Source organism: Arachis ipaensis, chromosome B3 (genome assembly GCF_059453495.1).
Source record: "Arachis ipaensis isolate K30076 ecotype BB chromosome B3, ASM5945349v1, whole genome shotgun sequence".
NCBI classification, from domain to species: Eukaryota; Viridiplantae; Streptophyta; class Magnoliopsida; order Fabales; family Fabaceae; genus Arachis; species Arachis ipaensis.
In genome coordinates, this window is record NC_142438.1 from 82254428 (window position 1) to 82326516 (window position 72089).

The 72089-nt window shown below is 37.5% G+C and overlaps 1 pseudogene; it reads right to left on the minus strand.

Moving 5' to 3' along the window:
* Positions 1–29441: 29441 nt before the first annotated feature.
* Positions 29442–54965, minus strand: LOC148571342 (uncharacterized; annotated as a pseudogene).
* Positions 54966–72089: the final 17124 nt, after the last annotated feature.

Sequence of the window (72089 nt, forward strand, 5' to 3'; positions counted from 1 at the left end):
TACAGCTCCAAAAAAACTCTTCCTAATGTAGGCAGGTTAGATCCAGACAGCATCTGCAGTGCTTCCTCTGTCTCTGAATTAGACTTCTGCTCCTGCTCCTCAATTTCAGCCAGAAAATACTTGAAATTTCCCAAAAACACAAAAACTCATAGTAGAATCCAAAAATGTGAATTTAATAATAAAACCTATAAAAACTTAATGAAAACTAAAAAAATACTACTAAAAACTATATGAAAATGATGTTAAAAAGCGTATAAAATATCCACTTATCAGTAGGGGGATCCAATTTAGGAGGTTTCCCCTAGTCGGGAGTTTTCCTCCATATTAATGTATTTCTCGGCCCGTTCTTGTACCTCGTTCAAGGACGCAAGGTGTTTCTTGGATATGGATTGGCTAAAGGGCCCTGCTCGCAGGCCGTTGATAAGTCCCATGATAGCCGCTTCTGTGGGGAGATTTTGTATGTCGAGTCATGCTTTGTTAAATCTTTCCATGTAGTTTCGGATGCTCTCCCGATCCCTTTGTTTGATCCCTAGTAGACTTGGAGCGTGTTTGGCTTTGTCTTTTTGTATGGAGAACCTGGCTAGGAACTTTTTGGTGAGATCATCAAAGCAGCTAATCGACCTTGGGGTAGGCTGTCGAACCACTTTATAGTTGTCTTGGTCAGAATAGTCGGGAAGGCCTTGCAGTGAATTGCGTCTAAGGCGTCTGTGAGGTACATCCGACTTCTAAAGTTGATGAGATGATGACTTGGGTCGGATGTACCATCATATGGGGTTATGTCGTGGGCTTTAAAGTCCTATGGGACTTTAGCCTTCATGATTTCTTTCGTGAATGCGTCTTCTACTCTGTGAGGACTAGCTTCACGGTTGGATCAAGTAGTCCTGGTTTTGAGGTCGGCTTCAAGTTTCTGGATTTTTCTTCTAGCTCTCTACGCCGTCTTGTTTCTCTTCGCAGGTCTTGGTTGGCTTCCCGTTGTTGTTCGGCCTCTTGTTCCAGCTGTTTGAGTTAATCTTGTTGCTCACGGATGGCGTCTAGGATTTCGATATTCTGAGTTTGTTTGTCCCCCTTAGAGTAGTTCGCTTATTTTGGTGATGGTGGTGCGACATTGATGGATAATTTTTGTGGAAAAACAAATTTCTCCAAAATACCCAAAACTAACCGGCAAGTGCACCGGGTCGTATCAAGTAATAAAACTCATGGGAGTGAGGTCGATCCCACAGGGATTGATGGATCAAGCAACTTTAGTGGGTGATTAGTTTAGTCAAGCTAACATTTGTGTGATAATTGATGCAGCAGAAAGTAAATGACAAGGAAAATTAAAGTGCAGAAAGTAAATCGGACAGTAACTTAAAGAACAAGAAAGTAAAATAGCTGAAACTTAAATTGCAAGAAATGTAAATTGCATCAAATATAAAGGGGAGTGGGTGCTGGAAATTAAAGAGAACAACAGATCACGCAACTGGAAATTTAAATTGCTGGAAAGTAAACTGAGAGCAATGTAAATAGAGAAGCAAAATTGCAGTGAATCAGAATTTAGAGCAATTACAGAGGAATTTAAAATTTTGCAGGAAATGTAAATGAGATTTGCAGCAAGCTTAATGTAAATTAAATTGAAGAACCAAACAGAAAGTGAAATGCAGCTCAATTGCAATAACTAAAGGAAAGTTGAAGATCTCAGGGGTTGGATGAGACTAGAGACCAAGTCTAGATCTCAATTCCTTCCTTGATCCAACAGTAAACAATTTGCAGAAGAAATAGAGATGAAAGCAGTAAAGAGAGTTTTAATTCAAATTGCAATTCACTGAAAGTTTGCAGAAGAGGAAAACAGAGAGAATTCTCAAGTTGAGATTGAAACAGAATTTCTTCAATTCTCAACCCAAGATTCAAAACAAAGAAAAACTAAAGAGAGAGAGTTCTGTATTCCTAATGCTCCCTAGTGGAGCTCGCCTCCTTAATAAAATGAAACAGATGCCTATTTATAGGCATTTTTACAAAATGAAAATGAAATTCAAAACAAATTACAATTAAAATGAAATTTCTATTCTAACTATCTCTTGTGCCTTTGAGTGGTGTCAATCGGGCCCTTGCTCTTGATGGAATTGGGTTGATAGAGGCCTTGGTTGATTGCTCTTGGAGTTGGAGAGAGAACCAATGTGAACCGGGTTGTGAATCTTAAAAGCTTGAGTAAAAGTTTGAGTAAAAGTTTGAGGCAAACTTTTACTCCAACTTTTCACATCAGCCACCCTCTTTTGCTGATACCAACGTTGGGGCAAAAGTTAGGGGTCAAACTTTTGCTCCAACGTTGGCCTCCCCTTGCACACTCATGGCGCCAACGTTAGCCAAAAAGTTAGAGGCTAACGTTGGCGCAAACTTTTGCTCTCCAGGGTGTGTTGTTCATGCGCCAACGTTAGCCAAAAAGTTTGAGGCTAACGTTGGCGCAAACTTTTGCTCTCCAGGGTGTTGATTTGTGATGCCAAAAGTTTGCCAGAAAGTTTGAGGCAAACTTTTGCTCCAGCTTTTTGCCCAAAAGTTTGCACAAAAGTTTGAGGCAAACTTTTGCTCCAGCTTTTTGCTCCCTGGTTCATTTTCAATTAATCCAAAAGTTTTAGCTAAAGTTTGAGGCAAACTTTTGCTCAAACTTTTTGTCCTCTCTTCCTCCTAGCCATTCCTTCTTGCTTCAACCTTTCTCCAAGCTTTCTTCACCTATCATTAATCAACCAAACACATCAAATCTATGCTCAAAATCTTGAGATATTCATTCTTTCATAATATGTGACAATTATAGCATGAAACCTCATAAAATTGCATTAATTCATACATGGTTGATTAAATCAAAGGAAACATGAAAATCTACCCAATTGGCTTGCTTATGGCTCAAGAAAGTTCATAAAACCTATTGAAAACAAATGAAAAAGCATAGAAAAACATGACATGGTGACATGTCATCACAACACCAAACTTAAACCTTGCTTATCCCCAAGCAAGAAAAGAATCTTGCAATAAAGATTGACAATCCAAGGCAAGAAGAATAGCAACTCAATGTTCATGGTAAGCTAGTTTTCTAAGCATGCTACAATCACAAAAAAAATGTAAATGATTGATGCTTCCATCTAGCTCAATTTATGAAATCTTTTTCTTATATTTCTTCCTTGAAACAAGCTTTTGATTTTCTTATTAGCTTCTCCTTCTGGGTGCTTTGCCCCATGAGTTGATAACAAAGCTACGACTTCTAAATGCTTTGTTTTCAAGTATTACCACTTGATACATAAGCACCACAAGCATTTGATTAGAGGACTTCATTAAGCTCATTTTTCTTTTCTTTTCTTGACTCTCTAATCATTGATGCTCAGAGCCTTGAGCTTTGAGGGAGTGCTTTTGCACTTTGAGCCTAACCTTGACTTCTAAGTGTTTTGTTTTCAAGCATTTGGCTTGATACATAAACACCACAAGTACTTAACAAATGAATTGCCATTGGTACTCAGAGCCTTCAGCTTTCTCATTCTTTCCCTTTTTCTTTTCTTGCTTTATTTTGCATTTGCTTCTTCAAGGTTTTCATGATTTTAAAAGATTTCACAAAATTTTCTAGATGAAAACTTCAATTAAATAAAGTCCAATGCAATTGAGCAACAATTAATCATACTAGCTTTCCAATACTTGTATGCACATGCTAAACTCTTCTTTAGTTCCTTGTTTGTTTATGATCATGATGCTTTACTGCTTTTGAATTCACAAAACTCAAGTTGGTAATCACAATGGCACAGCACCATGTTGCAATTTAGAAATCAAACTATGCCTTTTCATACACACATGCATACAGAGAAGGTAAAGACAATCATGCAGTTTATAGTGCTTGAAACAAATGAGAGGAAAAGGAACTTTACAACCTTGTAGTTCATCTTCTCTATTGTTGTCATTTTCCTCCCATTCTCCTCCTTCCCATACCAAACTCAGAATGCTTGCTCATCCTCAAGCAACTATTAGAACCGTGGCTATGGGGCTAAGATGGATCATGAATGTCTTACACAAGAAATGTTAGTAGTACATGTGTTTCAAGCAAGCAAAATTAAAGATAATAATCAAGGCACAAGAGACAGAGACATTGTGATTGCAAGCTTAAGAAGGTGAGCATAATACTTTGCATAAAGAATAAGTGGCACACCAAACTTAGTGTGACACTTTCACATGGAATCAATGCAAGTATCCAGTAAAGATTTGAAGCAAATTGTGTTGCATAGCAACACCAAACTTAGAATGCAATCCTATGTCCATTTATTAAAACCAAGCAAATGAAACTGTTCTTTATTAAATACAATCACTAAGCCAAGAATCTGTCATTAATAAAGCTCTCTTGGTGATGTATTAATAAACACAGCAAATAAGCAAACTAAAATGAAAGCATTAAAAACAAAGAATTAACTAAAGTAAACAGAATAACAAAATATCAAACCAAAGGAAAATTAACACTGCAAAGACATTATGATTATGCAGACAAGTGGTGTTGCTGAATGATTTGCATAGAAAAATAGGTGGCACACCAAACTTAGACTCTTGGTGTGTCACTTTCATTTTTGATTTGATGCAATCATCCAAAAAGATTGAAAAAAATTTGTTGCAAGGCAACACCAAACTTAGAATGTAACCATATGCCAATTTATTGAAATTTAAACAAAGCAAGGAAAAGAAATGTACCTACTGTCTACCTGTTCTTTACTTTCTTCCTCTTCTTCCAATTTGTTAAGAGAAATGACTTCAAAAGAGGAGAAGATTCAGCTATTGCCCCCTGTCTTGGTTTCCTCTTAGCAAGCTTTCTGTTGTACATGGCTTGATTGAGCTTGCTTGCTATTGGTCCAGGGGTTGGATTGCTTGTGGTTGACCTCCTCTTGAATGTTGTCCTTGGTAGTTTGGTCACAATCCTCTTCTTAGTGCTTTTGTTAATTGCCTTCACTTCTTTGAATCCAAGTCTTGGTGGTTGTGTGATTGTTGGAGTCTTCTTTTCATCAAGAGTCTCTTGTATTGGTGGTTCCATGAACTCCTCCTTTATGTACTTCTCTGCCTCACTTGAGTTTGGAATGACTTCTTCACTTTCTTGCTCCTCCACTTCCTCTTTTACACTCAACATTTGTTTTAATAGCTCTTTTATGGAGGAGGTTTGTTGATCTTCCCAAGCTTTCTTCATCTCCTCTTCATACCTTTCAATCATGGATTCAAGTGTTGAGGCGTTTTGGTCCAGGGAAATTTGTGAGAGTTGTGATTCTTCATGTTCCTTTGTCATCTCAAGTGTAGTTTCATTTTTAACCACCTCATTCTTCATTAAAAATCCACTTGACTCAGTAGCCTCTTCCTCTTATTTTTCCTCCTTCTTTATTGCACTTTCACTTGACATAAGGACCTTTTGTTCTTGTTTTTCCACTTCCTCTCCCACAGATTGATTTTTACTGTTTGATGGTTCTAAGTGTTTCCTTATGTTCTCCAGGTGCTCATTCGTCCTCTGACGGATGATTTCTTCCCTTTTCCAGGCTTTCATTGCCTCCTCCTCATTTTTTTTGAACATGGACTCAAGCTCTGAAAGCCTTGAGTGGTTCATGGAAGTTTGTGTGGGTGGTGAGTTTTGAAAGGGGCTTTCGGTTGAAGTATGGTCAAGTGATGATATCTTTGGATGAATATCATATGGAGCACTAGAATTCCCTTCCCAGCCACCATTAGAATCATGACTTGCATCATTTTGTGGTGGAGGGAAATATCCCATATGATTTTCTTTCTCATCTTGTGGTTCTGAAGCATAGCTCCATGAATTGGAGTGCCCAGAATTTGAAGTTTCTTGGTGATATTCCCAACCACCATTAGAGATTGGTGATGGTGGGTGATATCCCATAAAATTTTGTTTGACCATAAGATGAGTTGAACTCCATTTGTATTTTATAAACATCAATGAAATTTGAAATTCATGTCATAGAGAAAGAATTTCTTAGTGAGGCAATAACTCAAACACCTTGGTTTCAACTTAGAACAGAGAACAAAAATAAAGAAAGTGCTTGATCAAGACTTCTCACCCACTTAATCATTGTTGATCTAAATCAATCCCCGGCAACGGTGCCAAAAACTTGATGAATAATTTTTGTGGAAAAACGAATTTCTCCAAAACACCCAAAACTAACCGGCAAGTGCACCGGGTCGTATCAAGTAATAAAACTCACGAGAGTGAGGTCGATCCCACAGGGATTGATGGATCAAGCAACTTTAGTGGGTGATTAGTTTAGTCAAGCTAACATTTGTGTGATAATTGATGCAGCAGAAAGTAAATGACAAGGAAAATAAAAGTGCAAAAAGTAAATCGGACAGTAACTTAAAGAACAAGAAAGTAAAATAGCTGAAACTTAAATTGCAAGAAATGTAAATTGCATCAAATATAAAGGGGAGTGGGTGCTGGAAATTAAAGAGAACAATAGATCACGCAACTGGAAATTTAAATTGCTGGAAAGTAAACTGAGAGCAATGTAAATAGAGAAGCAAAATTGCAGTGAATCAGAATTTAGAGAAATTGCAGAGGAATTTAAAATTTTGCAGGAAATGTAAATGAGATTTGCAGCAAGCTTAATGTAAATTAAATTGAAGAACCAAACAGAAAGTGAAATGCAGCTCAATTGCAATAACTAAAGGAAAGTTGAAGATCTCAGGGGGTTAGATGAGACTAGAGACCAAGTCTAGATCTCAATTCCTTCCTTGATCCAACAGTAAACAATTTGCAGAAGAAATAGAGATGAAAGCAGTAAAGAGAGTTTTAATTCAAATTGCAATTCACTGAAAGTTTGCAGAAGAGGAAAACAGAGAGAATTCTCAAGTTGAGATTGAAATAGAATTTCTTCAATTCTCAACCCAAGATTCAAAACAAAGAAAAACTAAAGAGAGAGAGTTCTGTATTCCTAATGCTCCCTAGTGGAGCTCGCCTCCTTAATAAAATGAAACAGATGCCTATTTATAGGCATTTTTACAAAATGAAAATGAAATTCAAAACAAATTACAATTAAAATGAAATTTCTATTCTATCTATCTCTTGTGCCTTTGAGTGGTGTCAATTGGGCCCTTGCTCTTGATGGAATTGGGTTGATAGAGGCCTTGGTTGATTGCTCTTGGAGTTGGAGAGAGAACTAATGTGAACCGGGTTGTGAATCTTAAAAGCTTGAGTAAAAGTTTGAGTAAAAGTTTGAGGCAAATTTTTACTCCAACTTTTCACATCAGCCACCCTCTTTTGCTGATACCAACGTTGGGGCAAAAGTTAGGGGTCAAAATTTTTCTCCAACGTTGGCCTCCCCTTGCACACTCATGGTGCCAACATTAGCCAAAACGTTAGAGGCTAACGTTGGCGCAAACTTTTGCTCTCCAGGGTGTGTTGCTCATGCGCCAACGTTAGCCAAAAAGTTTGAGGCTAACGTTGGCGCAAACTTTTGCTCTCCAGGGTGTTGATTTGTGATGCCAAAAGTTTGCCAAAAAGTTTAAGTCAAACTTTTGCTCCAGCTTTTTGCCCAAAAGTTTGCACAAAAGTTTGAGGCAAACTTTTGCTCCAGCTTTTTGCTCCCTGGTTCATTTTCAATTAATCCAAAAGTTTGAGCTAAAGTTTGAGGCAAACTTTTGCTCAAACTTTTTGTCCTCTCTTCCTCCTAGCCATTCCTTCTTGCTTCAACCTTTCTCCAAGCTTTCTTCACCTATCATTAATCAACCAAACACATCAAAGCTATGCTCAAAATCATGAGATATTCATTCTTTCATAATATGTGACAATTATAGCATAAACATTCATGAAATTGCATTAATTCATACATGGTTGATTAAATCAAAGGAAACATGAAAATCTACCCAATTGGCTTGCTTATGGCTCAAGAAAGTGCATAAAACCTATTGAAAACAAATGAAAAAGCATAGAAAAACATGACATGGTGACATGTCATCAGACATCCGCATTTTTCATTGGTGTACCGTCTTCCAATCCGGAGGCATCGTCGTTGTTAGGAAGGTTGTTCACCATGATGGTGGGATGACTTCCAGGTCCCCAGTAGTGGCGCCAATATTCCAAGGGTTACCTGAAACGTTGAGGTCGATCTCGGACGAGATCCTCCGGCTTGGTGGAGTCTGCCGCATCCGACTTGTTGGAGTTGAGGTGCCGTCGGTCCTTGGCCACATGGGAGTTGGGGTACCTGCAAGAGACTCCGATGCTTAAGTCAGTTTGGGCTTTAGGCAGGTTTTTTATAGAATTGGAGTATGAGTTATACCTGGGTGCTCCAGTGTATTTATAGTGGTGTTTGATGATCTCCCTTGAGATAAGTTCGTTATCTTATCTTATCTTTTGTGGAGGATATCATATCTTTTGCCAACCACTTCCTAATAGGCCGTGGCTCTTCGTTTTGGGCCTCTTTGGGCTTTAGTGGAGATCTTCCGAGCTCTTTGTAAAGATGTAGGTAGTGGGCCAACCTTTCATGAGGTCGGTCCCTTTTGTCTTCGGCCATCCCAACCCTTATAGCTCAGATCAGTGTATGAACAGAAAGGAATAATGAAATTATTAGACTATATGGGAGTGTGCGAGCCTATATCTCCAGTGTGGCAGATTTTTCTGCTGCAAGAGTGTGCCCAACACTATATCTTTGGAATGATTTATGATGAGACAGTTGTTGTTGCTTCCTTCTCTGTTGCATGAGTGTGCAGAGCCTATATCCCTGGCGTAGCAGACTCCCTACTGCATGAGTGTGCGAAGCCTATATCTCTGGCATGGTAGATTTCTCTACTGCATGAGTGTGCAGAGCCTATATCTCTGGGCATGGCAGGAAGGCTACATTCGGAAGGATGCATTGGGTTGGGATTTATGGACCGACAAGTGATATCACGAGCCAATAGGACAGGCATTCATTATGTGCATCTTCTACTTGTTTGTTTGCTTTGCTTAATTTCTGTTATGCCTAAATGAAATACATGTTTACTTGCTAATTGTTCTAATTGCTGTATATGTACTTTAGTTGTGCTTTACTTGTCTGCACTACTTGTGTTTCCTTCTGGGTTTGAGGAGGATCGATAGGCGGTAGCGATGGGATCGCATGGAGGTTAGCTTGGTGAAGGCCGTGGGATACAGCGGTGTGATTAGTACTAGTTAGAAATCTGCTAAGTTTGGATAATCCTGTTTACTTGCTTAAGGTTTAAGTTATTTATTTTGCTAAGCATGGATAACTGTTTGGTATGAAGCTCTAGGATTGCCTCTGGCGTCCCGGAGTCTTACATCTTACATTACTGGGCACTGTTACCATACTGAGAATCTTTAGTTCTCATTCCATACTTTGTTGTTATTTTTCACATGCAGGATGTAACCCACCTCGGTGAGTTTCTTGATGGTGACAGCGCGAAGGACCTTTATCATGTTTTGGAGTCTTTTGGTTGTTTTGAATTAGTTCTCTCACTTTTGTACTTATATTTGCCTTAGAGGCTTACTTTGGGAAAGATATGGTATAAGCTATTTTACTTTCAAAAATTCTGTATGTCAGTATTTTACTAGTCGGCTTAAACTCCGCAGGCTTAGGCTAGTATCTTATGATTATTCTACTCTTATATATCTACACATATCTTGTTATGTTGTATCTGTATCTTGTCTTTTACGCTTATAGCTATCGTGTGAACGTTTTGCGCTTTCGTATCTTGGTTCTTGAACTTACTTCTTCATCGGGCTTCTAGAATTACTAATTCTTTCTATATATAATATTGTATAAGCCTTAGAATTATCGTAACCTCTGATTAACGTTTGCTTTACGGCATGAGTTAAGGCTCAAGGTAATTAGGGTGTTACATCCTCTAAAGCTTTTAAGAGTTCTTCTATTTGCTCTTCTCTAACTTAATTGTTCTTAATAAAATGATGACAATAATGTAAATAAGACAATTTAAATAATAAATAAATAATATATATCTTTTCTTAAAACTTAGTTTATAAAACCTTATTTTTAAACTTATATTAATTACTTCCTACATCACGAACTTTTTTAATATTCTATTTTTAGTCTTAATATTTTATAAAATTATATTTGAACCCTCGCTTATTTTCATATTTATAAAAATAATCCTAAACTTTTATAAAATACTCATTTTACCCCTAAACTTTACTTATTACCAAAAATACCCAAAAACTTATATAATTACAAATTGTACCTCGATTTTTATATATAAATACATGTTACCTTTCAAAAATAAAGTTTAAATACTAATCGTTCTCTTATACTAAAACCGAAACCATGAGCTCTTTTCTTTAAAAATATTTCTTGTATTTTAATCCATTTTCGAGTTTTTCAGTTACTGATTCTTTGTAACTTTTAATCTTTTCTCATGGCCATCAAACCTCACCAAATTTATCTCAAACTACGACACCAAAACAGCCCTAAATTCACCAAAATACCCCAGCTGACTGTTCGTACATAGCCGACCCAAAATCTCAAGCAAACAATAGTAATTCAACATAAATTCAACATAGACTTAACAAACTCAAACAGTAATCAATCAAACTAAAATTCATTCATTCAATTCACTTTTAATTATTTTAAAATTACCAAACCCTACCTCGGGGCTGCTGAAGAAGAAAACGTCAGAAATCGTCTGTGCCTTCTAGAACTCCAATTGGCCGAACTCAAGGGGAAAGGGAGCTACGTCACCGTCGACTTCTACCGAACAAAAGTGACACTAACACATAGAGGAAAAAGATACGAACACTTTTATCGGATTATATTTTTTATCGGAGTTATGGATCTTGAGAAATCAAAGCCAGAAGCTTTGGTGAGGGTTACGGTTCCATGAAAGTATCCATGGTTTCACGTTCTTCCTTTCTCTTGGTTCTTGGCTTTGGTGGTTTTAAGTGATCATGAAGAAAGCTTTAATGCTTATCCAAGTTAATGATGATGATAATAATGTGTCATTGAATATATATATATATACATACCATCCACATTTCAATTTTCTCTCTTCATTCTCTTAAAGGCTTCGGCCACTTCCTTCTGTCTTTTTTTTTCTTTTAAACTTTAATAATAATAATAATAATAATAATAATAATAATAATAATAATAATAATAATAATAATAGTGTTACGATAAATTAATAATAATAATACAATAATAATAATAATTATAATTATAAAAAATAAATTTAAATTTTTGCCTATCAAAATAGTTTTTATTAAATACTTTAAACTAATAGAATAAGTCATGATTAAATTAAACTTCAATAATCATAAAATTTTATTTAATTATTTTTGGTAAAATAATTTTCTTAAAAACAAAATCTTAACAAATATAATGACTCATAAATAACTAATTATTTAATTTTCAAAAATCCAGGGTCTTACATCGTACTCCATTTATAAAAATTTTCGTCCTCGAAAATTGATATAAGATGGAAGAAATTTAAACTGACGTTACTTCTAAACACATTAGAGAAAAAGGTAAAGGTTTTTGCATATATATAGTTTTCAAATACCAAGAACTCATATGATTTGAATATAAGTGAAAAGTGTGATATGAACAATGAAGTAGAAACTGCAAGATGATTTGAGGGTCGTTTTATTCTGCTAGAATAAATTCAAGGTCATATCAAAGAGTAAAAGATTCTTGAAAAAAGTTATAAACAATAACAAAGAAAGATAGTCCAGGAGATTCAAGCAGACATTTACAAACAGGATCAAAAAATGATATATTCAAATAAAGAAATAGGATTGGAAAGATTAAGCAAATCATTCTCCATGAAAGAAATCTGAATAAAGGACTTCAAGGCAATTATAAAAGAACGAACAGTGTACTAAGTCACAGGATTCATACAGGAATTGCGATCCAAGACCAAGTTAATCGTGAAAATAACCTCTAACATTCCCAAAACCCACGATTTGCGTTAGCTATTACTTCTATTTTGTCCATGACAACTCATTAGTGTTCCCGTATACATAAGTCATTAGTATTAGTCAAACTCTTGTCATTAAGACAAGTCCTATCGCATGACAGACACTCAGAGTACGCAGTAAAGCATAATCAGTCCATTCCCAAGGCTCTAACAGGAACAAACTGCTCTGATACCATAATATAACACCCTAACTTTTAGCACCTCATGATCGTACTAAAAGCCCGGGCATCACTTACCTCTAAACGTTTTTATTTTATACTATCTTTATTTAATATTAAGCCTTCGCGAATACGAACCGAAGTTTTAACCAGGAAAAATAGAGAGTTTGTACTTTAAACCATTTAATCACAAATATATATATATATATATATATATATATATATATATATATATATATATATATATCCACGTAGCATTATATACATAGACTTATTCAAAGAACCGCAATTACAAGTCCTACACCTCTAAAAACCAAAAGATTAAACAACGAGGGAAAAATAAATTATAATAACTCAACTTGTAAACATAATCTTCTATGCTCCTATAGCTCCGCACTAAACCTTCACACCTATAGCTGAAATGGGTGGAAATAGGGGGTAAGAACTGTGGAGTTCTTAGTAGGGTCGGGGTTAGAAGTTAAGTTTATTTCATTATGTTCTCAGTCAATAACAACAGTCAATAAAGTATAATCCAACTCAGCCATTACAAAACGTAGAATCCAATCACAAGCATACACAAACATAGGAAACACAATCACAAACAATTATGTGCAAATAGGTATGATGCATGTCTAGTCATATACAGGCCATGAGCTCATGTGTCAGTTTGTTGCCCGATTCCCGACACTGGTCCTGAGACAAGCATTTCGTACCGCCGTCCTTATCTCAGCCAACGTCCCGTCCATGAGCGTTACGCATTGCCGTCCTCACTGAGCCGTCCTTATAGTATCATGTGAGCATTACGCATCACCGTCTCTACTAGACACTTGGCACTAAGGCCCAAATAGCACTCAATTTCTTTTCAATCTTTGCTCTCCACTCAACAGCGGCAGAGATCCCTTTAATTAATACATTTTTTCTATCTGCTCTACTGTGGCAGACATTTATGAAATTCTTTTAATCTTTGTTCTCTACTCTCCTATGGCAGAGATTCTTTTAATTAATACTTTCTTTTCTATCTGCTCTACTGTGGTAGACGTTCATTAAAAATCTTTTCAGTTACTGCTCTCTGCTCATCCATTGCTTGCATCTTAGGCCGTTTAATTAAGGAACTCATGCTTACGTTTTGATTGTGTGGATGCCGTTTTAACAGGCCGTTGTGTGTATTCTAATCACGCATAATTGGAATATGCACCCGGCTCATGTTTATCATGCCACACCACTATGCAAACTTTCTCAATTAAATGCTTGTTTGTTTTCCATTGGCTCTAAGTATACATTATATTTGCCTCCTTCTTTGCTTTTTTGTGCCACTTGCCTCTGATTTTTAATTATACTCTATTCATTATTTTTTAGGATGAGCCGTAATGGCAAGGAGCCGGTAGAGGAGGAAGATGCCAAGGATGGAGATGCCAAGAATGCATTGGACTTGGTGATTTTTCAGCAGCTCGAGCCCTCGCATCCACCAGCTGAAGGTGGAGTGCTTTAAAGCCATTCCCCCCAGATTGTGTTCATGCACGGAGGACTGTGCAACACTTAAGTGTGGGGAAGGATTCACGATTTTTGGGGTGTAAATTTTCTTTTTCAAACACTTTGCACTTCATTTTTGTTTTCTTTTATTAGGTTTCTTGTAGATATTTGGAGTGTTTTTTATTGTTGCATTGCATTTTCTTCTGGTACATACATTTTTGCTTTTGCATGGTATATAGTTTATAGATTGAAGTTATGATTGGATGTTGTGAATAGTATAGCACCTAGTTCAATTTTGTCCTATTTATTTATATTGGTTTTTGGATATTGGAAATTAGGAAAAGAACTAGGAAATTTTTGGATTTACATCCATCACAACATACATACATATATAGGAAATAATTTTGGTGAAAACAACAAAAATTTTTAAAAAATTTCTTTTAAGGCGTTCCATTAATTTGATTCGAAAAATTGTTTTTAAACTTACTTGAACTATTATCTGAGTTTTTTAGCCTAATTGTATGGTTACATCATTTGACCATAATTTTGATTCTTGTGTGTTGTTTTCTTCTCTAAGATTGCAATCTTTGGTTTGTTTAATTCTATATGTCCATTGTTTGATGTATATATGCATTTGTATGATTGAGGCCTTCATTTCAATTAGCTCACTTACCCTACATAGCCTATTATTTCATCTACCTTTGCTAGCCCACTTTGAGCCTTTTTAATCCCCTTTTGTTCTTTATATTAAAACATCACTAACCTTAAGTGAAAAATAATTAATCTTCCTATTTGAATCTTTAATTAGCTTAGGATAGTGAGTGAGTGTGTGTGTGTGTTATTTAAGAGTGAGGGAATTTCGGGAAGCTTTGGTAGAGAAAATTTTTATTTTGGATATTCAGTCAAAATTTTAAAAAATGGGTGCACATTCATGTATCAATTTGCTTTAACCATATGAATTTGTCATAAAGAAAAAAAATAAATAGAAAAAAAAGGATGAAATAAAAAAAATAATATATAATAAAAAGGGGATAAAATGTTCCAAAGAAGAGTAATAATAATAATGCATATGTGTTGTGATTGAAAAGAATGCACGAGTATGTGAAAAGTGAGATTATGGGTAGCTAGGTATTGTGTTGGAATTACATAGGTTGTTATATGATTAGGTGAGAGCTTAAGTTGATTAAAGATTCAAATTCTAGCTCACTTAGCCATACTTACCTTAACCCTCGCCCCATTACAGCCTTATGAAAAGTCCTCATGATAAGTGTATTTATGCATTGAAAATTTGTTGATTGGTTAGATGAGGAAAAAAGTTTAGAAAGCATAATTAGAGGAGAATTGAGTGAATTGACCCTAAACACTGAGCGATTAGAGTGTTTACACATCTAGTGAGGGTTTAATTACTCAATTCTATGTCTGCACCTCTTTTATTATGTATTCTTGCAAGTTGCTTCATTTTGATGAATTGAATCAATTCTTTGGATTGAGATTACATTGGATTACTTCATTATTTAGCCTTTTATGTCCATATGTGATTGGAAATTTGATTCTTTATTTTCACCAATTCAATAGGAAACTATAGTATAACTAGATATACATAGTATTTAGTATACTTGCATGCATATCGATAGTTGTATTTAATAAGTTGTTTACCCTTTGATCATTCTCCTTGTTTGTGTTTAGCGTGAAGACATGCTATTGTTTAAGTGTGGGGGAATTGATGAGTCCATATTTGACAATAATTTTTGGCTTGAATTGGACGGATTTCATCAAATAAACTCACACTTAATCACCAAAATAGCATACTTTTGTGTTTTATCCCTAAATTGAACCTAAATGTGAAAACATGCATTTTTGTGCTTAAATTGAGCAATCTAATCCCACTTTTATTTCATTTGATGCCGTGATATATTTTGTGAGTGATTTCAGGTCCAATGGGTAAGAATGGCTAGGCAAAAGTGGAAGGAAGCATGTAAGAAGGGAGAACACATGAAGAAAACAAAGGAGAAGCACACAGCCTGATGGGTGGAAATTAGAATTCCACACAAACTCACTGGCAAGTGTATCGGGTCGCATCAAGTAGTAATAACTCACAAGAGTGAGGTCGATCTCACAGGGATTGATGGATTGAGCAATTTTAGCTACGTGACGAATTTAGTTAAGCAAACAGTTGATGAATTGAGTGATTTTGGTTGACAGAAGCTAAATTGCAAGTAAATAAAGGTGCAGGAAGTAAATTGAGCAAAAGAATAAAGTGCAGAAGAGTTAAATTGCAAGTAACTTAAAGAACAAGAAAGTAAAAGAGCTGTAACTTAAATTGCAAGAAAAGTAAATTGCAGAAACTTAAAGTGCAAGAAAGGTAAATTGCTGAATCTAAATTGCTGAGAAAAATAAATTGCTTGAAGAGTAAAAAGGATTTGGGTGCTGGAATTCAAAATTCAATAAGAAAATGTAAATTGAAGCAAATCAGGAAGCTATTAGATGAAGGGATTCAATTCAGTAGCAAAACAGAAACGAAAATTTCTTGAAGAAACAAACAGCAAGAAAACTTGATTTAATTATGAAATTCTTAAAGAGAAATTGAAGATTGAACGAGAGTAATGAAATCAGAAAGCAGATCTAGCTCTCAATTACTCCCTTGATCAAGCAGAAAGAAATTGCAGAAAAAAATGAAATTGAAAATAGAAAAATAAACTTAGATCCAATTCTCCAATTCCCAAAACTATATGAAAGAAAAACAAAGATGATTCTCGGATCCAGATTCAATAGAATTCTTCAATTTCAATTCAAAAACCCAAAAGTAAAAGTTGTAGAAGAAAGAAAATGAAAACAGAAAACTAAACTGAGATCCAATTCTTAGAACAATTGAGAAGAAAAGTGAAAGATGATTCTCAGATTTAGAATCAATGGAGCTCTTTAATCTCAATTCAAATTCCAAGAACAGAAAATAGAAGTTGCAGAAGAAAAGAAAAATCAAAAAGAAAAACTCAGATCCAAATTCCCAAATCCCAAATTCAAAATAATTGAAAATTAAAAGTGAAAACTACAAAATGAGCTAAAGGTTTTCTACAAATCAAACTTAATTCTATTTATACACTTTCTATTTTGGTCTTCAAATCTTGGAGTGGGCCTTTTGGTTTTTGGATTTGAAGAAAGATGGGTGCGGTTGGCTTTGGTTCAAGTTGGTTCAAGGTGTGTGTGAACCTTCCAGGGGAGCGCTCCGTTCGGTATAACGAGCGTTACGTTCACTCTTGGTTGGTGAACCTTGGTTGCAATTGGTCCTTGCCCATAGCGTTCACTAAGTGAGTGTTCTGCTCACTCTTTGAGCGCTACATTCTTTGCTTCCCTGGGTGAGCTTTGCTTTCCTTGGCTTGCTCTTCATGAGAGGCACGAAAAAGTGAAAGAAAGGGAGCGCTACGCTTGAATTTTTGAGCGCTCCTTCCTTGGCCTTTGCTTGGTGCGTCTTGGTGTGCATGCTTGGCATTCCTTAGTTCCAAAAGAGCACGAAAAAGTGAGCAATGGGGAGCGCTAAGCTCGAATTTTTTAGCGCTACTCCCTGTAAGACCCGGTTAATTAACGGCTAATTAACCCATAAATGAGAATTTATTCTAGAAAAACCAAAAATGTTATTTTTATGGCTTAATATGATAGAGGAGATTGGGACGAGAATTTCGGTACCAATTTTATAGAAAACGGACCAAGATTGAACCGAACGGGCCAAACCGGTCCAACTGGACCCAAAGTGGGCCCTTGGCCCAACTAAACTAAACCAAAACCCTAGTTTTCAGCACTCTCTCTCCTCACAACACTCTCATTCACGCTGAAATGGTGGAGAGGAAGGGAAGAACACTCTCTCAAGTTCTATCTCTCACTTGATCTTCAAACCACCATAACTTTTGATCTAGAGCTCCGATTGCCGCACCGTTTGCGGCCATGCGTTCACCGCGAAGAGCTCTACAAAACCCATACAATCAATCTTGAGGTAACTCACGTTTTGCTCCTCGAAATTCCAGCTCTTGTTTTCGAATTTCATGGGTGAAATGTTGAGATTTTGGGTTCTTTGATGTTATAGGACCCAAATCTCTTGAAGGAGAAGGTTAATCTTGTCTCCTTGGACCTTGGGTGTGGTAAGATTCTCAACCCTAGTGTAATTTGTTGTTCTATGATGTTTGGGTATTGAGATGTTGTGTATGGATATGATGATTGTGGCTTAGGTTGTGTATATGTGAATATTGGAGCTTGATTGGTGATTTTGGAAAGCTTGGGAGAGGGTTTTGTGTGATAAAATCTGTTCTTGGAGGTGTTGAGACCTTGAGAGCTTGTGGACAAGTGGTTTGGAAGTGCTCTGGTTGAGCTTGGGAAATCGGCTAAGGTATGATTTTGGTTTCCCGTATCTAATATGTAATGTGGTAGGAAATACTTAGGCTAGAGGCCCTAAGATAGGCATTGAATTGTTGATGTTGTTGAATGGTTGAGATATATGATGTGATCATATATGTGATTATGAATATTGATGCCTTGATTGTGTGATATATGAGAAATGCATGTTGTGATATATGCTTGATGGATGATTGAGGTTGAATTGATGGGTGATACCATGTTGATGGTGAGTATGATGTTGATTATGTATAATGATGGTTGATTGGAAATGGTATTATTGGAAATTGGGGTGAGGGAGGATGTATGACATGATATTGTGTTTGTCCTTTAGCCATTTGATTGAGAAGTGTTAAAAGGGTTGGATGGTGATTTTGGAAAATTTCGTAAAATGTCAATGTGTGAGTTGAGGATGGCTTGATGTTGATTTTGGTACATTTTGATTGATTTCAAAGAAAAGGGATGAAATTGGCATGTTTTGATTGATTTTGAAAAGAGTTGAAAGTGGCTTGTTTTGAAAATGGCACTTTATGGTTTTGTATGAAAACACGGCTTTTGGGCATACTTTGACGGGACATAACATGGACTACGGATCTCTGATTTGTACCAAATCTGTTTAGAAATGAAATTAGATCCGGGATATCCATGCCGTTCGAAGAACGGTGAAAAACGATTTAAAATGAGAAAGTTATGTCCGTCGGAAGATTAGAGGTTGAATCCGCGCGTAGGCGCACTTGGCGCGTACGTGCCGTTCTTCGAGAAAGCACCATCCATGCGTGCGCGTGGTGTGCGCGAGCGCGTCGGTGCACTGCACCAAATGCCCAGCCATTTTCCCGAGAGTTGTGCCAGAGTTGTGCTAGTTTTGTGCCTGGCGCGCAAGAGCACCCACGCGTACGCGTGGCTGACGCTTGCGCGTCGTTTGGCTAATTTTCAATCCGCGCATTCGCACGTATGATGCTTGCGCATCGATGAGTTTTAAGGCCATCCACGCGTGCGCGTAGAGTGCGCGTACGCGTGGCCCTGTTTTCATCCCAAAGTTGATTTTTGAGTTTTAAAAGCCAAATTTCATACTTCTAAGCCTCCGATCTCACCACCTATGTCTTGAATCATTATGAGATGCCTAGCATGAGAAAAAGAGCTAGTGAATATGGTAATTTGTGAGTGAAGCAAGGGAAAAAAATAAATGATAATTGAGGATCAAAGATGATTATGTGAGATGCGGAGGATGGCGGTGGAAGTGCTTGTTGTGCCATGGACCGAAGGGCCGTAATTGTTAATGAAATGGCTAGTTATGGATTTAACCGTGAGCCGGATGGCTAGATTATTGCCGTGTTACGGCGGAACCATGATTATGGCTAAGTATAAATGCATATATGCTGTTGAATGAATTGTGAATATTTGCACTTCCACCATCGGAGATGAGGGTTTCCCTGGGAGGAAGCAGTGGCTAGCCACCATGTGCTCCAGGTTGAGACTCAAAGCTCTTTTGACCCTATGTCGTAAGTGTGGCCGGGCACTGTGAAAGGCCCGGATGAGCTCGCCCCCGTAAATATTCACCAGTGAGGGTGATGGATATGGATCATGATTATGATCAAGTTTATGATGAGTGTAACTCAAGTTGGGGATGCGCAACAGAGGGACAGTCCAATGGTTAGCTACCAGGACTTGTCGGGTTGGCTCTATAACCGACAGATGATATCATCAGCCACTAGGGACAGGCATGCATCATAAGCATACTACATGAATTATTTGAGATTGCCTATTTGACTGCATATTACTTGCTAATTGTCTAAATGCCTTATCTGTTCCTATTTGTAAATCTCTTGTCTGATATAACTGTGTTTGCTATATTATACTCCTGCTGGTGGTTGGGAGGTCTAAAGGAATTGGAAAGGCAAGTATTAGTTAGACTGAAGGATCTTTAGTCAGTTGCCATTTACGGTTTAGTTTGTTTATAAGCTTTGATATTATCTGGAGAAAGTTCTAGGATTGCCTTCAGCTTTCCTCTATTATTATGTATTATATATGTGGAAGCTGTTACCGTGCTGGGGACCTCTGGTTCTCACCCATGGGGATTTTGTGGTTTTCAGATGCAGGACGCGAGGCTTCTCGTTAAGGCATGCTAGAGATTTTGGTTTATATATCTTGTTTAGATACTTTTATCTCCATTAAATAATACAAACTGTGATGACTCCTTCTAGAGGGGAGTTTGGAGAATAGATTTCTGTATTTGTGTCCCTTTGGGTTTCCTTTGGGGTTTTCCTTATTTTATTATATGTATATATTGCTATGCTTGGACCGGTTATCTTCGCAGCCGGATTTTGAGTCTTGATATTCCTGTTTTTGACACTCCTTTGTATATATATGATCTCGCGTTAGCTTATCCCTGTTCGTTACGTTATCGATCGGAGTGTTGCGCGTTCGAGTTACGGTTTTTATTTACCCCTTTTTTACAAAGGCTCCTAGTTATAATCAATTATTCATACTACTATACATACTAAATTTTTGTTTTAGAGGTCGTAATACCTTTCCATCTCTGAATTATGACTTAAGCATAAGACTCTATATGGTAGGGTGTTACATTATGGTATCAGGGCAGTTCGTTCCTGTAGAGCCTGAGGGACGGACTGACTATGCTTCTGTGCATTCTCTGTATGTGTGTTATGTGCTGTTAGTATATCTACTTGATATAATTGGCATAAACGTTCATGAGAATACATTTGGGACTTTGAAGCACTAGACTTTCGATATTGAGACTGATCAACTTAATATCGATTATTTGGTGTGTATAGGAACCAGATGGCGCCTCGTGGACGCGGTAGAGGTCGTGGGAGGAGTTGTAATAATGCTCGTGCGCCGGAGAATAACCCTAATGACCCGGTGAACTTTATGACTGCATTGGAGAACATGGCTGCTGCTATGCAAGCCACTGCTGAGGCTCTTGGTCAACAGATGAATAACCATGGTAATGACGGAGGTGGAGTTCAGGGCCCCATGACACTAGCAAACTTTTTGAAGGTTAATCCCCCGAAGTTTAAGGGAACTACTAGCCCGACTGAAGCCGATACATGGTTTCAGGCTATGGAACGAGCACTACAAGCGCAGGTGGTACCTGAAGGGCAGCGTGTGGAGTTCGCTACCTATTTGCTCACTGGTGAAGCGTCGCATTGGTGGCAGGGTATCGGATGCCTCCTGCAGCAGGGTGATGATTATATCACCTGGGATGTCTTCCAAGAGGAGTTCTATAAGAAGTACTTTCCGACTTCTGCTAGGACGGCCAAAGAGCTTGAATTGTTGCAGCTGAAGTAAGGTACTATGTCCGTATCTGAGTATACTGACAAGTTTGAGGAGCTGTTCAGATTCTCTCGTATGTGTCAAGGGACTCCGGTGGAATATAAGGAATGGAAGTGTGTTAAGTACGAAGGAGGACTCCGGAGCGATATTTTGGGTTCGGTGGGGCCAATGAAGATTAGGACTTTCTCCGAGTTGGTGAACAAGTGTAGGGTTGCTGAAGAGTGTGTGAAGAGGGCAGCCACTGAGAAAGGAATTTACAAAGGATCATTTCCACAGAACCGAAGGAAGAGTTTTGCACCTAGAGGTCTGCCTTTCAAGAAGGGAGGTTCCTTTAGGAGGCCCAACAACAACTACTTTCAAGGGAAAAGGTTTGGGAAGCAGCCTCAGAATGATCAAGCTTGTACTAGGTGTGGAAGTCACCATCCGGGAGTACCATGCAAGGCCGGATGGGGTTTGTGCTACAATTGTGGAAAGGCGGGGCATAAAGCCGCAAGTTATCTGGAGCGGCAGAAGCAAGGTGCTGGGAAAGCACAACAAACTGGTCAGGTGTTCACCACCTCAGCTGTGGGTGCAGAGGGATCCGAGACACTCATTCGAGGTAACTGTGAAATGACTGGTCAAACTTTAAATGCTTTATTTGATTCGGGAGCATCACATTCATTCATTGCATTTGAGAAAGCCCATGAGTTAGGATTGAAGATCGTAACCTTAGGTTTTGACCTAAAAGTGTATAATGCTACCCATGAGGCCATGGTAACTAGGCTAGGATGCCCGAAAGTTTCGTTTAGGTTCAAGCAGCGTGATTTTGTCCATAGTTTAATCTGCTTCCCGATGATCGGTCTTCATCTTATCTTGGGATTGGACTGGTTATCTGAGAACCATGTCCTGCTTGATTGTTCTACAAAGTCGGTGTACTTTATGCCGGAGGATACGGAAGGGCCGATCGTGGTGAATAATTATTACTTGAATTCGATGATGGTGAACTGTTCCGGAATCGAATGTCAGGGTATCCTGTTGTTAACCGCGGGTGTTTCGGGTGATGACCAAAGGTTGGATCAGATTTTGGTAGTGTGTGAGTTTTCGTAAGTGTTTCCTGATGATATTAAGGAATTTCCACCTAACCGAGAGGTCGAGTTTGCTATTGAATTGGTGCCTGGGACGGGACCAATCTCAAGTGCTCCTTATAGAATGTCACCATTAGAAATGGCCGAGCTAAAGTCTCAGTTAGAGGAATTATTGGGTAAGAACTTTATCCGACCAAGTGTTTCCCCATGGGGTGCTCCAGTGTTACTGGTAAAGAAGAAAGATGGAAGTATGCGGCTCTGTGTGGATTACAGGCAGCTGAACAAGGTCACCATAAAGAATAAGTACCCATTGCCGAGAATTGATGACCTCATGGATCAGTTACAAGGAGCTGGGGTTTTCTCCAAGATCGATTTGCGATCCGGTTATCACCAGATAAGGGTGAGGGGTGAGGATATCCCTAAGACCGCTTTCAGGACTCATTATGGTCATTACGAGTATACTTTAATGTCTTTTGGGTTGACGAACGCTCCTGCAGTGTTTATGGATTACATGAATAGAGTGTTCCGTTCGTTTCTGGATAAATTCGTTGTTGTCTTCATTGACGATATACTAATTTACTCCAAGACTGAAGAGGAGCATGCGGAACACTTGCGGACCGTGTTGCAGATTTTGAAGGAGAAGAAACTCTATGCGAAACTGTCTAAGTGTGAGTTCTGGAAGAGTGAGGTAAAGTTTTTGGGTCACGTGGTGAGTAAGAAGGGAATATCCGTAGATCCAACTAAGGTGGAGGCTGTGATGGATTGGAAGCAACCAACCACAGTAACTGAGATAAGGAGTTTTCTGGGTTTAGCTGGCTGTTACCGAAGGTTCATCAAAGGCTTTTCGCAATTAGCCTTGCCGTTGACAAAGTTAACCCGCAAAGATTTGTTTGGACTCTTGAGTGCGAGGAGAGCTTTCAGACATTGAAGAAAAAGTTGACCACTGCACCTGTGTTAGTGTTACCTGAGCCGAACGAGCCTTTTGAGGTGTACTGTGATGCCTCACTAAAGGGTCTAGGGTGCGTACTGATGCAGCATCATAATGTGGTGGCTTATGCCTCACGATAGTTGAGACCTCACGAAGTTAGTTACCCTACGCACGATTTGGAACTTGCTGCGGTTGTGTTTGCCTTGAAGGTGTGGAGGCATTATCTCTATGGGGTTAAGTTCCAAGTCTTCTCTGACCACAAGAGCTTGAAATATCTCTTTGACTAGAAAGAGCTTAATATGAGGCAAAGGAGGTGGATGGAATTATTGAAGGACTACGACTTTGAGTTGAATTACCATCTGGGAAAAGCGAATGTAGTTGCAGATACGTTAAGTCGGAAGTCGTTATATGCGGCTTGGATGATGCTTCAAGAGGAGAAGTTGCTCAAGGGATTCGAGAGTCTGAAAATTGGTGTTCGAGAAGTATCTGGAACCTTGTGTTTGAGCCGATTAGAAATCTCGAGTGACTTTAAGTCCGAGCTCCTAAAGGCTCATGAAAACGATGAAGCGTTATGGAAGGTGTTACCGGCTATCGAACAAGGAAAACAGTGGAGAGTGTCGGAAGAAAAAGATGGGTTATGGAGATTCAAGGGTAGGATCATTGTGCCGGATGTTGGTACCTTGAGGCAAGATATCTTAAAGGAGGCACACAAAAGCGGATTTTCCATTCACCCTGGAAGCACTAAGATGTACCATGATTTAAAGGCGATGTTTTGGTGGCCGGGTATGAAGAATGATGTGGCGGAATATGTTTCAAAGTGCTTAACTTGCCAAAAGGTAAAGATTGAACATCAAAGACCTTCTGGGATGTTGCAACCTTTAGAGGTTCCGCAATGGAAGTGGGAAAGTATTGCAATGGACTTTGTGTCGGGATTGCCAAGGACCAGGTGATGACAAGTCATCTTAGCCTAGTTTCACTAGCCTTTTTCTTTTGTTTTCAATTGAATTATGCACTTTCTTGAGCCAAAAGCAAGCCAATTGGGTAGATTTTCATGTTTCCTCTGATTGAATCAACCATGTATGAATTCATGATATTTCATGAGGTTTTAGGCTATAATTGTCACATATTATGATAAAATGAATATCTCATGATTTTAAGCATAGCTTTGATGTGTTTGGTTGATTAATGATAGGTGAAGAAAGCTTGGAGAAAGGTTGAAGCAAGAAGGAATGGCTAAGAGTAAAGAGAGGACAATGGAATAAGTGAAAATGAACCAGGAAGCAAAAAGCTGGACCAAAAGTTAGCCTCAAACTTTTGCACAAACTTTTGGGTGAAAAGTTAGCCCCAACGTTATCCCCTAACTTTTGGGCTAACGTTGGCACATGAAAGTTACTCCCTGGGCACCAAAAGTTTGCGCCAACGTTAGCCCCTAACTTTGTGGCTAATGTTGGCATGAGAAAAACACTCCCTGGGCACCAAAATTTTGCGCCAACGTTAGCCTCTAACTTTTGGGCTAACGTTGGCACATGAAAAACACAAAGGGGGAGCAAAAGTTTGCGCCAACGTTAGCCTCTAACTTTTGGGCTAACGTTGGCGCCATAAGTGCACTAAGGAAGGCCAACGTTAGAGCAAAAGTTAGACCCCTAACTTTTGCACCAACGTGGGTATCATCAAAACATGGGGGCTGATATGAAAAGTTGGACCAAAAGTTTGCCTCAAACTTTTGGTCAAACTTTTACTCAAACTTTTGCAAAACTCCAACCCGGTTCACTTGGTTCACTTTGGTTCCTCTCCAAACTCCAAGAGCAATCAACCAAGGCCTCTCTCAACCCAATTCCACCAAGAGCAAAGGCCCAACTCAAGGCTTGAAGATCATTTGAAGAAAGTGTATAAATAGGATAGAATTCAAGTTCTTAAGAGAGCTTTCTTTTTGAGTTTTCAAAATAGTTTTCGGAGAGCTTTGGATATTGAGTGATCTTTAATTTCTTAGTTTCGGGGAAGGAGAATTCCATTCTCTTCCTCTGAGTTTTATTGCTTTCAATTTCAATTACAACTGTCTTGGATCTTGGGTTGAAGAATTGAAGAAATTCTGTTTCAATCTCATCCTTGGATCTCTATGTTTATTTACTGCTTAATTGAATTTCAGTTTCGGTTAATTGTTCTTCATCTACTTTCTTTGCAATTTACATTTCCCTTGCAATTGTTGTTGTTGGATCAAGGAAGGTAGTGAGATCTAGACCTGGTTTTCTAGTCTCTGGACCCCTGATATCTGAAATTCCAATTTACATTCTGTTTTTGCTTTTCATGTTCATTTACTTGTTTTGCTTCAGATCCGATTCAACCTAAACACTCTTTTACTCTTCTGTTTGATGCAATTTACTTTTCCTTGTTTATGTTCTGCAAATCCAATCCCCAATTCCCTTTACAATTCCAGCCGTTTACATTTCTTGCACTTTAAGATTCTGCAATTTACATTTCTTGCATTCTAAGTTTCTGCCATTTAATTTCTTGTTCATTAAGATTCAGCACTTTAATTTCTTGCTCTCTTTAATTTCATGCAATTTACCCATTCCCTTTACTTTCCATGCAATTTAATTTCTGCAAATCACAAATCACTCAACCAAATCTTGATTCGCTTGACTAAATCAACCACTAAACTAAAAATTGCTCAATCCTTCAATCCCTGTGGGATCGACCTCACTCCCGTGAGTTATTATTACTTGATGCGACCTGGTGCACTTGCCGGTTAGATTTGGATGTTTTGGAAGAATTCGTTTCTTCGCGAAAATATCCCATCACCAGGACCAGTTTTGATGCTATCTGGGTGATTGTGGACCGACTAACGAAGTCAGCTCACTTTTTGCCCATTCGGATGACTTACACCCTTGAGGATCTAGCACGGTTATACATAAAGGAAATTGTGAGACTTCATGGTGTACCTGCTACTATAATCTCTGATAGAGATCCTCGTTTCACTTCGAGGTTCTGGGGTGCATTTCAGAAAGCTTTTGGAACCCGATTAAGCTTGAGTACAGCGTACCATCCTCAAACAGATGGTCAATCCGAGAGTACGATCCAAACACTAGAGGATATGTTGAGAGCTTGTGTTTTGGACCAACCGGCGAGTTGGGATCGGTATATGCCGTTAGTAGAGTTTGCATACAATAATTGTTACCATGCGAGCATCGGAATGGCTCCGTATGAGGCATTGTATGGGAGGAAATGTCAATCTCCGCTATGTTGGTATGAAGCTGGAGAGAAAGGCTTGTTGGGGCCGGAAATGATAGCTGAGACCACTGAACAAGTTAAGAAAATCCGAGATAGGATGCTTACGGCGTAGAGTCGCCAGAAGAGTTACGCCGATCAGAGGCGGAAGCCCTTGGAATTTGAGGAAGGAGATCATGTTTTCCTTAAGGTTACTCTGACCACAGGAGTAGGTAGAGCGATTAAAGCAAAGAACTTGAATCCTCGATACATTGGTCCATTTCAGATCGTGGAGAGGATTGGGCCGGTGGCGTATCGGGTGGCTCTACCACCTCATCTTTCGAACCTGCATGATGTGTTTCACGTGTCGCAGCTTCGGAAGTACACTCCTGATGCTAGCCATGTGTTAGAACCTGAATCGGTTCAGTTAAGGGAAGATTTGACGCTTCCAGTGGCTCCAGTTAAAATTGACGATACTAGTATCAAACGGTTGCGTGGAAAAGAGGTTTCTTTAGTCAAAGTGGCTTGGAGTCGAGGCGGTGTTGAGGAACACACTTGGGAACTTGAGTCAGAGATGCGAACGGATTATCCACACTTATTATCAGGTAATTGAATTTGAATTTTGTGGGCAAAATTCCCAATTAGGTGGGTAGAATGTAAGACCCGGTTAATTAATGGCTAATTAACTCATAAATGAGAATTTATTCTAGAAAAGACAAAAATGTTATTTTTATGGCTTAATATGATAGAGGAGATTGGGACGAGAATTTTGGTACCAATTTTATAGAAAACGGACCAAGATTGGACCGAACGGGCGAAACTGGTCCAACCGGACCCAAAGTGGGCCCTTGGCCCAACTAAACTAAACCAAAACCCTAGTTTTCAGCACTCTCTCTCCTCACAACACTCTCATTCACGCTGAAATGGTGGAGAGGAAGGGAAGAACACTCTCTCAAGTTCTATCTCTCACTTGATCTTCAAACCACCATAACTTTTGATCTAGAGCTCCGATTGCCGCACCGTTTATGGCCACGTGTTCACCGTGGAAAGCTCTACAAAACCCATACAATCAATCTTGAGGTAAGCCACGTTTTGCTCTTCGAAATTCTAGCCCTTGTTTTCGAGTTTCATGGGTGAAATGTTGAGATTTTGGGTTCTTTGATGTTATAGGACCCAACTCTCTTGAAGGAGAAGGTTAATCTTGTCTCCTTGGACCTTGGGTGTGGTAAGATTCTCAACCCTAGTGTAATTTGTTGTTCTATGATGTTTGGGTATTGAGATGTTGTGTATGGATATGATGATTGTGGCTTAGGTTGTGTATATGTGAATATTGGAGCTTGATTGGTGATTTTGGAAAGCTTGGGAGAGGTTTTTGTGTGATAAAATCTGTTCTTGGAGGTGTTGAGACCTTGAGAGCTTGTGGACAAGTGGTTTGGAAGTGCTCTGGTTGAGCTTGGGAAATCGGCTAAGGTATGGTTTCGGTTTCCCGTATCTAATATGTAATGTGGTAGGAAATACTTAGGCTAGAGGCCCTAAGATAGTCATTGAATTGTTGATGTTGTTGAATGGTTGAATTATATGATGTGATCATATATGTGATTATGAATATTGATGCCTTGATTGTGTGATATATGAGAAATGCATGTTGTGATATATGCTTGATGGATGATTGAGGTTGAATTGATGGGTGATACCATGTTGATGGTGAGTATGATGTTGATTATGTATAATGATGGTTGATTGGAAATGGTATTATTGGAAATTGGGGTGAGGGAGGATGTATGACATGATATTGTGTTTGTCCTTTAGCCATTTGATTGAGAAGTGTTAAAAGGGTTGGATGGTGATTTTGGAAAATTTGGTAAAATGTCAATGTGTGAGTTGAGGATGGCTTGATATTGATTTTGGTACATTTTGATTGATTTCAAAGAAAAGGGATGAAATTGGCATGTTTTGATTGATTTTTAAAATTGTTGAAAGTGGCTTGTTTTGAAAATCGCACTTTATGGTTTTGTATGAAAACACGGCTTTTGGGCATATTTTGACAGGACATAACTTGGACTACGGATCTCTGATTTGTACCAAATCTGTTTAGAAATGAAATTGGATCCGGGATGTTCATGCCGTTCGAAGAACGGGTGAAAAACGATTTAAAATGAGAAAGTTATGTCCGTCGGAAGTTTTGCGTGCCAAGGCTTGTGTGCATCAGGGTAGCGCTCTGCTGGGGAGCAGAGCATTGCCTTGTCTTGGAATGTCTTGTGCGCACCACTTCTTCCTGTCCGTGTCAAGTTGTGCGTGCATGCATCAAGGAGTGTGGGAAAGTAGCGCTCTGCTCTCCCCAAGAGCGTAGTATCCTTGCTTCCTTGGTGAGGTATCCGTGTTCAAGCCTTGGGGATAGCATTTGGGGAGCAATTTTCCTTGAATTTTCATAAAGAGAGCACGACAATGCTCTCTCCAAGAGTGTTCACTCGTGCCACAATTTCATGCCAAATATGGATTGCCATATATCGTTGGAAAGCTCTGAATGTCAGCTTTCCAATGCAACTGGAAGCACATCAATCGGACATCTGTAGCTCAAGTTATAGCCCTTGGAAGGAGGCATGGTCATGCTATGAGCGCCCATATTTTAACTTAGCGAAAATTTTGCTTCCGAGCTCATTTTTGCACTCTTATAGCGCTCTGCTCTTGGCAAGAGCGGAGCTTTGTGTGCTGATTGCCAATCTCCTTTAATTTGGTCATGGGCCACGCTTTTAAAAGCGTGGCCTAAGCCTCCAAAGTGTGCTCCAACTTCAAAATGTGCCCCAAAGCTCTTTTTTTCTCCTTTTTAGCTTATTTTGTGCTTTTTGCTTCTTTTTCTTCTTATTTCCTACAAAATTTATAAAATCAAAAGATCAAGGAAATATACCATTTAAGTACAAAAGCATTCATTATTCAAGCATAAATCATTAATTTCCTGTATGAAAAAGCATAGAAAAACATGACATGGTGACATGTCATCAATTACCTGCATAAAAGAATTTTCATTGAAATCTTGAGTCATAGATAAACCTGTTCAAACAAACTTTCACAAAACTTGTCTTATAAAAGATAATTCAGCCAACATTTTATTTTGATTTTCTTTCATCAACTTCATTCCTTCTTCATGTTTCTCCTTTAGCACCTTTATTTCTTGTTCATCCATCAATGTTGCAATGCTTTTGGATCCTCCCGTGTGAGGCATTTTTTGCTTTGCCCTATTAATCCTATTTGCTTGGATACGTTTCTATCATAACACGTTATGGATTCGTAAAATACACTACTACACACACATGCCATTATTTCTCTATTTTCCTATTTTCTATAACTATACAGTTTTAGTAAAATAGTAAGTTCTATACAGTTTCAGTAAAATCTACTTTGGCCTAAGTAATTTGCTGCAGTTATGGCAGAATTAGAATTAAAAAAATAAGAAAATGCTAATAAAACAAATGAAGACAACCCTTATCAGATTCATTAATAATATTGGTCTTATATTTACTTGTTAGTTATGGTGTTCAAAGTACCTTTGCTTTATCAGAGAACCAATATGAGACAAGACTAATCCATTGATCTCTTGGGATTCATTCCCGTATATTCTTCAATAAAACATCTTTGGTTTTGTATTGTCCCAAATACATACCCTTTAAGTCACATTTATAATCTTTCTATTTCTTCCCAATTGATCTTTTTACATATTCCTCACCACGTATTGGGATAGAAAACTTCTTCTACAAAACTTTCAATCAATTTCTTAATGAATCAAATAAAATTAAATTAGAATCCATTAAGAAAAATAAATTCTTAACCTCACAATTTTCAGCAACTTATTTTTCTCCTCTTTATCATAACATCTCCAATCATCTATGTTTAAAGGCATTATTGAAGGAGTTCTAGCTAGAATATTGGTGTGTAGAATTACACTTCGCACAACTGAACCAGCAAGTGCACTAGGTTATCCAAGTAATACCTGAGTGAGTCAGGGTCGATCCCATGAGGATTGTTGGCTTGAATCAAGCTGTGGTTTTCTTGTAGATCTTAGTCAGGCGGATAGAAAGGTTGATTGTTTGTTTAAAGCACATAAAAGTAAAATAAAAATAACATTACTCAATTGAAGGTGAATGCAATGATAAGAAGATGGTTAAGGCTTCAGAGATGCTTTGTTCTTCTGGATTAATTCGGTCTCACTGTCTATACCAACTATGAATAATTTCTTCTATGGCAGGCTGTATGTGATCAACGCCTTTCTTGAGAGGTCGCCGATCTTCCTCCAGGCTGAACACTAGGGTTAGTGCACATCTAGTCTGATTGAGGGTGAAGCTCCTGCAGTCCATTCCCCTTGATGATCCTACTCAAAACGCCAAAGACAAGGTTAAATCCTCCAGATCAGAGAATTCTGCGCCTTTGGTTCTAGCCTTTACCACAAAGACCGTAATCTCCCCATACCTCGGCTGAACTGGTGTCTCAAGAAGCCCCCAACAAAGTCGTAAATTAACCATCTAAGGGATGTATAATCAAGCTAGTGGTTCATTGATATCCGATGAAAGACACTCGTTGAACCCATGTAGAATAGAGATAACCTTGTGCCGGTTCAACTCATTCATAAGGTTGAAGAATGAAGATACATCTTAGAATAGAGAATCAAACATGAATTGAGATAGAACAGTAACACTTTTATTAATTCATAAAACTCAGCAGAGCTCCTCCCCTTAACCTAGGAGGTTTAGAGGCTCATAATGATAGAAAATACAATGAAAGGTTCGAAAATTCCAGGAGAGATCCTAAACAAGGGTGATATTTGATGCAAAGATTTATTGTTGGTCTAGAAATTTCTCTTAATAGAAAAGGAATTTCTTCGTTGTAAGCAAAGTTCCAAACCAACAAACAATTCTCACATCAAATTTAAATAGTTTGGTTGTCACAAGTACAAATCCCAATGAAAATTAACCGAAGTATTTAAACACCGGGTCGTCTCACAAGGAATTGCAATGAAGTGGTCAATTATTGGCTATGAAGATGCAAGGGGGATTTGATTTGATGAAAGGAGCAAGAAAATAAATGACATGAAAAGTAAAGAAAATAATTAAAGAAAGTAATTAATAAAAGAGAGACATTCATAGTAAGGATTGAGAATATAGGCTTTCTATCCTAGTCACTAATAACAATAATTAACAAGAATTTATCCTATTTCGTCATCTCCAACATGGAAGAAGGTGCAAAGTTATCTTCCATGAGAGAAAGTCAAATAAGACTAGTTAATCTCAATCCAAAAATCCTAATCAACTCACTAATTGAATTAGCAAGAGATTAGAGTCAACGGAAATAATATTAACTAACAACTCTATATCACCAACATAGGTTGAATATGATGACTCAAGATTACCTAATTCCTCTTTCCAAGCCAAGAATACTCAAAAATCTACTCTAACATCCTTCCAAGCATTTTGTCAAACACTTGGAAGGAATAAAAGGAAAAAAAAGATAAAATGACAACAAGAATGGTAAATTGACAATAAGAATATTAAATCTACAACTACCCAATACAAGAAATTAACAACAACTACTCAAATCAACAACAAAGGAACAAGAAACATAAATTGCATTAAAGGAAAATAAAGATCCAACAATATTGCACCAACATAAAAGAGGCATACAAAGGGAAATTAACAAGAGAAAGGAGAAGAATTAAGACAATACAACAAGGAATTGTAAGGAAGACAAGATGAAAATAGGAAATTAAACCTAGATCTAAGAGAATTTGACCTAATCCTAAGCTAATTCTAGAGAGAAGAGGGAGCTTCTCTCTCTAGAAACTAACCTACATGGTCCTAAGATACAACTAATTGCTCCCCCTTTTGCCCAAGAATGAATTCTGCATGAAATAGCCTTAGGAATGAGTTGGATTTGGGCCTGGGCAGCTCAGAAATTGCCCCCCAGCATTTTCACTTTTATGAGGTCACGTGCGAGCTGTGACGCGTACGCATGGGTCACGCGTACACGTCGCTTGGCATTTTCCTTCCCACGCGTACACGTCATGTCACGCGTACGCGTTGCCATACGACCTCATCTTCACGCGTGCGTGTCGATGTATGCACTCCAAATCCTTATTTTTCCATGAATTCTCCACTTTGCATGCTTTTCTCTTCACTCCTTTGATCCGTTCCTAGCCTTTTCAACATGAATTCACTAACAAACACATCAAGGCATCTAGTGGAATCAAAGGTGAATTAAAACAAGGAAATTAAAGGCCTAAAAAGCATGTTTTTACACTTAAGCACAAATTAAGGGAGAATTACAAAACCATGCTATTTCATTGAATAAATGTGAGAAAAGGTGATAAAATTCCCTAAATTAAGCACAAGATAAACCACAAAATTGGGGTTTATCAATCTTCTCCTTTAATACTAAACTAATGACTATGGATTACATAAAAAGGGTAAAACAGTCTTTTAGTGCAAAAATCCGCTTATGGGGCCAACTTGGTGAGTATTTGGGCTGAGCTTTAGTGTCTCCTATGTGCTAAGACTCCCTAGGGGCATTGAATACTGGCTAGGAGCCCCCTTGTAGGTGCTGGACGCTAGAATAAGGTAGATGGCTGGCATTGAACGCCAGTTTTGGGCCTTTATTTCTGAAGAAAAGTATGAACTATTATACATTGCTGGAAAGCATTGGATGTTTGCTTTCTGTAGCCATTGAGAACGCTCCATTTGGACTTTTGTAGCTCCAGAAATGATCTTTCGAGTGCAAGGAGGTCAGATCCTAATAGCATCTGCAGTGCTTTCTCTGCCTCTGAATCAAACTTTTTGCTCCAGCTCCTCATTTTCAGCCAGAAAATACTTGAAATTGCATAAAAACATACAAAATTATAGTAGAATCCAAAAATGTGAATTTTGCACTATAACCTATGAAAATATAATAAAACTCAAATAAAACATGCTAAAAACTATATGAAAATGATGCCAAAAAGCGTATAAAATATCCGCTCATCACAATACCAAACTTAAACTGTTGCTTATCCCCAAGCAACTAAAAACAATGTAGGATAAAAATAAGAGTAAGATATAATAAATCTCAGAGTTTTTCAATGAAGCTCAGTTTCAATTAGATGAGTGGGACTTAGTAGCTTTTTGCTTCTGAATAGTTTTTGCATGTCACTATCCATTGAAACTCAGAAGTGTTGGTCACTTTAGGAATATAGAATCTAGATGATATTATTGAATCTCCTAGTTTAGTTCTTTTTTATTATTGAACACAGCTTTTTAGAGTCTTGGCCGTGGCCCTAAGCAATTTGTTTTCGAGTATTACCACCAGATACATAAATCCCACAGACATTTAACTGGGTGAACTCTTTCGGATTGTGATTCAACTTTGCTAGAATCCCCAGAATGAGGTGTCCAGAGTTCTTAAGCACACTCTTTTTGCTTTGGATCACGACTTTAACTGCTCAGTCTCAAGCTTTTTACTTGACACCTTCACACCACAAGCATATAGTTAGGGACACTTTACATTTGAAGTGCTTAGGCCAAGATTTTGTTTCCTTTAGGCCCTCCTAACCATTGATGCTCAAAGCCTTGGATCCTTTTACCCTTGCCTTTTGGTTTAAAAGGTTATTGGCTTTTTGCTCTTGCCTTTTAGTTTAAAGAGCTATTGGCTTTTTCTGCTTTTTTTTTCTTCTCTCTTTTTTTTTTGCATGCAATTGTTTTTCGTTTTATTGCATCTTGCCTTTTTTTTGCTGATTTTTCTTTCTTCAAGAATTAATTTTTGAATTTTGTAGATTATCAATAATATTTCACTTTTATCATCACTCTTTCAAGAGCCAACATTCTTAAATCAAATTTCAAATATGCACTATTCATTCATACATTCAGACAACAAAAGCAATGCCACCACATCAAAATGATTGATTATTCTTATTATGAAACTCAAAAATTTATGCATCTCTAATTCTTCTAAAAAAATTCACTATTTTATTAATGTTTAATGATGATAAGAGGAGTATTTTATACCTAATTGGAAAATAAAACTTAATTATTATTAATGCATATGCAATTCTTAAATTAAAAGACAGAAAAATAAAAACTTAAATACTACTAGTGATCTTATAAACTTAAATATGGAAAACAGGAATTAGGATAGTCACAAAGGTGGAACTCAACCACCTTAAGCATGGGAGGTGCTGCGCTTGATAAACCCCATTTGTAGGGTTTATCTTGTGCCTAATTTAGGAGATTTTATGACCTTTTACCCACATTTATTCAATGAAATAGCATGGTTTCATGGTTGTCTCCTTATTTGTGCTTAGATGTGAAAACATGCTTTATAGGTCCTTAATTAGCTAAATTCAATTCACCTTTGATTCCACTAGATGCCTTGATTTGTTTGTTAAGTGATTTCAGGTTGAAAAGGCTAGGAATGGATCAAAGGAGTGAAGAGAAAAGCATGCAAAATGAAGAACACATGGAAAAAGCCAAAGATTTGAGAAACATCATCCACGCGCACGCGCACGGTACGCGCACACGTGGATTGCAAAATCTTCAAGGACGCGCATGCGCGCTGTGCGCGTATGCGTTGATGGCCGCACATGATTTTTAATAGAAAACATGATCAGCGATTTCTGAGAGCTGTGGGGCCCAATTCACAACTAATTTTGGCGCTAAGATGCATCTAAAGGACCACGGATTGAAGGGAATCAACACCTAGCATCATTTACACTCATTAGGATTAGTTTAGAGTTAGTTTTAGAGAGAGAAGCTCTCACTTCTCTCTAGGATTAGAATTAGGATTAGGTTTAGTTCTTAGATCTAGGTTTCAATTCATGCCTTCTTCTACTTTTGATTCTCAATTCTTGTTGTTACATTCATCTTCCTCTATTCTTTTGTTGTAATCTCTTCTATTTTGTTTCCATGCTTTGTTGTAGATCTATTTTTGTTCCTTCTATTCTCTTTCAATTCAATTAGAGGTAATTCATAATAATTGTGCTTCTTTTGATTACTTTTGTTAATTCTTTTCAATAATTGTTGTTAGATTTCATTGTTGTTGCCAATGTACTTTACTTTGCTTTTGTGCCTTCCAAGTGTTTGATAAAATGCTTGGTTAGATTTTATTATAGATTTTATTCCTCTTGGCCTAGGTGGAGTAATTAGTGATGCTTGAGTTATCTAATTCCTTTGTTGACTGACAATTAGAAGTTGCTAATTGATTTGGATACAACTAAAGCTAGTCTTTCCCTTGTGAGTTGGCTAGGACTTGTGGAATCAAGTTGATTCATCCACTTGACTTTCCTCCATGGTTAGAGGTTAACTAAGTTGTAGCAATGGACAATTTGTGGTCACAATTGAGGAGGATAACTAGGATAGGACTTCTAGTTCTCATATCTAGCCAAGAGCTTTGTTAGTTGTTAGTTTATTTTCATTGCCATTTAAATTTTATGCCTATTATCTCAAAAACCCCAAAACATAACTCATAACCAATAACAAGGACACTTTATTGCAATTCCTAGGAAGAACGACCCGAGGTTCAATACTTCGGTTTATAATTTTAGGGGTTTGTACTTGTGACAAACAAAATTTTTGTATTAAAGGATTAGTGTTGGTTTAGAAACAATATTGCAACGAGCTTTCATTTGTAAAATTCTAAACCATCAAAAGTTCGATCATCAAAATGGCACCGTTGCCGGGGAATTGCAATAGTGTTGTGTTATTGGTTATTGTATATATGTGAATATTGTAAATAGCTTGATTTTTGGATTTCTTGTTAGCTTTTTCTAGTTTTAGGATTTTGTTTCATTATTTCTTATTAGCTTTTGTTCTTAATTTCTCTTTTCATTATGAATTCTCACTTTGGCTATGAGTTTGGTTCTAACTATGTTGTAGGCAATGAGAGCTTCAATGAGGATGTGTATCAAGGATGGGATAATCAAAGGTGGGATGAGCCATATGCATATGATCAATCTTCATCGCAACAACCTCCACCAATGCACTATGAACAAGAGCCATTCTATGATGCATACCAATCCAATGGCTATGGTGAACCTCCTTGTGACTTTCAAGAACCACCACCATATGCCTATGAGCCATATCCTCAACATAGCCGTCAACCATACTCACAAGCCTCTTTTCACCAACCACCTTCATATGACCCTACTCCTTACACGCCATACCAACTACCTTTTGAGCCATATGAGCCAAATATTGAACCACCACCCTTCCAACATCAACACTTTCAAGAACCACCCCATCCATGTTATTACCAAGATGAACCACCTCCAATGTATGACAATTTTCAACCACAAGATGAACTCTACTTTCCACCATAACCTCCCATGGAAGAATACTTATGTCCATCGATCCAAGAGCTGTATGATCCTACTCATGATATCCAAGAGGAACAAGACTCAAGGGATCGTCTCAATGAAACATTGGATCAATTTCAAGCAACCATGGAGCGTGTTTTGCAACAAGTGGAAAGAGTGGAAATTATTGAACCACCACAACTCTACCAAGAGGAACCACCTTCTTACTATGAATCCTTCCCTCAAGATCATGAACCCTTCCATCCACCCCAACCTCCAATGGATGACATCCTTGATGTTCTTGTTCAAGAACAAGAGGAGATGAAAAGGGATGTGCAATAATTTACGGCTGCCTTGGACGAGGTGGAAAACCGGTTAGCATCCCAATGCTTGAACACTCAAGGAACTCCCATGGCTACATGTGGAGAAACAAATGAAGAGCATAACATGAAGGAGAGATTGATGGAAAATGAGGGAGGTTGCTTTATATTGGAACAATTGGAGGAAGCTACAATTGTTGAAGAAGAGGAAGAGGTGGTTGAAGACTTAGGAGATGCGGAACTACCTTGGGAACATAGAGTTGAAGAAACCCCCTCCAAGAAGAATGAATTTGATGCTAAGGAGAAATGTGCACATCCTCTAAAGCATATTCCATATGAAGAATTGGATGGGATAGAGCAAGAATTGAGTTCCCTTGGTGATGAAGACCAAGCATTAAAGCTTAGTGGTGAAGAATCCTTTGAGCATGAAGAACCTTCTCCCGTTGGATTTGAAAGCATTGTGGAGGTAAGATTCTCTCACCCTCCCATTTATGATTTGAGTAAGGGAAAAGGCTTAGATAAAATTGTTGAACAAAGGATTGAAATAAAGAGATCTTGTGAAGAGGTGGAAGTCCTTAGAAAAAGGAGGATGGGAATTGGTTACGCTTTATCTAGACCCCTGGAATTTCCTTTGCCTAGGTTGCCATCTACTCCTTCATTTGAGTGGGTGAAATTCATTTCTATTAACTTTATTATCCCACTTGAATATGGTTTGCTTGAAACGGATGGTCAACTTAGGATACTTTGTGGGATGAAGCGTAAAAGAAAGATATTTCGTGGGTGGCGTTGCAAATCAAGGCTCATTATGGTTGATACTTCAAGAGTTGGATACAAAGGTTGGAATAGTGCTCAATTAGATGGGTCTAGAAGGATTGTTGGGCACTTCATAGAGAATTCACCTTACTCACCACCCGGATGGGCTAATAATAATGATCAACTTCAAGACGGGTGTGAAAATAAGGTGTAGGATCCCGGATCACAAGACAAGGATTAACTTTGGGAGCCCCAAGCTTGTGAAGAACTCCATCAATACTTGGTGCAACAAATAAGAAATCTTGGGGTACAATGGAGAACCAAGCATTGGTGGGAGTTCCAAGATGAATTCAAGCACAAGCCACCTTGAGAGGAGCTCCCCATAAGTCCAACTTAAGGACAATAAACAAAAGTGCTAGGTGGGAGACACCCCACCATGGTAACTTCTTTTCATTTCCTTTTTTTGTACATATTGGTAATTAGTTTAAATTCATGTTTTTGGTTGATTTGTTGAGTATAATTGGTAGTTTAGTATGTCAAATAAGGTTTTATGGTGTTTTGGTAGCTGTTTAGAGGTTTGGAATGCTTAGATTGGTGCAAAAACATAGAAAAATTTTTGAAAAAACAAAAACAGAGCACCATCCACGCGCGTATGCGTGCATCAAGCATTTTTTCCTACCCGCGCGCACGTGCCATGCACGCGTACACGTGGATTGAGAAATTCTACCCCCCAAGCCAAAAACCCGAGAGTTTTGCCTACGCTGCGCTAGCACTATGCCTGAGGCACAAAACAACTCGCGCGTATGCGTACACGACACGTATGTGCCACTCTCAAAATAAGCCATCGACGCGGACGCGCCATGTGCGCGTACGCGTCGCGTCCATTGCACCACCATCTGCGCGCACGCGCTATGCGCGCGTAAGCGCGGATGTCCTTCATTCAACACATCTCTTTTTCTTCTCCTTTTTCCATTTCTTTCCTTCTCCTTTCTTCGTCCCTCCTTCTACCCCTCATCCAACACTTCCAAACACCATTGATAACCATTTATTTTAGTTAGTTAATTAGTTGGTTGGTTTGTTAATTATTTAATTTTAGTTTAGTTTTCATTTCATTTTCTCTCTTTCCATTATAAGTGTTGGATTATGGATTTTGTTTACCATATATTGCTGCTTATTACTGATTGAATGCTATCTTAGCATAATTGTTTTTGAATATTCATTGTTGAATTCTATTGTTGAGGTTATATTTTGCTACTTAGTTTTAAGTTCTTCATGCTTACCTTTTAAGAATACCAAGTTATGAGAATTACCTTCGAGCTTGTAACTCTTCTTGAATTGCATAATTTGGCCAACATGTAATTTCAATCCTTTTCCTCGATTAGGAAATCTCTTGATGGATGTTGTGCATTTACTTAGCTTTAACGCATTGTATTCCATGATCATATGCATCCATATGCTTTTAGCTTGAATGCTCTCATGCTTCTTTAATGCTTGTTTTACCTTACAAGTTTACTTAAAGCATCTCAAGCACATTAGGATAAGTGAAGTGTATGCTTCTTTTGTGACATCGCTTTTTATGCTAATGTGTGTTCTAAACTGCGCAATTTAGAATTTATACCTCTTTTTGTCATAAATGTCACACTAATTCACTCACTCAATTCTAGTGATTAGTACCTCACTCCAACAATGTATGCTTCCTTGCTTTTGTTTTCTCATCTTATGGTGTTATATTTTTGATTTTCATGAATGATGCACCACAAGCAAAAATGGAAGTAGAAGAAAGAACACGCAGCAACCGGTTGACCTACCAGCTGAATGTGGCAATCTGGAGAGTCGCCGTACCCCCTTGCTCATCTTTGAGTGCACCGAGGACGGTGCAAACTTTTAAGTGTGGGGAGGTCGTCCGACCAATCGGCGATTTTGGGTGACAAATTTCTAATTCCAACACTTTTGCATTTCATTTTAGGTTTTTAGGATTTTTGTTGCATTTTCTTATTTTTGTATATGTATACATAATAAGCTTAGTCAAAATAATGAATTTTTTCAAGATTTCTATCTATAGGGCATCTCAATTGATTTGAGTGAAAACTTTTCATTGAACTTGCTTGAATTATATATATATATATTGTGGAACATGATTTTTGAGCTAAGAACACAAGCAAGTGAGATTTGTGCCTAATTGCGTGGTTACATCTTATAACCACTTATTTTCCTTCTTGTGTTCATTATTCTCTTTCTATGATTGTAATCTTTGATTTGTTTGATTCTCTATGTCCATTATTTTGTGTATTCATGCATTTATATGATTGAGGCCATCATTTCATTTAGCACATTTACCCAAATTGCCTTACCTCTTATCATCCATTTTTAGCCAATTTGAGCCTACGTTTAACCCACTTATTCTCTAATTTTAGCACATTACAAGCCTTAAAGCGGAAAATAATAAAAGTCTTTATTTGGATCTTTGATTGGCTTAGGCTAGTGAGTGTATATCATTCAAGTGTGGGAAAACTTGGGATATTGGGTGAATAAAAGGGTAGCTTTGTATTTTTATTGAAATTATTGGAAATTAGGTACATGCTCATGTATTGATAAAATGTATAGACCTTATACATTGATGTTCTTGTATATAGTTTGAAAAAAAACAAGAAAAAAAAAGATGAGGAAAAAACAAGAAAAAAAAAGATGAGGAAAAAAAAAGAAAAAAAATATATGTAAATATCAAAAGAAAATGAAAAAAAATAAATAGAAAAAGAAAAAAAACAAATAAAAAGAAAGAAATAAAAAGGGGACAAAATGCCCCAAAGCAAAGCTCAATAAGGGTCAATGCATAAGTGTTATGAAATGAAAAGAAAATGCTTGAGTATGTTAAAAAGTGAAGACTGGGTAGTTAGGCTAGTTTTGAATTGTATAGGTTGTCATAGGTTAGGCGGGAAGTCTAAGCTTATCAAAGATTCAAATTTCAAGCCCACTTGACCAAATATGCATCCTACCTTAACCCTAGCCCCATTACAACCTAAGAAAAGACCTCATGATACTTGTATGCATGCATGAAATACATGTTGGTTGTTAGATGAAAAACAAATCTTAGAAAGCATGATTAGGGGAGAATTAAGTGAATCAACCCTAAATACTTGAGCGAATAGAGTGCAAACACATCCGTTGAGGGTTTGATGCTCAATTACATGTTTTCACCTATGATCATCTCCTTTCATGCAAGTTTGTAAAAATATTTAATAGCTCAATTCAATTGTGGATTAGACTTGCTAGTCCTTTAGCCCTTGTGCATATATGTCTCTTGGGAATTGATTTATTTTTTACCAAGCAATTGCATTCATGTAGATAGTTGCATATAGGTAGATTGCACTTAGTTAGATTTCATTGAATAAATGTCATATCCCTTACTTCATTCTTGGTTTAAGCATGAGGACATGCTTAGTTTAAGTGTGGGGAGGTTGATAAACCCCATTTGTAGGGTTTATCTTGTGCCTAATTTAGGAGATTTTATGACCTTTAACCCACATTTATTCAATGAAATAGCATGGTTTCATGGTTGTCTCCTTATTTGTGCTTAGATGTGAAAACATGCTTTCTAGGACGTTAATTAGCTAAATTCAATTCACATATGATTCCACTAGATGCTTTGATTTGTTTGTTAAGTGATTTCAGGTTGAAAAGGCTAGGAATGAATCAAAGGAGTGAAGAGAATAGCATGCAAAATGAAGAACACATGGAAAAAGCCAAAGATTTGAGAAACATCATCCACGCACATGCGCACGCGTGGATTGCGAAATCTTCAGGGACGCGCACGCACGCTGTGCGCGTACGCGCCGATGACCGCACATGATTTTTTAATTGAAAACGTGATCAGCGATTTCTGTGAGCTATGGGGCCCAGTTCACAACCAATTTTGGTGCCAAGATGCATTTAAAGGACCAAGGATTGAAGGGAATCAACACTTAGCATTATTTACACTCATTAGGATTAGTTTAGAGTTAGTTTTAGAGAGAGAATCTCTCACTTCTCTCTAGGATTAGAATTAGGATTAGGTTTAGTTCTTAGATCTAGGTTTCAATTCATGCCTTCTTCTACTTTTGTTTCTCAATTCTTGTTGTTACATTCATCTTCCTCTATTCTTTTGTTGTAATCTCTTCTATTTTTTTTCCATGCTTTGTTGTAGATCTACTTTTGTTCCTTCTCTTTTCTTTCAATTCAATTAGAGGTAATTCATAATAATTGTGCTTCTTTTGATTGCTTTTATTAATTCCTTGCAATAATTGTTGTTAGATTTCATTGTTGTTGCCAATTTACTTTACTTTCTTTTTGTGCCTTCCAAGTGTTTGATAAAATGCTTGGTTGGATTTTAGTAATTAGTGACGCTTGAGTTATTTTATTCCTCTTTGCCTAGGTGGAGTAATTAGTGACGCTTGAGTTATCTAATTCCTTTGTTGACTGACAATTAGAAGTTGCTAATTGACTTGGATACCACTAAAGCTAGTCTTTCCCTTGGGATTTGGCTAGGACTTGTGGAATCAAGTTGATTCATCCACTTGACATTCCTCCATGGTTAGAGGTTAAGTAAGTGGTAGCAATGGACAATTTATGGTCACAATTGAGGAGGATAACTAGGATAGGACTTCTAGTTCTCATATCTAGCCAAGAGCTTTGTTAGTTGTTAGTTTATTTTTATTGCCATTTAAATTTCATGCCTATTATCTCAAAAACCCCAAAACATAACTCATAACCAATAACAAGGACACTTTATTGCAATTCCTAGGGAGAACAACCCAAGGTTCAATACTTCGGTTTATAATTTTAGGGGTTCGTACTTGTGACAAACAAAATTTTTGTATGAAAGGATTAGTGTTGGTTTAGAAACTATATTGCAACGAGCTTTTATTTGTGAAATTCTAAACCGTCAAAAGTCTGATCATCAGGGCTCTTCAGGGGAGAGCTTCTGGCGCTTCAACTCTTCTATCTCACGCCCTTTCTTCTCTTGTTCCTTGACTAATTTGCAGATCATACTAGTCTGATCTTTCTACTCGTCTCTTAGTTAATCCAAGGTGGTTTGTATTTGCAACACATATGCTTTCAACTGATTCCAATATTCAATTGGAGGGATCTCTTAGGAAGGCTCAGGTGCCTTCCTTTTGGGATGATCTTCTGGTATCTTGGAGCTCTCCATCATCTACTTGGTGATTGGACTTTCCACTGGAATAAATGTGTCTACATGAATCATGACTTTAGCCCCTTGGCACAGGCAAAAGATAAGATTTGGATAGGCCAGCCTGGCTTGAGTAGACATCCTGTTTGCAAAGTTGTACATCTCACAAGGGATTATTTGGTGAACTTCTACTTCATTCCTCATCATGATGCAGTGAATCATCACAGATTATGAATCTCTCACCCTAATCAAGATGAAAATAGAAGATCTTTCCCCTGACCATGGTGCAAAAAGCATGGAATGCTTGTCCATCTTTCTTTTGCTTATTTGTCATCCATAGATTTGCATAAAATTCATGGATCATGTTTGTTCCAACATTGATCTCAGGGTTGGCTATAATCTCCCATCCTCTTTTTTGAATTTGCTCTTGGATCTTCGAGTATTCATCTTCTCCAAATTTGAATCTTGCCTCAAGGATTACTGGCCTCTTACTCATTATTTCGTGATAATGTTCTTCATGTTGCTTGGTGTAGAATCTGACAAGTTCGAAAACAACTGTTGGGTCATCTTCTTTCTTATTTCTTGGAGTGGTTTTGCCACTTCTTGGAGCCATGGGGTTCGAATCTCAAGGAGAGAACAAGGCTCCTTCCACACCAAACATAAAAGGTTTGCTCGTCCTTAAGCAAGAGGAAGAAAGAAAGATGAAGAAAGTGAAGGAGAGAGGAGAATAGGAGAAAAATATTCGAATAGAGAGGAGGTGAATGAGAGAGAGGGGATAAACCCTAAAAACACTTAACACACATATCAAGGCATCAAATGGTAATAAGAGAGGATTAAACATAGCAAAATTAAGGCCAAAGAGGCATGTTTTCAATCATAGCACAAAATCAGGAAGGAAAATGTAAAACATGCGATTTCTATGGATAAGTGTGAGAATAGTAGACAAAATATACTCAATGAGGTACAAAATGTACCATGAAATAGTGGTGCATCAGGGGAACATGGGTATATATAGGGATGGGAGGGAGGGATTTTCGAATTTTAATTAAATAAAAGATAAGGAAGATATGATTCATATTTTAATAAAAGATAGAAAAATATAGGTTTTAAAATCAACAAGATATGAAAAAGATAAAAAGATAGACCAGATGAAAAAGATTTTAAAGATTTGAAAAAGAAGTTGTAAAGAATATGAAATTTGAAAAAGATTTGAGAGACTATTTTAAAATTTGAAAAGATATGTAAATAGATTGAATTTGAAAGATGATGATTTGAAAAAGATTTGAATTGAAAGTCATGGAATTTCAAAATTAAAATTTAAAAAGTTAGGTTTAATGAAAAAAGAAGATAAGATGAAGAAAAGATAAGTTTTTTGAAAAGTTACCTTCCTTGCCTTCTCTCTGGCGTTAAACGCCCAGAATGGCTTGATTCTGGCGTTTAACACTGGCTGTTCCTCCTTGTTGGGCGTTGAACGCCCAGAATGGCATCCATTCTAGTGTTTAATGCCAGGCTGCCTTCCATCTTGGGCGTTGAACGCCTAGCCAGTGCCCCCTGGCCGGCGTTCAACGCTGGTCCTGCCTCCTCTCTTGGGCGTTGAACGCCCAGCCAGTGCTCCCTGGCTGGCGTTCAACGCCAGATGTGCTTTCCTTTAAGGGCGTTAAATGCCCATTCTCTAGCCTTTTTCTGGTGTTCAACGCCAGAGAGGTGCTTCCTCCAAGGTGTTCTGTTTTCTGTTTCGCATCATTTTGTGTCTATTTAAACACTGTTTATGATCACTAACATAAAAAAAAATTAATAAAAAATAATTATGAAGAAAATTAATTCGAACAAGAATAATTAAATAAATAGAAAATAATATGCCCTTTGATCATTAGGTTGCCTCCCAATAAGCGCTTCTTTAATGTCTTTAGCTGGACTTCACTGTACTTAACTTAGTAGCAGTGTAGAGCCTTCTGGCTCAATATCTCCTTCAAGGTAATGCTTGATTCTCTGTCCATTGATAATGAACCTATTGTCTGGATCTTTACCTTGAAGTTCTATGTGCCCATAAGGTGATACCCTAGTAATCACATATGGTCCCTTCCAACAGGATTTTAGTTTCCCAGGAAATAATTTGAGTCTTGAGTTGAAGAGCAAAACCTTTTGGCCTGGTTCAAAGACTCTGGAAGCTATCTTCCTGTCATGCCACCTTTTTGCTTTTTCTTTATAGATCTTTGCATTTTCAAATGCAATTAAGCGGAACTCGTCCAACTCATTCAGTTGGAGTAGCCATTTTTCTCCAGCTGCTTTAGCATCAAGGTTAAAGAATCTGGTTGCCCAATAGGCCTTTTGTTCCAATTCCACTGGCAGATGACAGGATCTTCCATAGACTAATCGATATGGCAAAGTTCCGATAGGGGTTTTGAAAGTTATTTTGTATGCCCATAGAGCATTATTAAGCTTTCTAGCCCAGTCGTTTCTAGAGGTACTTACTGTCTTCTCTAGGATTTGCTTTAGTTCTCTATTTGAGACTTCAGCTTGTCCATTTGGTTGAGGATGATATGGTGTTGCCACTTTATGGCGAACTCCGTAACGGCTCAGAACAAAGTCAAGATGTCTATTGCAGAAATGAGTACCTCCATCACTAATCAATGTCAGAGGAACACTAAATCTGCCGAAGATGTTCTACTGGAGGAACTTCACTACTACTTTAGTGTCATTAGTGAGTGATGCTATTGCTTCAACCCATTTAGACACATAATCTACGGCTACCAGGATGTAGGTGTTTGAGTTTGAAGGTGGGAAAGGTCCCATGAAATTTATACCCCATATGTCAAACAACTCAATCTCTAGGATTCCTTGCTGAGGCATGTTGTGACCATGAGGGAGATTGCCAGCCCTTTAGCAACTGTCACAGTTACGGACAAACTCTCTAGAGTCTTTAAATAGTGTGGGCCAGTAGAAGCCACTTTGGAGAACCTTTGTGGTTGTTCACTCACCTCCAAAGTATCCTCCATAGTCTGAGCCATGGCAGTGCCATAAGATTTTCTGTGCTTCTTCTTCAGACACACAGCGTTAGATGATCCCATCCGAGCATCTCTTAAAGAGATATGGTTCATCCCACAAGTAGTACTTTGCATTATGCATGAGTTTCCGATCTTGCTGCCTATTGTACTCTTTAGGAATGAATCTTATAGCCTTGTAATTTGCAATGTCTGCAAACCAAGGTGCCATCCAAATGGCAAAGAGTTGCTCATCTAGAAAAGGTTTTGGATATGTTAGTGGAGGGAGGAGAAGTCCCAGCTACTGGTTCTATCCAAGACAAGTGGTCAGCCACTTAATTTTCTGTCCCTTTTCTGTCTCTAATCTCTATATCAAACTCTTGCAGGAGTAACACCCATCTTATAAGTCTGGGCTTAGAGTTCTGCTTAGTGAGGAGATATTTTAGAGTAGCATGGTCAGTATATATAATTACTTTAGATCCTACTAAAGAGGATCTAAACTTCTCAATGGCATAAACCACTGCAAGTAATTCCTTTTATGTGGTGGTATAGTTCTTTTATGCATCATTCAGAATACGACTGGCATAATAAATGACATGCAGAAGCTTGTTATGCCTCTGCCCCAAAACTGCGCCAATGGCATGGTTACTGGCGTCACACATCAGTTTGAATGGTAAATCCCAATTGGGCACAGATATGACAGGTGCAGTAACAAGCTTGGCTTTCAGGGTCTCAAAGGCATGCAGACATTCTTGGTCAAAGACAAATGGAACATCAGTGGCCAAGAGATTACATAGGGGTTTTGCAATTTTCAAAAAATCCTTATAAACCGCCTGTAAAATCCTGCATGTCCTAAGAAACTTCTGATTGCCTTATCATTGGTAGGTTGTGGAAATCGTTCAATCACCTCCACCTTAGCTTGATCCACTTCTATCCCTTTGTTTGAAATCTGGTGACCAAGGACAATTCCTTCAGTCACCATGAAGTGACATTTTTTCCAGTTTAAAACTAGGTTTTTCTCTTGGCATCGTTTAAAAACTAGGGCCAGATGGTCAAGGCAGGATTCAAATGAATCTCCAAAGACAGAGAAGTCATCCATGAATACTTCAAGGAACTTCTCTACCATATCAGAGAAGATAGAGAGCATACATCTCTGAAAGGTGGTAGGTGCATTGTGTAGGCCAAATGGCATCCGACTATAAGCAAACACGCCATATGGGCATGTAAATGCTGTCTTTTCTTGATCCTATTGTGGATCTACTGCGATTTGATTGTATCTAGAATAGCCATCCAGGAAACAATAAAAGGCATGTCCTGCTAGTCTCTCTAGCATTTGATCAATGAATGGTAATGGAAAATGATCCTTTCTGGTGGCGTCATTGAGCCTTCTATAGTCAATGCATATGCGCCACCCTATAACTGTCCTTGTAGAAATCAGCTCATTCTTTTCAGTATGAACCATTGTCATGCCTCCCTTTTTTGGGAACAACTTGAACAGGACTCACCCAAGGGCTGTCAGAGATGGGATAAATAATCCCAGCCTCCCATAATTTAGTGACTTCCTTCAGCACGACTTCCTTTATAGCTGAATTTAGTCGCCTTTGTGGTTGTACCACTAGTTTGGCATCATCCTCCAGCAGCATTTTGTGCATGCATCGGGTCGGGCTAATGCCCTTAAGGTCACTTGTAGTCCACCCATGGCAGGGCAGTAGTCTTGTGTGTCTTGAGCACTTGAATTAGTGCTTCTTCTTCCTATGGCTCTAAGGCAGAGCTTATGATCATAGGATAAGTGTCTCTATCTCCCAGAAATGCATATTTCAGGGTGGATGGTAATGGCTTGAGCTCGAGCTTTGGAGGCTTATCATCATCTTTAGGAGCACTTAAAGTCTCCTGTATTTCATCTGCCACCTACAACTCAAGCTGAGCATCATAGAAGATGTCCTCCAGCACTTCCTCGAGTCCTGTAACATGTTCATTTCTTCCACCAGGGAGTCAATGATATCAATGCTCATGCACTCCTCTGGGGTGTGTAGATGCTGCATGGCTTTGACGGCATTTAGCACATATACATCCTCATTGACTCTCAGGGTTACTTCCCCTCTTTGGACATCAATGAGGGTTCTACCTGTAGCTAGGAAGGGTCTTCCTAGGATTAGGGATGCACTCTTGTGCCCATCCATATCTAATACAACAAATTCAGGGGGAAAAAGCAAAGGATCCAACCCTGACAATCATATCCTCAACTACGCCTGATGGGAACTTAACAGAACCATCAGCAAGTTGAAGTCATAGGCGAGTTGGTTTGACTTCATGAGTCAAGCAGAGCTTCTTTATTAATGAAGCAGGTATTAGGTTGATGCTTGCTCCAAGATCATATAAGGTTGTCCTTGTGCAAGAATTCCCTAGAGTGCATGGTGTCATAAAGCTCCCAGGATCCTTAAGTTTCTCTGGTAAGCTATTTTGAATGACTGCACTGCATTCTTCAGTAAGGAGGACTATTTCTGCCTCTCTCCAATCCTTCTTATGACTTAAGATGTCCTTCATGAACTTAGCATAAGAAGGTATCTGTTCAAGAGCCTCTGCAAAAGGAATCTTGATCTCTAGTGTTCTGAGATAATCCACAATGCGTGCAAACTGTTTATCTTTTTCCACTTGACGGAGTTTCTAGGGGAATGGCATCTTGGCCTTATACTCATCAATCTTGGTTAATATAGGCTGAGTGCCTGATGTATTGGAAGGGGGGTTGCTAGCCTGCTTATGAGGGGTGTTATCAATAGGTGACTGACCACCCTTGTTTGGGCGTTCAACACCCTTGTTGCTGCCCCCTTCCTAGCGTTCAATGCTAGGGACACTACCCCCTTTTGGGCGTTCAACGCCAGATGCAGGTATCTCCTCTTGGCATTGAATGCCAAGGTTGTTGCCCCCATTTGGGCGTTTGATGCCGGGGGTGGATACCCCTTCCAAGCGTTGAACGCTAATGACATTCCTCCTTGGGCGTTCAGCACCCTCAGAGATGTTTTGGACAGCAGTATGGTATCCCTCTGTTAACGATTTTCTGTTCTACTAAGGTTGGGTGTTTAATGATTTTCCACTCCTCAATTGAATAGCTTGGCATTCTTCTGTTATCTGCTTACATAATTACTGCCTTGTGATGCCAGGGCATCTTGGCTAGTTTTACAAGCCATTTAAGTATGTTTTAGGTTAGTTTCATGCATTTTCTTACGCAAGAAGCAAGTATTTGGTGGAATATGCATTCATACTTGGATTTAATCAGACATTATGAATTCTAAATATTTTCATGAAAATAGTGCAAGGATTGAATGATAGAATGAATGATGCATCATCTCATGATTAGAGCAGGACTTTGATGCAATTTGTTTGATTGATTTTAGGAAAGAAGAAGCAGAGAAGACCCACGTTAGTGGCCACATTAGTACTACTAACGTGGGCACTAATGTGGAAGAAGGGGTTAGCTTAGGAAGTTAATGGTGAAGTTAACACCATTAACATGAGCGAAGGAAAGGAAGAGCCACGTTAATGCCACTAACGTGGGCATTAACGTGGAAGAAAGAGGCATAATGGAAAGTTAGTGGTGAAGTTAACACCACTAACTTGATCGAAGCAAAGGAAGAGCCACGTCAATGCCACTAACGTGGGAATTAACGTGGAAGAGGGAGGCATAATGGGAAGTTAGTGGTGAAGTTAACACCACTAACTTGATCGAAGCAAAAGAAGAGCCACATTAATTCCACTAACGTGGGCATTAACGTGGAGGAAGGAGCAGCATGGGAAGTTAGTGGTGAAGTTAACACCACTAACTTGATCAAAGACCAAGGAAACCCACGTTAGTGGCCACGTTAATACCACTAACGTGAGCCACTAATGTGAGCCACTAATTTGGAGGAAGGAGCAGTATGGGAAGTTAGTGGTGAAGTTAACACCACTAACTTGATCAAAGGCCAAGGAAGCCCACGTTAGTGCCACTAATGGCCCGACTAACGTGAATGTTAGCAACTTAAACTCCTCTAGCAAGCTGAGTAAAGCCCACTAAGTTTGCTAACTACTTCAGCTAAGGCCAAGGGCCCACATCCAGAGACTTGCAAACTCAACTGAGGATCAAAGAATTAGTATATATAGAAGTAGTTTTGAACTAGAAAGGGACTTTTTGGGAGAGATTGGGCCCTGGGGGATCCAGGATTATAAACACCCATATTTGCTTTTCTCTGTATTCAGTTTTACTTTCAATACAACTTACATTTCCATTTTCCATTCCCAGAGCCATGATCAACTAAACCCCAAATCATTGGGGGAGGGAGCTCTGTTGTAATTCAATGGATCAATCATAGTTCTTATTCTTATTCTTCTTTTCATTCTCATTGATTTGCTTGAAAGCTTTCGATCTTCATCCAATTGAGTAATTGTCTCAGAAGAGAAATTGTTCATACTTGAATTTCCAATGAGCTTTTGAAGAGGAATGAGGAAATCATGCTAGAAACGCTTTCTCATGTTGAACTAGATTGGGGGTTGGATGGATATAGTGACATATAATCCTCTCGATACTTTGATCTAGAAAAACATAAGGTATAATCAGTGATCGTAATTCATCTCTTCCCATGAGGAATTAGATCAAGGAATTGGACAATTGTTCAATCTTAGAGAGATTGAATTACCAAGGAATTGGGATTCAATCACCTAAGATTGCCAAGAGATCAATGAGTTGCATGGATTGAGGAAGAGATGAGAATGAACTTGATTCGGAGAATATAACATCTTCTGAACCCAATGAACTTCTCTACTCTTATCTCCCCATTCTCTATATTCTACTGTTTATAATTATGTTCACCATCCCCATTCCCATTTACTTTTTTGTAATTTACTTTCTGTGATTTACTTTCTGCCATTTACATTCTGCCATTTACTTTTTTGTCATTTACACTCCTTGCTATCTACATCTTCCGCCATTTAAATTCTGCAATTCTTTGTCAAACTCTGTTTACTTTAACTAGAACATTCCTCTGATTAAACTATGTGGGATTTGACCTCACTTTACTGTGAGTTTTTACTTGACAACAATTCGGTATACTTGCCGAAGGAAATTTGTAGCGATACAGATTTCACGTATCACCTTGTTTGACTCAGTTGGTCTTCTATGTTCCAGTTGCAAGCCTGAGTTTCTCGCAGGGCTTCTTGCAATTCCAGCAGTTGCTGGGCAAGGGCATGTAGTTGCTGAGTCAATGGGCCATTATATTTTGGAGGGTTAGCTTCAGTAGATATTGCTTTAACCTCTCCTTTCAAAGAAGTTTCAACAGCTGAGTACAGATGCTGGTTAGTAGCAACTGTCTCAATAAGCTCGTGAGCCTCTTCAATGGTCTTTCTCATATATATGGAACCACTAGCAAAGTGGTCCATAAACATTTTAGCCATGTCTGAAAGGCCATAATAGAAGATGTCTAATTGCACCCATTTTGAAAACATTTCAGGGGGCATTTCTGGACCATTCTCCTGTACCTCCCCTAAGCATCATGAAGAGATTCACTGTCCTCTTGCTTGAAGCCTTGAATATCCAGTCTTAACTGGGTTAACTTCCTTGGAGGGAAGTATTGAGTTAGAAACTTCTCCACTAGCTGTTTCCATATTTTCAAGCTAGATTTGGGCTGGTTGTCCAACCACCTCTTTGTTTGGTCCTTTAAAGAAAAAGGAAAGACCAATAGTCTGTAGACATCTTGGTCTACCCCCTCACTGTGCACTGTGTCAGTAATCTGTAAGAAGTCTGCCAGAAACTCAGTAGGTTCTTCCTGTAGAAGTCCAGAATACTGTTAGTTTTGCTGCACCAGAGTAATGAGTTGAGGGTTTAGCTCAAAGTTACTTGCTCTGATGGGGGGGTATGCTAATATTTCTTCCATAGAAGTCAGTAGTGGGGTATGCTAATACTTCTTCTGAACTCTTCATTCCCAATTGGGTTCATGATAAAGAAAGGTAGGAGAAGTAGAAGAATTAGGGATACAGATGTAAATTATAATTAAAATATTTTTGTTTTTATTTTATTTATTAATTTAATTCGAAATTGAAGGCTAATTAACTAAAAAGAATTGAAAATTAATTGACGATTTTTTAAAAAGTAGAGAGAGAAATAAGGAAGATATTTTCGAAAATTAGAAGAGAGAAGAATTAGTTAGAAAGATTTGAAAGCAAGATAAGATAGAAGATTAGAAAAGATTTGAATTTAAAATTTGAAATCAGAAAAGATAAGATAAGAATTTGAAAAGATTTAAAAAAGATTTGAAAAAGATAAGATTTGAAATTTGATTTTTGAAAAAGATTTGATTTTGAAATTTGAATTTTGAAATTTTAAATTTTAAATTTTGAATTTGAAATAAGATAAGATAAGATTTTTGAATTTTATAGATAAGATAGTAATTTGAAAAAAAATTTTGATTTTTGAAAATATTTGAATTTGAAACTTAAAACTAAGATAAGATAAGATAATCATTTTGAAATTAAAATTTGAAATCTTTTTTGATATTTTCGAAAATTAAGATAAAAAAGATAGAAAAGATTTTTTTTTTTTTTTGAATTAATGAAGAGAGTAAAAAAACAACCAAAAGACACCGAATTTAAAATTTTTATATCCAAAACACTAAGTTTCCGAATATTATAAAGAAAAACACCTAAAAGCACCAAACTTAAAATTTTAAAGATCAAAACAAGAAGAAGAAGAACAACAATTTGAAGATCAATAAGAAAACCAAGAACAAAACTCAAAGAATTCCAAGAAAACAAAGAACATGCAAAAGACACCAAACTTAAAAATTTAGGAAAAAAAAGACACCAATTTCGAAAATTTTAAAGAAACAGACTCAAAGACACCAAATTTAAGAATTGACACAAGACTCAAACAAAAGACACTATTTTTGAATTTTTTTGGAAAAAAAGACTCAAGGAATTCGAACTCTAACAAGAACAAGAACAAAAAGACTCAAACAAAAGATAAAGATTAATAAAGAAAAGAAAAGATTTTTGAAAAAGGTTTGAGATTTTCGAAAAAAAGAAATTAAAAGATTCAAAAAAGATTAAAGACAATACCTAATCTAAGCAACAAAATAATTTGTTAGTTTGTTCAAACTTGAACAATCCCCGACAACGGCGCCAAAAGCTTGGTGCGCGGAATTACACTTCGCACAACTGAACCAGCAAGTGCACTGGGTCGATCCCACGAGGATTGTTGGCTTGAATCAAGCTATGGTTATCTTGTAGATCTTAGTCAGGCAGATAGAAAAGTTGTTTATTTGTTTAAAGCGCATAAAAGTAAAATAAAAATAACGTTACTTCAGAGATGCTTTGTTCTTCTGGATTAATTCGGTCTCATTGTCTATGCCAACTATGAATGATTTCTTTTATGGCAGGCTGTATGTGATCAATGCCTTTCTTGAGAGGTCGCCGATCTTCCTCCAGGCTGAACACCAGGGTTAGTGCGCATCTACTCTGATTGAGGGTGAAGCTCCTACAGTCTATTTTCCTTGATGATCCTACTCAAAACGCCACAGACAAGGTCGAATCTTCCGGATCAGAGAATGTTGCACCTTTGGTTCTAGCCTTTACAACAAAGGCCCTAATCTTCCCATACCTCGGCTGGACTGGTATCTCAAGAAGTCCCCAACGAAGTCATGGATTAGTCATCTAAGAGATGTATAATCAAACTAGGGATTCATTGATATCCAATGAAAGATGATCGCTGAACCCATGTAGAATAGAGATAACCTTGTGCCGGTTCAACTCATTCATAAGGTTGAAGAATGAAGATACATCTTAGAATAGAGAATCAACCACGAATTGAGATAGAACAGTAATACTTTGATTAATTCATAAAACTCACCAGAGCTCCTCCCCTTAACCTAGGAGGTCTAGAGACTCATACTAATACAAATTACAATGAATGGTTCAAAAATTCCAGGAGAGTTCATAAACAAGGGTGACTTCTCCTTTTAATACTAAACTAATGACTAAGGATTACATAAAACGGGTAAAATAGTCTTTTAGTACGAAAATCCACTTCTGGGCCCCACTTGGTGAGTGTTTGGGCTGAGCTTTAGTGTCTCCCATGTGCTAAGACTCCCTAGGAGCGTTGATCGCTGGCTAAGAGCCCCCTTGTGGGAGCTGGATGCCAAAATAGGGTAGATGGCTGGCATTGAACGCCATTTTTGGGCCTTTAATTTTGAAGCAAAGTATGAATGATTATACATTGCTGGAAGCCCGGGATGTTAGTTTTTATAGCCGTTGAGAACACTCCATTTGGAATTCTGTAGCTCCATAAAAGCTCTTTCGAGTGCAAGGAGGTTAGATCCTGACAGCATCTGCAGTGCTTTCTCTGCCTCTAAATCAGACTTTTTCTCCAGCTCCTCAATTTCAGCCAGAAAGTACCTGAAATTGCATAAAAATACATAAACTCATAGTAGAATCCAAAAATGTGAATTCTACACTAAAATCTATGAAAATATAATAAAACTCAAATAAAATATGCTAAAAACTATATGAAAATGATGCCAAAAAGAGTATAAAATATCTGCTCATCAAATACCAAGAAAACTAGCAAGTTTTCTGCTTTCTTTTCTTATAGCTTGGTTGCGGTTATTAAATTGCACATCAATTGTCTTTCCATGAGGCATGTTCTAAATTTTTTTTCAACAATGTAGGTATTCTAACCCTCTTTGCCTCTGGATGACCTAACAAAAAAATGCAATTATTCAGTGAAAAGAAATATGAAAAATATAATAGTATCATATTTAAAGCAATAATAATATCACATAATTCTTCATCTTGCTTAGAATTTATACTATTAGAAATACTAGGAGTTTGAGATAAATCCTCATCATTTAGTAGTTTCTCCATAAAAAGCAGCACTTCATCGGCATAATTTTCCTCTTCAACAAATCTGACATGACTCTTTTTAGGCACTCTTAAATCTGTACTTGAGACAGCACTCTCAAGATCATTATCCTCAATAGGTTTGTGTCTTTTTCTTGCCATTGAAGCACTCATTTCTTGCAATCTCTTTCTCTTCTTTTTTCTACTGGTGAAGCCCTCTTCTTCCCAATTCCTTGTAGCTTCCCATCAATTTCATGCCTTCTCTTTCTCTTCTTATGTTTCTCCTTTTTATTTGACTCTAAATTATTTCCCAAACTGTTTCCTTCAATATTTGACTTTTATAGTTCTTCTTTGATGCATCCATATCCTACAAAGTCAATAGAATTTAAAGTATAAAACTTTACATTTAACAAAACAAAATAGAAACATATTATGGAAAAGGGAAAAATTATCAAAAAACAGAATCCAAGGATTCTAACCTGAGTTTCCAAAGCTTCCATGTAATAACAGGACAAGGGTAAAGTGAATCAAGTTATATTATACCAGCTTTATCAGAGAAATCAGATTCTTACTAACATGAATGTCATTTCACAATGGAGAAAAGAAAAAGGTAAAATAACATATAAACTCCCTAAGTCAACATTAATGAACAGAGTAAGTAACCAATCTTAAGATATAAAAGATCCTTCAAACTCAAAGGTCAAAATTCAAAACATCAAAGTAAGAGCTATATATCAAAGTAAGGGTTGCATCTGCTTCTCCATGTGTATACCAACACCTCTACAAACGAGCATGTGCAGAAAAATGCAAGTTACTTTGTACACCTCTCTAAATAAAAAATATAAAATTAATAAATAAAAATAAGAAAAATACAAAAAATGAGAATGCAAAATGTAAGAGTTCTCAAAATATTACCTAACTTACTCAGAATTGTCATCAGTTTGATTTGGTGAATGTCCATGATCAATTACTATACCATTAACCCAACTTCTAACCCAATCATTATTCCCATCCTCAATGTGAAGAATTTCCTCTAACAAAGTTAAGTCACCATTATCATTTTGCATTAATTGCTCAAACTGCATCATTTTCTTTTCTCCCATATTATATATGTCTCGAGGACTAATTAGCCTAGGGATAAACTATTCATGATCATGAGGATCTTTCACAAATATCACTTGTTGAGCTTGGTTTGTAAATACAAAAGGTTCATCACTCTCTTGATCACCGGTATGTATTAAGTGTGAAAAGTTCACTAGTGTGAAACCCAAGTCATCTTTTTTAACTCCTCTACCTTTGGTTATGTCAACCCAGTCACATTTAAACAAGACAACCTTAAATTCTTCAAAGTAATATAAGTTTTAACTCTATAATATCAATCAATCTTCCAGAATATTGATATTTCCCGACTTGGGAGCATTGTCACTTGCATTTGCATAGCTAATCACCTTTGAGACAACAATGACACCAGAATTTTGTGTTGCCTTGGACTCTTCATGCTTTTTTGTTCGAAATCGATACCCATTGTTCAAATCAAAACCTTTGAATCGTCTTGCAATGTAACTTGGACCTCGTGAAAGGGTTCTTATATCACTTTGGGTACCAAATGTGATATCCAACTTGGAGAAAGGTGACGCTTGTGATGTGTTCTCTTGATCTCACTAATATGTTCACTGTACATGTGACCCATATATATGTCACTAATAATGTTATATATGGTAAACAATAAGGAGAGCTGGATGATCACTCACTTTCTATAATCTTCAACCACTTTAGAAGCACAATTGAAGGGCACATATCGAAGGGTTTGCAACCATGTTTTATCATCCATTAGAATTGCTTCTTCTTTGCCAAATGGTTTCCCAATAGAAGGAAAAAGGCATCCTTCTTGATCAGACTCATGCTCAATCTCCATTTTATTTTTTGTTGGCCAATAAAATCTTGAATCCCCACCTTCCATATATAGTGAGGAAAATGCGAAACACTCATTTGAAATATATCCCTCTGCTATAGAACCTTCTGGACATGCTTGATTTCGAACATATGATTTTAAAGTGAATAAATACCTATAACATAAGTTAATATTATTCTACTATATATGAAAATAGACTGAACATGCAATTTAAATCTAATATATATAATTATCTGCACCTTTCTATTAGATACTGATAAACCACTATTTTATGGTTTATCTTGTGCTAATTTGAGTGGTTTTTATCAGCTTTTCAACCACTTATTCATATGATTTGCATGGGATTACAATTCCTTCCTGGATTTATTCTATGACTGAAAATGTTCTTCCTAAAGCTTTAGATTGTGTATTTTAATTTCTCCTTTATACCATTCGATGTCGTGATCTGTGCGTTAAGTGTTTCAGGCTTTATAAGGCAGGAATGGTTTAGAGAATGGAGATGAAGCTTGCAAAAATGGAAGGAGCACAAGAAATAAAGGAGACAACCAGCGAGAAGTGACGCGCACGCATGGCTCACACGTGCGCGTAAAACGGAGAAAATCACAGCGACACGTACGCGTGCTTGACGCGTACGCGCGGAAGCAGATCAGCACAACTACGCGAGCGCGCACCTGACGCACACGCGTGGAAAGGGAATTCGGCCAGTGATGCGTACGTGTGACCGACGCGTATGCGTGACATGCGCGATCTGCAGAAAATTCAAAAAATGCTGGGGGTGATTTCGGGCCACGTTTTGACCCAGTTTTCGGCCCAAAAACACAGATTAAAGTCGGAGAACATGCAGAGACTCAAGACATTTTTGATATTTCATAATTTTAGGTATTTAGATATAGTTTTTAGAGAGAGAGGTTCTCTCCTCTCTCTTAGGATTAGGATTTAGGATTTCTATTATGTTTAGGCTACTTCCTTTCAAATCACATGTTCAATGCTCCTTTAAATTATTTTCTACTTTTATTTATTTTATTACTTTAATTGTTATTTACATCTCAATTGGCTTATGAACCATTCTTGTTAGGATTTTCTTAATTAATATAATTTGAGGTATTTTAGATTTAAGATTGTTTTATTTTATTTATGTTATGGATGCTTTCGATTTATCCAAACTACTTTCATTCATTTACATTTTCCTTCCTTTTGGCATTGGTTAAGTAATTGGTAATACTTAAGTTATCAAACTCAACATTTGATTGAAATTTGGGAATTGCTGGTTGATTTGGATCGCTCTAAAGCTAGTCTTTCCACAGGAGTTGAGTAGGACTTGAGGATCAAATTAATTAGTCCACTTGACTTTCCTTTATTTAATAAGGGTTAACTAAGTGGGAGCAACCACAATTCTCATCACACCTGATAAGGATAACTAGGATAGGATTTCCAGTTCTTATACCTTGCCAAGAGATTTTATAATTATTAATTTATTTTTCTTGTTATTTAAATTGCTTGTTCCTCGTTTCAAAAACCCAAAAATTCTACCTTTTCCATAGCCAATAATAAGTCATACTTCCCTGCAATTCCTTGAGAGATGACCCGAGGCTTGAATACTTCGAGTATTTATTTTTATTGGGTTTGCTTAAGTAACAAACAAAACTTTTGTACGAAAGGATTCTTTGTTGGTTTAGACACTATACTTACAACGCAATTACTTTTATAAAATTTCTTTACCAAAAGGAATCTGATCGTCTCAAAAAATGGCGTCGTTGCCGGGGAATTGCAAATGTGTGCCTTATTATTGGTTATTGTAAATATTTTATTTTTTCTTGTTTATTTGCATTTATTTTTGTTTTTAATTTTTATTTGTTACAATGAGTTCTCACCCCCGTCACTTTGAGTTTGGTTCTAATATTTTTTAAAGGAATGGAAGCTATAACAGGAACATGCATCTCAATCAAGGTCAAAACAATCAAAGATGGAAGGAGCCAGGAGGATCTGATCAACGCTTTACGCAACAACCCCCTCCAAGATACTATGGACCACGACCATTCAACAATGCATGTCAAGACAATAGTTATGGTGGACCCTTCCGTAACAACCAACACCCACCAAATTACTATGGTCAAGAGCCATTCCGAGGTTTATACCAAGATGATAGATATGGTGGACCCCATCGTATGCCTATGAACCACCTCCTCAACACAGGTTTGAACCACCACACTCACAAGCCCCCTACCACCATTCACCTTTGTACGACCCTAACCCATATCCACACAATTTCCAATCCAATCACTCCCGAAAACCACCACTTCCTTCTGCACCATGTCCATATCCATCACCCCAAGAATCAAGGGAGCAACTCAAGAAAACATTAGAAAAATTTCATGCCACACTTCACCAATTGAATCAAGTGATAAATCGACTACCTTCCCGATGTTTGGACACTCAAGGAACCCCCATGGCTTCATGTGGGCAATCTAATGAAGAACGCAGCATGAAGGAGATACTAGAAACCCCACTGGACAGTAAGGAGCATGGCTTTGTATTGGAACAAGTGGAGGAAGCCATAATAGTTACAGAGGAAGAAGTGGTTGAAGATTTAGGAGATGCTGAACCTCTATGGGAATCTAGAATTGTAGAGTATCCCTCCAATAGGATTGAAATTGATGTCAAGAAGGCCAGTGCATAACCTCCATGGCATATTCCTTATGAAGACTTGGATGGGATAGATCAAGAAGTAAGTTCCTTTGGTGATGAGAATCATGCATCAAGTCCTGCTAGTGATAAATCAAATCTACATCTGCAAATGAACTCCTTGAATATGAAGACTCTTATCTGATTGAGTCTGAGAATAATGTGGAAGCAAAAATACTTAGAAAAGGGCGGACGGGAGTTGAGTATGCTTTGTCAAGAACATTGGAGACTTCTTCACCTAGGTTGTCGTCTACTCCTTCACTTGAGTGGGTAAAACTTATCTCTGTTCGTCTTCCTATCCCACTTGAGTATGGTATTCTCGAAACAGACGGCCAACTCAGGAAGCTTTGTGGAATAAAGCGTAAAAGGAGACTATTTAGTGGTTGGAGTTGCAAATCAAGGCTCATCAAAGTTGATATTTCAAGGGCCCGATGTAAGGGCTCAACTGGTGATAATTTGGTTAGCTCTAAAAGAAGAGTTTGGTACTCTGTAGAGAATTCAGATTGCTTAACACCCGGATGGAATCATCACGTTCCACTTGAAGACGGGTGTGGATACAAGATTTGGGATCCAAGCATACATGAGGATCCACTTTGGGAGCTCAAGGCTTGTGAAGAACTCCCTCAAAGCTTGGCAAATTCACTTGAGAATAACGAAGATTATTAGAAGTCCAAGCATTGGCGGCAGTTTCAGGATGAGTTCAAGCACAAGCCACCATAACAAAGGACTCCCCAAATGTCCAACTTAAGGACTTTAACTAAAAGTGATAGGTGGGAGACAACCCACCATGGTAAATTCTTTCCGTTTTATTCTTAATTTTATTTTATTTTATTTTTCCTTAGTGTTCATTCATAATTTCTGCATATTCACCTGCATTCTGCATTTGCATCTTCATATTGCATATAAAAAAGATGCACGCAACGCGCGAGCGTCGCTGACGCGTCCGCGTCATAGGTACTTTCGGAACAAGAAGAAAAGAAGCAGAGAGTCACGCGAAAGCATGGCGGGAGGCGTGCCCTAGGCACAAGCATGCCCATGCGACCGCCTCAATGACGCGTCCGCGTCATTCTGAAAAATAGCCTCCCGCACGTCCGCGTCACCCACGCGAATGCGTGCCCTGCAAAATCGACGTAAAAAGGTGTTTGGCAGTAAGTTTTGATGGAGTGGGGCTGGAATCGTGCTAGAAGCACAAGCACTATCACGCGAACGCGTGCCCCACGCATCCGCGTCGTTTTTAAAACTATGGCCACTCATGCGATCGCGTCAACCACGCGAACGCATCACCCAGATTTTTGGCAAAATGCATTTAAAACAGAGAGTTGCGCGAACGCAAGCCTCCACTCGCGCTAACAGCACAAATCAGACCACGCGAGCGCGTGACCCCCGCGTCCGCATCACCTGAAAAATATCACACACCACGCAACCGCGTCACTCACGCGTCCGCATCACATGCGACGAACAACTTATCCATATCAGTGCCAACTATCTTATCTTTTTTTCCCCAAATCCAAATCTTTTCTTTCCCTTCTTATTTCTTTCTTCTTCCTTTCTTATTTTCTTTGACTTCTCATCTTCTTCACTTCCATTCTATTTTACTTAATTTATTTGCATACATTCATTCATTGCATTTTAATTTTGTGCATGTTTTTTTTTCCAGTGGTGTTAAATTTTCTTATTCAACTGTTAAATCTTTTCTTGAATTATTCTGGTGCTTAGGGACTTGTTTTACACTGTGGGATGATATTAATTATCTGCCAATGCCAATCTTTTATGATACTTACACTCCATTTGCATTGACATGAACTTATATTGATACTTTCATTACCTACACTCCTCCCCTTTGTTACAAATTTTGCACCACTGGTATGCCATGTGCTTCTACTGTTTTCTCACTTGCATGTTGTAGCTACCATGTAATTGAGACCCCCATTATTTGGCATTAACCCACCCATACTTTATTTATTTTCTTCTCTTTATTCCTGGGTTACTTTTCTTCTTTTTCCTCTTCTTTCAAGATGCCCACCGAGGAAGGAAAACGGAAAACCTTACATGGGGAGACAAACAAGTCCATCTGCACAATCTTTGGAGAAAAGCATCAGTTGTAGCAGCCCGTCCACTTGCACATCTTAGCATGCACCGAGGACGGTGCAATCTTTAAGTGTGGGGAGGTCGATACCGATCTCCATGGGTTAGTTATTTTTCTTCTCAACACCAATATTTTACTTTATTTGTTAGTTCATTGTTGCATTTGCATGTTTAATTGCATGTTTGTTTGATTTTATGCATTTAGCTACTACTTAGTTGAAGTAATATTTTCTTTTTCAAGAAATTTTTATAGTATTTCACTAATTTAAATTGAAAAATTTTTGTGTTAAACTTGTTTAAAGACTGTAAATTGGAACATGGTTTAAAGCTAGAACACACAACCTGTTAGATTTTGAGCTTATTTATATGGTTACATTATTTAACCATAAATTTTTATTCTTGTGTGTTCTCTTCTCTATGATTGCAATCTTTACTTTGTTCCATTCTATATGTCCACTATTTAGTTTATTTACATGCTTGCATATGATTGAGGCCATTATTTGTTATTAGCTCACTTATCCCAAATAAGCCTACCTTTTACATCACCCTTGTTAGCCACTTTGAGCCTTTTAATCCCCATTTATTCTATATTTTACCACATCACTAGCCTTAAGTGGAAAAACAATTAAATACCCCAATTGAATCTTTGGTTAGCTTGAGATAGTGTGTTAACTAAGTGTGGGAAAACTATGAGAACTTGGGTTGATGAAAGTGTATAGTGTTTCATTGACAAAATATTAGAAATTTGGGTACCTACTCATGTGAGACCAGAAAAATTGAGAATCCATGTGCATCGAAAAGTTATCTTTATATTTCAGATTTAAAAAAAATCCAAAAATATTCAATAAATAAGTAAATAAATAAGGGGACAAAATTACCCCAATGCAAGGTTAAGTTAATAAAAAGATCAATGCACATGTGATAAAATTAAAGGAAAGTTGGTACATGAGTATGTGATACAAAAGTGGGAATTATGGGTAGCTAGGCATGAATTTAGAGTTACATAGAGTATGTGTATGTATGTTAGGTGAAATCTTAGGTTAGTCAAAGATTCATATTACAGCTCACTTGGCCATACATATATCCTCACCCTTACTTTAGCCCTATTAAAACCTTGAAAAGACCTCATGATGTTTGCATTGATATACTAGATATTTGTTGATTGGTTAGATGAAGAACAAAGTTTAGAAAGCATGATTAGGGAAGAGTAGAGTGATTAACCCCATACACTTGAGAACTAGAGTGATATACACTACCAGTGAGGGTTCAATGCTTGATTCAATGTTCCCTGCTTTCATGAGCTCTCTTCCTACAAGTTTACTTACTTTTTATTGTACGATTTAAATTAGTGGAAATTGGTTTGTATTTGTTTTGGAGAACTTGTTTGCTTTTAACCAAGTAAGTAGAATCATTTTAGTATATAGTTGCATTTATATTTAGGTTACATTTCATGAGTCTTACTGTCCCTTATTAATCTTTGTCTCCTTGAGCTTAGCATGAGGACATGCTAATGTTTAAGTATGGGGAGGTTGATAAACCACTATTTTATGGTTTATCTTATGCTAATTTGAGTGGTTTTTATCAGCTTTTCAACCACTTATCATATAATTTGCATGGGTTTATAATTCCTTCCTGGATTTATTCTATGATTGAAAACGTGCTTCCTAAAGCTTTAGATTGTGTATTTTAATTTCTCCTTTATACCATTCGATGCCGTGATCTGTGCGTTAAGTGTTTCAGGCTTTATAAGGCGGAATGGCTTAGAGAATGGAGAGCAAGCTTGTAAAAATGGAAGGAGCACAAGAAATAAAGGAGATAACCAGCGAGAAGTGATGCGCATGCATGGCTCACGCGTGCGCGCAAAACGGAGAAAATCACAGTGACGCGTACGCGTGCTTGACGCGTACGCGTGGAAGCAGATCAGCACAACTACACGAGCGCGCGCCTAACGCGCACGCGTGGAAAGGGAATTCGGCCAGTGATGCGTACGCGTGACATGCGCGATCTGCAGAAAATTCAAAAAATGCTGGGGGCGATTTTGGGCCGCGTTTTGACCCAATTTTTGGCCCAGAAACACAGATTAAATTCAGGGAACATGCAGAGACTCAAGATGTAACACCCTACCATACAGAGTCTTATGCTTAAGTCATAATTCAGAGATGGCAAGGTATTACGACCTCTAAAACAAAAATTTAGTACGTATAGTAGTATGAATAATTGATTATAACTAGGAGCCTTTGTAGAAAAAGGGGTAAACAAAAACCATAACTCGAACGCGCAACACTCCGATCGATAACGTAACGAGCAAAGGATAAGCTAACGCAAGATCATATATATAAAGAGTGTCAAAAACGGGAATATCAAGACTCAAAATCCGGCTGCGAAGATAACCGGTCCGAGCATAATAATATATACATATAATAAAATAAGGAAACCCCAAAGGAAACCCAAAGGGACACAAATACATACAACCTATTCTCCAAAATCCCCTCTAGAAGGAGTCATCACAGTTTGTATTATTTAATGGAGATAAAAGTATCTAAACAAGATATATAAACCAAAACAGAGTCCCAAGAACAAAGGATCTTCGCTAATCCAGAAGTCTCCATCATGCCTCAACGAGAAGCCTCGCGTCCTACATCTGAAAACCACAAAATCCGCATGGGTGAGAACCAGAGGTCCCCAGCACTGTAACAGCTTCCACATATATAATACATAATAATAGAGGAAAGCCAAAGGCAATCCTAGAACTTCCTCCAGATAATATCAAAGCTTATAAACAAGCTAAACCATATAAGGGTATCTGACTAAAGATTCTTCAGTCTAACTAATACTTCCCTTTCCAATTCCTTCAAACCTCCCAACCACCAGCAGGAGTATATTATAGCAAACACAGTTATATCAGACAAAGAATATACAAATAGGAGCAGTTAAGACATTTAGACAATTAGCAAGTAATATGCAGTCAAATAGGCAATCTCAAACAATTCACATAGTATGCATATGATGAATGCCTGTCCCTAGTGGCTGATGATATCATCTGTCGGTTATAGAGCCAACCCGACAAGTCCTGGTAGCTAACCATTGGACTGTCCCTCTGTCGCGCATCCCCAACTCGAGTTATACTCGTTATAAACTTGATCATAAACATGATCCATATCCATCACCCTCACTGGTGAATATTTCGGGGGCGAGCTCATCCGGGTCTTTCACAGTGCCCGGCCACACTTACGACATAGGGTCAACAGAGTCTCGAGCCTCCACCTGGAGCACGTGGTGGCTAGCCACTGCTTCCTCCCAGGGATCTCGTGCCTCTGATAGTGGAAGTGCAAATCTCAATTATCAATAATTCAGCATAAGCATGCATGAATTCTCATCCATGGATCAACATCCATATCAGCCATCCGGCTCACGGTTCAGTCCAGAACCAGCCAATATTCATATTATACACAGCCTTTCCGGCTCACGGTTAAATCCATAACCAGCCGTTTCATTAACAATTATAGCCTTTCGGCCCATGGCTTAACAAGCACTTCCACCACCATCCTCCGCATCTCACATAATCATCTTGATCCTCATTGATCATTCATTTTTCCCTTGCTTCACTCGCAAGTTACCTCATTCACTAGCCCCTTTTTAATAGCTAGGCATGTCATAATGATTTAAGACATAAATGGTGAGATCGGAGGCTTAGAAGTATGAGATTTGGCTTTTAAAACTCAAAAATCAACTTTGGGATGAAAACAGGGCCACGCGTACGCGCACTCCACGCGCACGCGTGGATGGCCTCAAAAACTCATCGACGCGCAAGCGTCATGCACGCTAATGCGTGGATTAAAGATTTGCCAATCGACGCGCACGCGCCAACCACGCGTACGCGTGGGTGTTCTCGTGCCCTAAGCACAACACTGGCACAGTTCTGGCATAACTCTCTGGAAAATGGCTGGGCATTGGGTGCAGCACAATCGGCGCGCCCGCGCACATCACGCGCACGCGTGGATGGCGCTTTCTGGAAGATCGGCGCGTACGCGCCAGGTGCGCCCACGCGCAAGGGGTCATTCTGCTAAAAATTTTCTAAGTTAAAAGCTGCAGAATTCACAGATTTAAACCCCAATCTTCCAACGGACATAACTTCCTCATTTTAAATCGTTTTTCACCCGTTCTTTGAACGGCATGGACATCCCGGATCCAATTTCATTTCTAAACAGATTTGGTACAAAATGGAGATCCGTAGTCCAAGTTATGTCCTGCCAAAGTGTGCCCAAAAACCATTTTTTCATACAAAACCACAAAGTGCCAATTTCAAAACAAGCCATTTCCAACTCTTTTCAAAACCAATCAAAACATGCCAAGTTCATCCCTTTTCTTTGAAATCAATCAAAATATATCAAATTCAACATCAAGCCTCCTCAACTCACACATTGACACACATTACCACAAATTACCAAAATCACTATCTCATCATTTTACCCCACTTCACCCAAGTGGCTCAAACTCAAACACATTGACATATCATATACTATTCCTCATGCCAATTCTCAACAACACCAATTCCAATAAATTATTATTGTACACAATCAACATCATACTCACCATCAACATGGTTCAACCCACAATTCAACCATAACCAATCATCAAGTATATATCACAACATGCATATTTCTCATACATCATACCACTAAGGCCTTAATAATCATCATCACATATATGACCACGTCATATATCTCAATCATTCAACAACATCAACAATTCAATGCCTATCTTAGGGCCTCTAGTCTAAGTATTTCCTACCACATTACATATTAGATACGGGAAACCGAAACCATACCTTAGCCGATTTTTCCAAGCTCCCCCGGAGCACTTCCAAACCACTTATCCACAAGCTCTCAAGGCCTCAACACCTCCAAGAACAGATTTTTCACCACCAAACCCTTTCCAAGCTTTTCAAAGTCACCAATCAAGCTCCAATATTCACATATACACAACCTAAGCCACAACCATCATACCCATACACAACATCTCAAAATCCAAACATCATAGAACAACAAAATCACACTAGGGTTGAGAATCTTACCACACCCAAGGTCCAAGGAGACAAGATTAACCTTCTCCTTCAAGAGAGTTGGGTCCTATAACATCAAAGAACCCAAAATCTCAATATTTTACCTATGAAACTCGAAAATAAGGGCTGGAATTTCGAACAGAAACACGTGGCTTACCTCAAGATTAGTTGTATGGGTTTTGTAGAGCTCTCCGCGGTGAACGCGTGGCCACAAACGGAGCGGCAATCGGAGCTCTAGATCAAAAGTTATGGTGGTTTGAAGATCAAGTGAGAGAAAGAACTTGAGAGAGTGTTCTTCCTCCCCTCTCTTCAATTTCAGCGTGTTTGAGTGTGTTGTGAGGAGAGAGAGTGCTGAAAACTAGGGTTTTGGTTTAGTTATGTTGGGCCAAGGGCCCACTTTGGGTCCGGTTGGCCCGGTTTGGCCCGTTCGGTCCAATCTTGGTCCGAATTCTATAAAATTGGTACCGAAATTCTCGTCTCAATTTCCTCTATCATATTAAGCCATAAAAATATCATTTTTGGCTTTCTAGAATAAATTCTCATATATGGGTTAATTAGCCGTTAATTAACCGGGTCTTACACAAGACATTTTTTGATATTTCATAATTTTAGGTTTTTAGATGTCATTTTTAGAGAGAGAGGTTCTCTCCTCTCTCTTAAGATTAGGATTTAGGATTTCTATTATGTTTAAGCTACTTCCTTTCAAATCACTGGTTCAATGTTCCTTTAAATTATTTTCTACTTTTATTTATTTTATTACTTTAATTGTTATTTACATCTCAATCGGCTTATGAACCATTCATGTTAGTATTTTCTTAATTAATATAATTTGAGGTATTTTAGATTTAAGATTGTTTTATTTTATTTATGTTATGGATGCTTTCGATTTATCCAAACTATTTTCATTTATTTAGATTTTCCTTCCTTTTGGCTTTGGTTAAGTAATTGGTAACACTTAAGTTATCAAACTCAGCAGTTGATTGAGATTTGGGAATTATTGATTGATTTGGATCGTTCTAAAGCTAGTCTTTCCACAGGAGTTGACTAGGACTTGAGGATCAAATTAATTAGTCCACTTGACTTTCCTTTATTTAGTAAGGATTAACTAAGTGGGAGCAACCACAATTCTCATCACACCTGATAAGGATAACTAGCATAAGATTTCTAGTTCTTATACCTTGCCAAGAGATTTTATAATTATTAATTTATTTTTCTTGTTATTTAAATTGCTTGTTCCTCATTTCAAAAACCCAAAAATTATACTTTTTCCATAGCCAATAATAAATCATACTTCGCTGCAATTTCTTGAGAGACGACCTGAGGCTTGAATACTTCAGTTTTTTATTTTTATTAGGTTTGCTTAAGTGATAAACAAAACTTTTGTACGAAAGGATTCTCTGTTGGTTTAGACACTATACTTACAACGCGATTACTTTTATAAAATTTCTTTACCAATAGGAATCTGATCGTTTCAGATACATCCAGCGATATTGGACTGGACCTGCAATTTTAGCTTCAGTTGCTAAATGAATAACCAAATGTACCATAATTGTGAAAAATGATGGGAGGAAGAGCTTCTCCATGTCACACAATATTAAGGCAATCTTCTCCTCAAGTAGTGTTAATTTTTCTACTTCAAGATTTTTACTTCATATCCCTCGAAAGAATGTGCACAATTCAATCAAAACATAGCTCATCTGTTTATCTACTGTTCCTCGTAAAGCAGGTGGAAGAAGTTCTTGCATTATAACATGGCAATCATGAGATTTTAGCCCTGATATTTTCTATTTTCGAATGCAACGAGAGACATTAGATGCATAGCCATGTGGAAGCTTAACATTTTCTAGTACTTCATAAAACAACTTCTTTTCAGTAGAAGACATTGAAAAATAAGAAGGAGGGAGAAATGTCTTTCCATTAGCTCAATGTTGACGCCATAAGCTAGGTGTTATATTCATCTCTTTCAAGTCCAACCGAGCCTTCAAGTTATCTTTCGACTTTTTACCGAGATCTAACAATGTATATATCAAGTTATCACACACATTTTTTCTATGTGCATCATGTCAAGGTTATGTCGCACCAAATTTATTTCCCAATAAGGGAGATTGAAAAAAATGCTCCTTTTTCTCCATGTATTTTTTATCACCCCACTAACATCTTCACCAAGCTTACCAAGGGACAAATTTATGCCTCTAGTTTGCTTCAAAACTGATGACCCTAATATTGGACCAGGCGCAACTCTTGATTCTTTAATCCCATCGAAAGACCTTGCATCATTTCGATATTTATGATTAGACTTCAAGAAGTGTCGATGATACATGTAGCAATACTTTTGACTTTTTGTGAGCCTTATAGAATGAGTGTTTATATTGCAAGAAGGGCAAGCAAATTTACCGTAAGTGCACCAACCAGATAAGTTACCATATACTGGAGAATCATTTATTGTCCACATGAGCGTTGCTTTCATATTAAATGTCTTCTTATCAAAGGCATCATAGGTTTCCACCCCAACATCCCATAATTCTTTTAACTCTTCTATCAAAGGTTGCAAGAAAACGTCAATATCATTTCCAAGCGCTGTTGGTCCAAGAATGAGAAATGACAAAATAAAAAACTCTTACTTCATGCACAGCCATGGTGGAAGGTAATATGGCATTAAAATCACTGGCCATGTGCTATGTTTACTTTGCATTTTACTATATAGATTAAATCCATCAGCAGCTAATCCTAAATGAACATTGCGAGGATCTTTAGAAAATTCTTCATAAGAATTGTCAAAACTTTTCCACGCTTCAGAATCTGGAGGATGTCGCAAAGTCCCATCTTTATTGCGTTCTTCATGATGTCATCTCATCAATTTAGAAGTTTTTGAAGACAAAAACAGTTTGTGCAACCTTGACTTGAGGGGAAAATGCCATAGAACCTTAGCAGGAATTTTTTTTCTTATTGTTTTTCAACCTAGAAGCTCCACAAAATCAGCATTCGTTGATGTTCTTATTAGCCAATTCATTCCTAAAAAGCATACAATCGTTGGGATAAGCATGGATCATTTCATATTTCTAACGCAATCCCTTAACCATCTTTTTAGTATTATAATAAAAACTAGGTAACTTCTCACCATCGGGTAATACTTCCTTTAATAATCCTAGCAATGCATTAAAAGACTCATTGCTCCATTTGAATAATTGCTTTAGATGGTAAAGTTGCAATAGAAAAGAAAGCTTGCTGAATTTCTTGCATCTAGGATATAATTCTTCATTTGCATCTTTTAGTAACATGTCAAACGTTTCCACTTCTGGATGAGATTCATTTTTTGACGCATGTTTGGCTTCAAAGTTTGGCTCCTCCAAGTTTTTCTCCTCATCACCACTTTCTAAGGGTCATTATCTATGCTCTGGGTAAAGCCATTATAAACATCCTCTATCATTCCTACTATATCATCACTCCTAAAAGTTTCTTCTATACAATTAGTTTCTCCAATAGGAGTAGGTGAGTTTAATGATTCCCCATGACAAAACCAAGTGTCATATGATGGCATAATACCATTAACCATAAGGTGATCATAGGCCATTGTCCGGACTAAATAGTGTAACACACATTTCTTACAAAGACAAGCAATTGATTCTCCATTACTATGATGAAAGGCATGATCTAAAAGCTTTTCTAATCCCTCTAGATACTCTTCACTAATTCTATTACATTGCATCCATCTTCTATTTCTAAAATTGTCTATAATCCTTCTATAGATATTTTATATCCTAATTAAAATGAATAAATGAAAAATATATAACCATCAAACATCAAAGACTAGGAAATAAGGTAACTAATCTCTAACAAAGGTAAATAAAAAAGTTAGTTAATTATCACTAACCTTTACATTGGCAAAAATCTGAATTGAGACTACTTAACTTTGGCATAAGATGTAGGTACAATAACTGGTTTTTCTTTCTAATTAAGTTGGGGATTTTTTCTCATTTCTTTCTTTTTTTTTCCTTACTCTTCAATCTGTAGATAATTAAATCAAGCAAGTTAAGACATAATTAAATCTTGATATTGATGAATAAAAAATTGATAAAAACTGAAAGTTGGACTAATTCTAACTAAATAATAACAAACTTATCATATATTAAAAAATGATGTAAGAAATATTCCTCTCTAAAATAAAATAAAATAAAAAATTATATAAATTAACATTATATGCACTTTATTTAATAAATTATGAATGATGATGTACTTTATTAATGTAAGAGTGAATATGGTCTTTCTTTTTCAATTTGTTGTTATATATAAAGGTGAATCACTAATTTTACTCTTCACGGAAGAAATTTCAAATAATGTTTAGTACAACATTTTCAATTGCTTTACATTCAGTCATGCCGAATTTAACAATTATTTTCCTCTTTTATACCTTCCACCACCCTGTTCTAAAATAATAATGCAATACAATAGTGTTGTAAGATTTTTCCTATTCTTAAAAATTTGAAGATACAGGACCTGGTGCCAGAATGCATATAAACAATATAAAAGGTATACTTTAAAAAATAATATATAGTAGTATTATATATTATTAGTTGTTAAAAAAAATAATGTAATATAAAAAATATTAATTGAAGTATAAAAGTAAATAATTTATCATAAATTTTACTAAAAGGTATATTTTAAATATAAATATATAACTTCAGGGGGTCAGGCAGTTATGTTTGCGTCTGTTCCTCATAACTAAAGGAGCCAAGAAAGTAATTAAAGGTGCCAATTGTTTTTAAAGGAAAAATTTAATTTAAGTTTAGAAAGAGTTTAACAATACTTGAAAGAGTTTATTTAGATGAAGATTAGATACTAACTTGCAGAAATAGAGTCCTGCTAAGGCGCAGAAGTGACTCTAGACTCCAAACAGCAAAACCAATGATACTAAGGAGTGCACTGTGGCCTACATAAATTTTAAAATAAATTAATTAAAAATATTAGTATGTCCATAAAAATTGTGTTTTGCAATAAATAGGTGATAAAGAAAGAGATGTGTTAAATTCAGTACTAGATAAAACTCTATGCAAGCAGCATGTGTACATAACTGTCATAATAAATGAACTTACTATCAAAAGACAAATTTATTAATGTATACAAGCCCAACAGATTTGATAGTATCTCCTGTGACCAAAGGGCTTCTTGCCAGAACCAAAAGGGGTGGTGCACTATTACCACCACTTTCTAAAACTGAAACTAAAGTAGTGCATCACAATTAAACTTATATTTATAACTTAGAACATGCTTAATTTTAATTTAGGTAATTATTGTATTAAAGTGATCCCTGAAAAACATAGATAATTAATTGGTAGAATTGTTGCAGATCCCAGACATGTCTTTGCAGGATGTGAGTCCTTTACAAAACAAAGTGCCAATACTGATCGAAGAGAAGCTCAACTAAAACCTAAAGAATTCAATCAAGTATGAACCTCTTGTGGCGTTGAGTTTGAAGATTTTGTAATACTCTGAAAGAAAGAACTAGATGTTCTATGATAATCTCATCTCATTTTATATTTATTAGTCTAAAAAAATGCTA